Source organism: Fulmarus glacialis, unplaced genomic scaffold, assembly GCF_000690835.1.
Source record: "Fulmarus glacialis isolate BGI_N327 unplaced genomic scaffold, ASM69083v1 scaffold18910, whole genome shotgun sequence".
Taxonomy (NCBI): Eukaryota; Metazoa; Chordata; class Aves; order Procellariiformes; family Procellariidae; genus Fulmarus; species Fulmarus glacialis.
The window spans coordinates 1-62,112 of record NW_009189851.1 but is presented as its reverse complement, the minus strand read 5'-3'; the positions used below and the strand labels follow the sequence as shown (position 1 = coordinate 62,112).

The 62,112-nt window shown below is 39.4% G+C and overlaps 1 protein-coding gene across 2 annotated transcripts; it reads left to right on the top strand.

Annotated features, from left to right (window-relative positions):
- Positions 1 to 17,619: 17,619 nt before the first annotated feature.
- MAP3K7CL (MAP3K7 C-terminal like) lies at positions 17,620 to 48,988 on the top strand. Of its 2 annotated transcripts, XM_009583710.1 has the most exons (6): positions 17,620 to 17,988; positions 20,123 to 20,267; positions 20,790 to 20,898; positions 29,641 to 29,699; positions 39,332 to 39,447; positions 47,814 to 48,988. In XM_009583710.1, exons 3-6 carry the CDS (start codon positions 20,829 to 20,831, stop codon positions 47,992 to 47,994), a joined length of 426 nt encoding a protein of 141 aa, XP_009582005.1. In that variant the 5' UTR covers positions 17,620 to 17,988; positions 20,123 to 20,267; positions 20,790 to 20,828; the 3' UTR covers positions 47,995 to 48,988. The 2 variants fall into 2 exon arrangements, with proteins under 2 accessions (XP_009582005.1, XP_009581997.1); XM_009583702.1 differs by lacking the exons at positions 17,620 to 17,988; positions 20,123 to 20,267 and adding an exon at positions 20,518 to 20,535.
- Positions 48,989 to 62,112: the final 13,124 nt, after the last annotated feature.

Below are 62,112 nucleotides of genomic sequence, written 5' to 3'. Positions count from 1 at the left end.
CGGCTTTCGGCTCCCGCGGAGCCCTTGCTCCTCATTCGGAAGGGTTTCCTGAAAGCCGGGTCCCGTGACACGCCGTGTCGCCTGACATCCTTCTCTCGTCGCAGTGCCGGCGGAGCCCGCCGGGAGCCCGCCCAGCCGCCATCCCCCTGGCCGCCGGGTAGAGGCCTCCGAGTGCCTAAAAGAGAATGGAGACTGGTAGAACGGGTAGCTTTCGGAGACTGCTCACTTGAGGGGTGACTGGCTGGGCCCGGTGCCGTTTTTTTTTGTGGCTGTGCGTTTTTTGCTTTAGGTAAATGAAACCAACCAAAGTCGATGGTTCGCCTCACTTTTACCGTATTTATGTAACATTTATGTCATTTATTTAAAAGGAAAAGAGCCCAGTTCATGTTTTTCTGAAATAGGTAAGGTAGCGTTGCTTGATTCGTTGTACTATGTGCAACTCACTACCTCTTTTGTCCGGGGTGCCGAGGGGTGGTGGTCTTTCCTAGGAATCACCATCCATGTAGTAAAGTGATGCGCAGTATCATGGCGGTGGCTGATGTTGGCTCCTTCAGAGCCTTTCACTGTCGAGTTCAGCATACCGTCTCCCAGGCATTTCTCGGAGTACATTTAGTGATACATGTCCCAGAGACAGTTAAGAGCCTTCACTGCCACCAACAGCAAAAACTCGTCATAAAACTTTGCGGACTCCAGTCAAGTATTTCACTTAGTACATACCTGACTTGTTCAAATGGAAGCAAAATGTACTGATAGGAAGACTAAGAACAGTCAAGTCCTCATTATCCAGGTAATCACAAGTAATACGTGTGCTACAGGAGACACTGAAGAGTGCTTTGGAGGCTCACCTTGACATCTCTATAAGTAACAGAGGTCCAGCCAGGAGACAATGGAGCTGCTTCTGTATGGAGCTGCTTTAGATTTCATAAGTTTTATTAACTTTGCTTCTGTGCCACACAAAATCAAACATACTGTTTCAAGATGAGAGCTTCAAGGCCTCAGGAGTAATACTGCTGCATTTAGCCTATGCAGTATCTGAGCCTGTAACCCAACAGAGACTGAGTTGCTCCACCTCTGCAGCACAGATAGGCCGCCTGCAAGGTTAACTAAATCACTTGGTATGTGTTGCTTAAACAATCTCAAGAGGACACTTGGGTTAGTTTTGCCATCCTGTAATTCTTAAAATTCAATCAGTTTTAACCTGTAACACATCATGGCAGTGTAAAAAGGAGTGGTGATAGAAAGCAAAAACTACATAAAGCACATGAATGAACTTCAAAAAATCTGTAAGCAGTTTTGCTAGAAGTACTTGGAGTAGGATGCCACTTGAAGCAGAAGAGGGAACCTCTTCAGCCCTGACTATCGTGACCAAGGAGTGTGGGCACTTCCAAAAGGAAGTGCTAGGGTTTGGTATACGGGGCATAAGCCCATTTATCCCTCTTTTTTCTCTTCCAATGTATCTGCATCACAGTGCAGATAGGAAAGAAGGAAATGTCCGTCCTGTTCTACAGCCAAGATACCAGAAACTGTATTTTATAAAGCAACTTACGTCATCTATTGTTAGCCACGGAGATCAGAGGAGGTACTTAGTCCTAAGTCAATGCATGAGACTTTTCGTAGTCATGAGCATGAAGTCACGGGCATTATATCAATAGTTGAATGCATCCTAGTCAGAAACATTCATTTTAGGGCAGAGAGGAAAGATGGTTCAAGTGGTTAGACTGCTGATCAGTAACTGCAGGATGCCTTTCAGCTCTTTGTGACTAATACCCTGCATGACCTCAGGCAAGTCTCCAGTGATTCATCAACACTTAAAAGTTTTGTCATTTTTTTACAGCATATTTTACATTCTCAATGCCATCATCTGGATGTAGCTGCCTCATTGTTGCAGGACTTAACATGAGTACATTTTTTTCCAGATAGGAAATAGAATGGTTAAATGATGAAATGGCTTCCTGGAAATTTTGCAATCTTCAGCCAGGAAGTCCATGGCTCTTTTCCTGAAGGATCCTATCACTTGCCTACATGGATTACTAACCTGGGCCTAAATTATGATGTCCCAAACAGTATTGATTTGTATTAAAAAATGTTTCTGAGCTCATTGGTATGCATTGGTATTATTCTCCTTCCATGATTTTCACCAAGACAAATAACAGAGGAATCAAGGCAATAGTATGTAGGATGCTAAAGAAATGGGATTTTACTATTAAAAACACTTCTGAAGTTTACATTCATTATGACCTTTCCCTAACAAGAAAGGCTGAATATTTACATTTTCAGAACTTCTGAACTCTGTTTTCTGATTTTTCAGGGATGGCCTCTCCAAAGCACTCGCTTCGTCAGCGTTAACCTTGTGAGCATTCATCCTGCTAAGAAGGTGACATTCCCTTTCTGAGTCTTCAATAATTAAAATGCTGTTATTTAATTAGTCTCTCAAGTGGTTATATAGAGGAAATGTAGCTTGCATAATGTTGGAACTACAGCAAAAAGCAAAGTCAGCTCATGCAGGCCAACAGTAACCATCGCAGCATTGCATGGCGCTTCTTGTTAGGTTAACTCTGCTTGAGTAAAATAAGCAACTTGGGGATGAAAAACTCAACTCTTCTTATTCAGCACTTCAGCTGTCCAGTTCATTCCAATTTAGGCTTATTCCTAAGTGTTGCTTTTGCTTGGAGAAGTAAATTTACGCATGTTTGCTTCTACTCATAATATTGCAGAGTCATAAAGTCAGTGTTGCTCAACGATTCCACATTCCAGGTCCCGGTATTTTAAACAAGGACAGTGGCCACAAAGGCAGTCCCATCTCTAGCTGCTTGTTTCACCTCTGCATTCTCCTTCCCCTTCTCTCAAATCCTCTCTTGCCAAACATTTGTGCACCCATGCGATGAACCAGATTAGGGAACTGATCTGCATTAAGACTAACCCAAAAGAAGCCTGGCCAGCTTTCAGCTTTCCTGCTCGCTACATGGCTGGCACAAGGAGAGATGAAGGGAGACAGGGCAGCAGTCTCTCTGTGGCAGTGCTGCCTTATGCTATCTTCAAATAATTCTGGAACTGCCCTGATGGTACAGTGCCTTTTTGAAGCTTATGCTAGCTACATTTTTTAAAGCCAGAATACCACTAAAGCTAAAATGTATATGTATATTTGTGGTTATGAATATATACATATATATTAGTCTGTATTAAACTATCACTAAAACGTCTCTTTCTGTTATAATCAGGAGTTATTTGGGACTCACTGTCTAATCACGACTTTGACTTGGCCTTGATCTTTTTTTAGCTACTCATCTACACCATTTATACTCTGCACAGACATTGCCATGCTAAAGACCATCCAAAGGTCAGAGGGTTGGCTATTGGCAGTTGGCTGCCCTTTCACCAGCCAAAATCTATTACTGTACACATGGAAATCCCCAGCTTATCTGTAGGAACATGTTTGTCAAATTCTAGGATGGTAAAATTTTAACAAGATCTTGGGAAGTTCATAAAAAGGACAGAATGATAATTTCTATTTGCTTATTCAGCAGTGGGAACCTGAGCAATTGGAAAACAGGGGATAGAAAAGTATCTGCTGAAGTTGTGAGTATAGCATATGACTGTGTTTGTCCAACAGTCTGGCCAATGAAAAAACGTGAGTGGCATGTTGAGGGAAGCCTGAGCACCATACCTAGTTTGTAGAGAATCATGCTTATACCTGAAACAGAGAATTGTGAACCACATAGGTCTGAACATTCAGGGTGAACATAATTCTCTTAGTAGCAGCAGCAGGAGTTACATCAGCTTTTCCCAGATTGTGCTTATCTCACTTGTGACATAATGAGAAGGAGCACTCTAATCAACTAGAGTACTTCTAATCAACTAAGTACTTCTTAGGTCATTGGTCCACAGCTCCTGGGTTAACCGCTACCATCATCCTGGGCTTATCTCACTTGCTGGTGCAGAGGATTGCAAGCTAGACAGGAAAGCAAGATTTCTTTACCATTTGTGTATTCTTACCTCAGTATATGTGCTTTCTGCTATAGCTAATACCGTTAGCTTGAGTCACTGGAAAGCACTTCTGGGGATTTTAGAGGAGTGTTGACTTTGCATGGGATCAGTAGATTAAATTGTTTGAAAATGTTGACATACTAAAATAGTGATGACAGTCCCCAGCTGAGTTAAGGATCCCATATGTTTGATTCTACCTGCACAAGTGGCAAGAATTCAGAGGTTTCTCTAAACAAACAATATTGGAAAGGATGATAGTCTCAGAAAGGAATCGATGCTGTTTGTATTGATTTTGAATTGCTGGTACAATCAAGGTATAAAATCATGCTGTGAGACTGGTACAGTACACACCAAAATACAATTCAAGAGGAGCTACTTCATGAGAAAAAGCAAAATTATTGAGGTCTTTCTGGTTTTGATGTCATGAGAAAGAAAGCATAATTGGGCAAAAATGACATCTTCTAGATGGTGAGTTCTGTTTTGCATGAGGAGGTCAAATCCAGGATCGGATAAGGGCTAGAGAAACATCTCTCTCCAGTTTTCAGGGTGGTCATATGAGAACTTTTTTCCAGTGGAGTGCACAGGTGCCTGGAAATACCTGAAAACATAAGCCAACTGCTATTGAAAGTTCAGCTGTTCTTGTTGGGGTGGGAAGAATTTATCAGTACCTATGTGATGTGGAAACTTGGAGAACATCAAACTGAGGAGTGAGGGAAATAGTAATTTTAGGCTATAATTAGAAAAGATAGGAAATATTGGCAGAGGGTGGCAGGCTCAAGATTGAATAGCTAAAGACCACTGCAGAAATAGCACACCCAAATGAAGTCATGAAGAGTAAAATAAATAACTGTCCACAGACTCCTGGAAACAAGCTACTACCACACCTGATTTACATTTCTTTCAGCTCTGCAGACACTAAACAGAAAAAAATGTAGCTAAAAGGTAGGTTTCTGAGATCAAGACCACAACTTATGTTGGTTGGCTTCTGGGCCACTGATATCTGTGGTTGTCTTTCTTCACTGTATCATGCCTTGACTTGGATGCCCAATCTGGAATTTTCTGAGGATGGTCTAAACCAGTACTAGATCTTTAGGACAAAGACAGAGGTTTTTCCAATTTTTAATACTTTGTTTCTCTACTCAAATGTTTTAAAGACCTTGTCCAAGTAACTGCAAATTTTGTTTCTCATATTGTTCCCATTCTTATTTGGGGATTAACTTTACGGTTCTTAATCGTGTGTCACCTGCATATACCTGTTGAGAAATCCATTAAATCTCTAGAACTCAGGTCAGTGGGAGTCTCCTGGCCCACCTGCCTCTGAATCGGGCCCAGGGTCTATCTATGCCAGCATCGAGCATGACCCACCAGCATGACCTGGGGAACTTCTGTGTGTCCCACTATTTCCTGGCTACTCTTGTCAGCTCCATATCTCTGCCAGCAGCTAGGAAATTGGCCTGAATCTGAGCTTGGTTGTGAATCAAAAGAATTCCAAAGACACCTTTGCAGCCCTCATTTCTGCACTGCATAACATTCCTAGCTGTAACTATGAATCATAGCTTGCACTATAATGCATTGTCTTTCCTAGATGATTCTTGGAGTGTTTAAAGAAATATTAATGAATAAATGCTGTGCATTTCTGCAAAGCAGGAGATACTATACCATGTTGCACAAATAAGGGAATCATGCCATAATGTAGTAAGGACCAAAGGCCACAAAATGCATTCATGCCAAAAGTTGGGACTATCACATAGGACTTGTTCCCAATATTGATGCTAAACCCCAAAAGTGTCTGAACAGTAAACACATCACCTACTGCCTAAAAAACCTGTGAACCTGAAGACTACACCATTGCTATTTAAGTTCCACAGTAGAGAAAAATAAAGTAACAGATATATATGAATAAAATAATTATGGACAGTTACCAAAGTATCATTTAAGCAGTGCCACACAGTTTACATATAAAGAATAAGCAGAGAACATTTTCTAATAAACACCTTCAAAACAGGTAATTGTGAATGAAAATTGTGAATTGTGAACAAAAGAAAAGTTAATGTTCTGGAGATCTGTTTAGTAAGAAAATGTACCCTAATGTACATCTAATCAGAAGGAACTAATGTTTGTACTATGCTATAATGATATGTAAAGCTACTGAAATACTGCATTACTCTGTTCACTCAGATTTGCCTGTATTTGCTAAGTATTTGATCTCCAGATGCTTTGCATACTACACAGTGAATGGGTGAAATGAGAACAAGAGAACTAGGCTGAGGGAAGCAAAATGATGTTACCAGACATCAAAGTTACAAGGTGAAGGTGGCAACACCACATCCCTGACTCAGGAGTATCAGTAGTTTTCCTTGTTGGCTATCAGCCAGATTTAAATTCCGAACCCTGTATTGGGGTTAAGATTCTTGAAATGGTAATCAAGCAGTAAAGAAATCTCTGCCTTTTTTGTTTTTGAAGGATAATTGTCCCAACTGTTTTTCATCATCAGTATTGCTTATCTTACCAACCAGGCTAGGTGTTCATTGCTTAGCAAAGAATAGATTTCATCTGTGATGCATTTGAGCTTCTTCATTTCTATTTTTTTTAACATAGTACATTGAAGTGAATGTCTAAATGTTTGTTATGTGTCTTTATCGTCCACGTTCTGAGTTCTATTGACTAAAATATGGACATCAGTAAGCCATGTGTGAGACTATGACAGATTCTCTGCTAATCATTCTCTTGCACAAAAATTGTCCAAAACATATACTACCACATCACATCAGTTATTTTGATTCACTAACAGGTGGCCTTGTTGTCAGCCTGCTGGTGAAGAGACAGCAGAAGACATTAAACTGGTGCTTGAAGTTGGACAACATGTGGCAGCAAGCCACACCAGCACTCTTACTTTGAACATCAGCATGTCGCAGGTTTAGGAGGGAGTCATCTATGTTCCCAACACCTGCAGAAACTCTGAGAGAGCACTTGTCTTGTTTGATCACTTACAAAGGCTTTGGATAGTTGGCCCAGAAGCTACCACCTTCACAGAAAGGAGTGGTGAAAGGCAGAGTGTATAGGACTCCAAACCATACTGCTATGTTTTTGCTTCATTTGAACTTAATTTGCTTTATTAATAAAAGAAGACATTTGACAATTAGACTTGTTTTGTGCATGAACTCAGAAAAATACAGTGGAATAGGGTTCCGAAAGATATCCTTGGGAAAGACGGGAAACCCAAAACAGTCATTCAGCTGTGTGCAATTCCATTTACGATGCTTTTGAAAACACAAGTGTAACTCCCTTTGCTCTCATCAGCAGTTTGATGCCTGCTTTCCAAGCCTTCAGAGTCCCTGAAATTTGAACTCACACCTAGTGGGGTACTTCATCGTGCCTCCGTGCCTCCAATTCTCTACGATATGATCTAACCAGTAATTTGTCTTCGATCTTGAATTTCTGTTACCGCTGGCATGTACAGGAGAACTGCAAAATAAAATGCTCTGTTCTGATGAGACTTATAAAGGATTACGATTTTGAGAGCTAATAATTGATTTGACATACTAGAATCACAGTCCAAGCTGAAACAGTGAAATACAGAGAGTATGCTTTTAAGGGTGCCATGTACAGCATTTTTACTGTAAAAAAAAACAAATAAAAAGAAATTCTTATGATTTTACCCACTGATGATGTCGGTTAAGTTACTAGTAAGATTGTAGCTTATTCAGTTAATCTATGGTCAGATTTAGTAGTTATAATAAATTATCCCAGGACCATCAACAGGGTGAAAGTAAGGGAACTCTTAGGACAAGTGGGATTACAGGTTTTTTATTGTTGTGTGATATGTGGTTCCAAAAGGTTCCAAATGCCCCAATAGCCCTCCTGCAGACTTCTCAGCAGCTCTAAAGAAAACGTTGTTTTCAGTTGTGCCTGTGTTAAAGGATTCCAGATATGTGCTTTCAATGTTTCCCCTGAAATCTTAGAGAAAAGAATGAATCCTCTACATAACATCTTACAGTCTCATAGGAACCTACTGCTTTAACTTTTTGTGTCTGTTTCTTGGAGGCTTAAATGAGGTTATGGTGAAATCTGTGAGTGATAGTGTGAAGATGAATAGCAAAAACCATGTAGTATTTGGATACTCAGAACTTTAAAAAAAGGGGTTTCATCAGCAAGTGAAATTAGACAATGTTTCTCAATTTTCACTATTTTGTAATCATTATGGCAAAATATGGCTTGTAAAAAAGGCTTTAAGACAACAAATATTTGAAATAGTTTTTCTTACTTTTTTGCATTTTTAAAATTCAAAAGCAGTCTGTCATGTCTATATGCCATGTTTTTGGTAACTTTTGAAAGCAATGCTTTAAAATTGAAATCTCATTAACCGCTAAGCTGTGGTAATACAAACTATCCAGCTCTCTATTACTGGATTTAACATTTCAAGAATTGTGGGCTTTATTAATAGCTAGTTTTGTTCATTTTAAACCACTGTCATTTTATTTATGGCTGTAAAACTGTAGGAACTAAGTGAATGGAACGGGAGTAATTTTCATTTTAGGTATGTCAATAGTAATTTTCTAATTTCGCACTGTGTTTGAAGACTTGTAATACTCAAGTGGCAGACAAGTTACAAGAACTGTAACTTGGAATGTACATTTTTCCCAAAAAAATGTATGTGCTACCCCACATATCTTACAGCTTTTCTTATGATGCCGTTGACGGGTACTTGAGACTGCAGTCTTGTTTTTCATGGAATCATAGAATCGTTTAGATTGGAAAAGACCTTTAAGCCCATCAAGTCCAACCATTAACCTACCACTGCCAAGTCCACCACTAAACCATGTACCTAAGCACCACATCTACATGTCTTTTAAATACCTTAGCCACTTCCCTGGACAGCCTGTTCCAGTGCTTCACAACCCTTTCGGTGAAGAAATTTTTCCTAATATCCAATCTAAACCTCCCCCGGTGCAACTTGAGGCTGTTTCCTCTTGTCCTATTGCTTGTTACTTGGGAGAAGAGACTGACACCCACCTCGCTACAACCTACTTTTTTACAACCTCCAGTTTTTTACCCAGCAAAGAGTACGCCCATCCAAGCCACGAGCAGCCAGTTTCTCCAGGAGAATGCTGTGGGAAATGGTGTCAAAGGCTTGACTAACGTCTATGTAGACAACATCCACAGCCTTTCCCTCATCCACTAAGTGGGTCACCTTGTCATAGAAGGAGATCAGGTTGGTCAAGCAGGACCTGCCTTTCACAAACCCATGCTTACTGGGTTGAGAGTACGCCCATCCAAGCCACGAGCAGCCAGTTTCTCCAGGAGAATGCTGTGGGAAATGGTGTCAAAGGCTTGACTAACGTCTATGTAGACAACATCCACAGCCTTTCCCTCATCCACTAAGTGGGTCACCTTGTCATAGAAGGAGATCAGGTTGGTCAAGCAGGACCTGCCTTTCACAAACCCATGCTTACTGGGTTGCCTGGTTGTCCTGTACGTGCTGCATGATGGCACTCAAGACGATCTGCTCCCTTCCCTGGCCTGGCACCGAGGCACCTGGACTGACAGGCCTGTAGTTCCCCAGATCCTCCTTCCGGCCCTTCTTGAAGGTGGGTGTCACATTTGCTAACCTCCAGTCAACTGGGACATCCCCAGTTAGCCAGGACTGCTGATAATTGATTGAAAGTGGCTTGGTGAGCGCTTCCACCAGCTCCCTCAGTACCCTTGGGTGGATCCCATCCAGCCCCATAGACTTGTCTGTGTCTAAGTGGCATAGCAGGTCGCTAACCATTTCCCCGTGGATTATGGGGGCTTCATTCTGCTCCCTGTCCCTGTCTTCTGGCTCAGGGGGGCAGAGAACAACTGGTCTTGCTATTAAAGACTGAGGCAAAGAACAGGAGAATGCTGTGGGAAATGGTGTCAAAGGCTTTACTAACGTCTAGGTAGACAACATCCACAGCCTTTCCCTCATCCACTAAGTGGGTCACCTTGTCATAGAAGGAGATCAGGTTGGTCAAGCAGGACCTGCCTTTCACAAACCCATGCTTACTGGGTTGCCTGGTTGTCCTGTACGTGCTGCATGATGGCACTCAAGACGATCTGCTCCATAACCTTCCCTGGCACCGAGGCACCTGGACTGACAGGCCTGTAGTTCCCCAGATCCTCCTTCCGGCCCTTCTTGAAGGTGGGTGTCACATTTGCTAACCTCCAGTCAACTGGGACATCCCCAGTTAGCCAGGACTGCTGATAATTGATTGAAAGTGGCTTGGTGAGCGCTTCCACCAGCTCCCTCAGTACCCTTGGGTGGATCCCATCCAGCCCGCGCCCTTCCCCCGGCTCCCTCAGTACCCTTGGGTGGATCCCATCCAGCCCCATAGACTTGTCTGTGTCTAAGTGGCATAGCAGGTCGCTAACCATTTCCCCGTGGATTATGGGGGCTTCATTCTGCTCCCTGTCCCTGTCTTCTGGCTCAGGGGGGCAGAGAACAACTGGTCTTGCTATTAAAGACTGAGGCAAAGAAGGCATTAAGTACCTCAGCCTTTTCCTCATCCTTTGTCACTATGTTTCCCCCTGCATCCAGTAAAGGGTGGAGATTCTCCTTGGCCCTCCTTTTGTTGCTAATGTCTTTATAGAAACATTTTTAATTGTCTTTTACGGCAGTAGCCAGATTAAGTTCTAGTTGGGCTTTGGCCCTTCTAATTTCCTCTGTGCATAACCTCACGACATCCTTGTAATGTTTCATCTGAAATGGACAGTTACCAGACATTAAGATCTAACTGCTCATCTAAAGGAAAGGCATTCAAGGTATGATGAAGCTTCACACATAAATAGAGATGTTGTATTTTGCAAGGTGAGAATCTTAAACATTTTTATCAGAAGCCTGTAATTCAGATAATTTAAAGATCAGTATTCCCTGCTGCCTCCCTGTGAAGGTGGCGTTCCTGTCACTCTCACATGAGAATCAGGATTTAGAGAGCTCAAGCAGGACCTACGGCAGCCTGCATATAGTTCATGGCGTTAAAACAATTAGCTGGTATTGCCACAGAGCTTTAAAAAAAAAAAAAGGAATAAAGAAATTAAAAAAGATTCAGTACAGGTTTAGTTTGGAGATTTCATTTTGTTCTTGGATTATTGTGGATGACCATATGAAGAAAATCATAAAATCGAAACTGGGATGTCATTAGGGGCTTGCATGAACATGGCATGAGGAATCAAGGTTGCTTTTTGACAAAAATTGCTGTAGCAAGGGCAATTTCTTATTAAAGAAATTACCTGATTAACTCTTATTAAGGAGTTTCACATTAATATGCTGTACTGGTGAACCGTCAGCATCAAAATAGTAAATAGGTTTCAGATTGTGCAACATTATACTGTCCTGATCCAGTTCTCCTTGTATTGTCTTCAAAGGCTCCTTGACCTTTGAGATGGATGAATTTCTCGAATGTGTCCTCTAAGGGGCAGCATTGAAGAGCAGGTGTCTCTGTAAACGGCTGCTTCTGTTCATAATACGGAGTAGGTATAAGTAAGTGACTAACAAATTAGTGCTTGTTATCTGTTGTCTGGAATTACGGGTTTTCAGAGGTAACCAGTATGTTTGGGAGTCATTACTGCCAATCTGTCAAAAATCCTGTAGCACACATGTTTCAGTTTAAGTGATAAAACCATTGGAATTCTCCCTTGTGGAGTACCCAAATCATACAAAAAAGTTGGGTTGTTTGTAAATTTTTTTTTTAGTGAGAAACTGATGGGAGAGCCTATTTGCATTTCTTTCTTGTGAGAAATATCAATATTATGTCGTTTCTAAAAGGAATATGTCATCTTGACTAATGCTGATTAAATAATGTCAAGTCTTTCCTGTCAGTATTGCACTTAAACAGCGTTGTGTGGGTGACTTAATATGGGAATATTCTGGAGTATTAATATCACTGGCTTAGTCCTATACATTAGATCACAAGAATATCTGCTTCTTCCTTGTTAAAGTCCTGTGATAAGAGGAAGAGCTTGGCATTAATAATGACAAAATGGTAGTGCTTGGTCCTTCACTTGCAGTTAGCCTCAGTGGCATGGATAATAATTTAGGAAGAAGAAAGTTCAAGTGCTCTCTTCACTCTCTGAAAAAGAAGCAGTTTACTGTCTTTACCGTACTTTGTCTTGTCAGTGTCCCAATAGAAAGTTGGTAGAGTCTTGTTTTCTGAGCAGGAGCTGTCCCTGGGTAAGATGGCCTTTGAAATTGTCTTGTATAATTTATACGCCAGAGCAAAGTCTGTTTTTTTTTTTTTTCCTAGTGTGCCTTTATAAAAAGATAATATCTTTGGGTTTATAAAAATAAAACATCTTTCATTGGAACAAGCAATTTTGGCTGAATTTGGGTTCATGGGGGAAAGTGGCTTGAGCATCCATCATTAAAGACCGTATCAGAGATGCACAACTGTAAATAGGGAGGCAGGTTGTAAGTCTGACAGTTTTTGACTTTGTAACCATAATGATTTCTCATTTAGTGTAGTTCATTCTACAGAACAAGGTAAATTCATGCACACACATCCTGTCATTGTGTGATAGTCATGTGCCTAATGCATCTACTGCACTGCTGAACTGTCTGCTCTGCTCTTGCTAGTTATAATACCGTATGTTTTCTCTTCAGGGAGGGAGGGAGGATAAATATCTAGAGGAGGTGTGAGGACTTCCTGGACTATTATAAGCCACATTTAGTAATGAAAAATTTTTGCTAATAAGTATTCTAGCATTTATTGTTTCTAAACTTCTCCTCTACGTTTGCAGCTGGCGCTATTAACTAAGACAGTTTCGGTGCTGAGTCAGCAGTGAGGTTTCGAGTATGGGCAGAACACCAGCTGCTGCTGGGGATTTCACCACATTCTTCTGAATGCTGATTTCTTCCTTATAGCAGCAAAGCTTCATGAAAAAGTGTGTTGACTTAAAAATCTTGTGCGTGTATCCATAAGAGCACGATGACCTCAGCCATCACCAAGTGAGGCTGTAATGTCTTTTAGTATCCTTTTCAGGTAAGTTCTTAAGTAAGGTAAGCTAAGCATTCCCTTAAGGAATGGCAAGTCCAATTGAAATGGAGTGATTACTCCACTTTTACACGGATATGAGAGAATTATCTTTTTATCCAGTTGGATGTGGTTTAGTGGCACAATTGGTAAGCAAAATTGATGCATTTGTGTTTTAAGTGCTTGCAAGAAAGTGCTGGTGTTTCCAGTTAGCCAGTGCTAGCCAATGCTTGCTTTGAACATTCGGCTGCTGATCTCCCAGTGAATTGCTGCACACTGTCAATCCATATCCTCCTTCATCATTCCCTGTTGAGGGAATGCCACCATTCTTCCCGTGATTAGTTTCTAAAGGTTATTTCCATCTCTATACTGATGTGAGTGAAGCATGTAAGTTTGCACCTGCCGATTTCTGACAACAGTGAGGCTTTTCCAGTAATATTTCTAACTTCAGCTTTCATCTTATTTTCTATGCAAGAGATATGTAAGGGTCTTTGGCAGCATCAAATCTCAAAGGTTTCAGTTTTCTTCCTCTCAGCAGAATTAGCTTCCCACAATTTGTGTGTAGAGTTTGCTGTGGAAGTGATGAAGTTTTTCACCAGTGAGGCTTTCGAATGATTGAAGATGCAGTTATTTCCAGATGGTCTTAAGGCAGGTGTAAAAATTGTTGAGTCAACACCTGTAATTCCATGTTGACTGAGCCAATTTTTTAATTTCTCTGCAACAATCTCCTTCATTAGATCTGCATGATCCTATATAAGTGAATTCAGCTATTGCATATCAATTTGCCATTAATTATAAAGTTTTCTATGTGCTATTTTTAAAGTCAGTGTTCAAAGTATGTTTCATGCTGTTTTTAATGACTTAATTTCATCTAATAGGTTCAGCCATTTATGAGTGTAGAGCTTGGGGGAAAGTACGTTATTTTACCTGTGTTAAAATACTACCTAGGCAAGGAGACTGGAGGTAGTATCTAAGAATAGTAATGAAGTGCTCTGTTGGCTGCTCCACTTGTCAAGACCTGGGATGTTAGGCTGTGAGTGAGGTGCAAAAGACTAACTAATGTATATTTGATCTGTACCTTTCCATTATCCAAAAGACAAGAAAGAAGTATTCTTCTCTGGTTCTGGATTTCTGGCTAGGAATATTGTGATTTGATTACAGCATATTGGATGTTCTGATCTCGCCTAGGATAACTGCTGCTGTAGAAAAAAACACTTCTCTACCCAGTTCCATGCAAGCTTGAAGTGGTTATCCTTATGGACTGCAAGAAGAGATAAGGTCAACAAAGAAATTCTATTTTTGTGGCTGGTGTGAAGGCACTTGTTCAATTACCATGGCAGACAAATGGAATATACCATCTAGCTTTTAGTATCTGGCAAATTCTGAGCCATGCAATCCAAGTGGTATTGGAAATTCTACAGGTAATGTGGAGTTAAAGGATGTGACTCACCAATGTTTATGCTTTCAAAATCAACTCTCTATAGCATGGAGCAGCTTCACCCTGATCAGCCCCAATGTCAGTAAAGGGGACCAAATCCCTCCCACAGTGGGATTTTTAACAAATTTTGCTGCAGAAATAAGTTCATCAGATATTGTCAAAAATGGGATTCTGTTTGTACTCAGAGGAATCTATAAAATGAAGATTTTGCTCTGTATGTGGTTTTAGGCAAAGCATTTTTGGTTTTTTTTTAAATTTCTCCTTGGAACATCTTCCATATGCTAGAATATTTAAAGTGTATTTTTAAATAGTGACTGGCAATCTGTGAAACACCATTTTAGCATGAATGAGGTCATATGCTACTAAAATACTACTTATACTAGGAAACTGAGATGAATTGAAAGTAGCACAGCTAAAAAAGGGAAGGCAACAGGTGTTTTGTTAGATAGCAGATATCGGCTTTTTTTACATCTGTAGAATAACTGATACTTCATCCTAAGAATTGTTACAAATTTGCATGTTTCTGCTACTGAGTATCAGTAAGTCCCAGTGTTCCTAATTTAGAGTGTTTCTTTAAGGTGTTTTTGATGAATAAAACATGATATCCTTTTCTAGCATATCACCAGTTTCATAATGTGATACGAGATTGAAAGAATTTTGCTTGGGTACCAGGCATCTGATGACTAAGAATATGCTGGAAACGAAACAGGGAAGGCTGTGCTCCTGCACAAAAAACCTGGAGTTACCAGCATTCTGTAATTTTCACAGAGATGACTGTAAGGTGTATGTGCAGCCTGTTAGAAAAAAGTATTTTTTGTGTTGCAATAAATGGGAGAGTAATTTTCTTAGATGCGTAGATTTTAGTCACCTACTTAGTGAAGAAGAGAAGTGGGATTTAGCTCTACCCAAAATTTGCAATGCCTTTGACTATTAATTTGAGCAAGTCACAGAAGTGAAGCACCCTGGACTTCTATTTCACCGTAGTTTAAAATTGAGATCTTCCCTAGTTTATTGTTGTAAAGTAATTTAGAGAACCTTTTAAAATGTGCTGTTTAAATCCGTATTGTTGGGGGTTTTAGCACCATAACCCCAATAATAAATAGATGATCAAACAGTTACAGTCAAATCATTCATCCCGATGCTTCAAATTTAATGTTCTGTATACAGAATGCTATAATGTTCTCACATTTTAAAAATATGGTGGTAGTTTCAGGTGACTAATCATTGTGTAAAGCATGGAACAGATATTTAAATGCAAATCAGGGGTCTTCTGGTTTGTGCAGTTTTGGTATCAGCACATGATTCATAGCTTTCGGGAGCAGCACACCCCTTAGAAGAGGAGTGTGCATATTAAGCGAAGTACAGGTGGTTCCACCTTCTTTTGTGAAGTGTGTATAATAATACAGATTTAACTAGAAACACTGACATTTAAAAACCATGTATACAATGGATACAAAACATAAAATGATTATGAATTCAATTTGCAAATGCACATACTATTTAAACTGAGTACAACTGAAGTGTCAGTCTGGAATTGTGGAGTGTCAGAGCCATCTGGAAAAACCACCCCTGGGCTATTCAGCCATCATTTCTGTCCAAGACCCTTGCTGTCATGGCTATTGAAGATTTTGCATGTCTTAAGATTTTACGTAGAGAGCCTTTTTTAGGCTTTACTGTAATGGCATGTAATGAAGGCACTCATACCATCTAAATACCATCTGTCCATACAAAGCAGAAGAGGATCTTATAATTTGCGGGAAACCCTGGCTCCATGGAAACTGAAGCAGAATATTTTTAGTGACTTCACTGGAGCCAAGATTTTCTGTATCTTCAAACAAATAATTTCACAGTAATTGGACCTGGAGCTGGAGATCAATATCAACTGCTGATGGTATTGAGCTGCATTATTAGTAATAATGGTTGTGATTAGAGAAAAATCTCTCTCCCTCCCCTTCCAAAGGAAACATATAGGGAGGAACCCTCAATCTTTTCAGAAACACATCAAAGAGAAAATAGTCAGCATAGTCAGAGGTGCAGTCCCACTTTTCACTAACTCTTCGGGGCAGAGCCCATAGTCTGCGCTGAAATCACACTGCAGTTAAAAAGACAGCCTCACCAGATACCTAACTAATGGTGTAGCTGTCTGATAACCCTCCCAGGTCATTGCTGGGAGAAAGGCAGTGTGGGTAGAATATCTTTGCAGTTTAGTCATTTCAAAGTACGAAAAAGGTCTTTTGAGGCCACAAGGGCAATGGCTGGCTTCCTGAGATTTGCACTGATTAGATCAATCCTGGGCTAGGGCCAGAAGGTGAGGGGATGAGGAAGGATGAAAATTTTACCTCAGACCTTCACGCCTCTATTTTTCCTGCAACCTCTCTAACTCAGCTGAGCCAAGAGAATCTAGCAGTGTGCCTATACAGGAGATCTGGGTTGGATAAACCTTTTCCATTTGGAATTTAAAAATATAACATATACCTTCAAAATACATTTTGAAATATAAAAGGAGGAGAACCCCCTTTTCAAGCACAGAACAATAAATATGAAGATACTCTGTATAATCATTCCGTAATTGTTCTCCATTTTTCTCCATTTGTTTTAATGACTGTGATAGCAGTCAGTCAAAGAAGTCATGTAGGCAGTACGTGACACAGCTACAGAAGATAAAAGTTTAAGCTGAAAAAATTCATCCCTCTTGTGATCCTTCAAGATTTATCTATTAATTGCTTGCCTGTGGTTTCAGAACTGGCAAAAGCGATCCGAAATCGCACTAGGAAATCCTGTGAGTTCAGTCAAATCTCTGATTCAGTCAGCGTCAGCTATCACTGCCGTCACCAGCTCATCTATAAATACATCTGCTTTCACAGCGTACGCATTCTGAAATTTGCCCGTTGCCTCCTCCGAAGCGCAAAGCTATCGTCTGCTATTAGACAAGCCCGACTTCACCAAAGCCAACATGAGCCTAGCCTAACACGCCAAGCCCATCCCTTGTTGTTAGCTTTGATAGTCGCTGCTATCATTTGATAGTTCGCTTGTAGCCAGTCCAAGTTGGCAGTGTCAGCCCAAGCTGATTGGAGCCGCAGACATTTTTGCTGACTGGAGTCATGCTATCTTTGCCAGTTTGCTGGAATAGACACAGACACTGATTGGGTCATGCTGAAAACATTCCTGTCCTATGAAGCAAGTCTGTTTGTATTTTAGGTTTGCCAGGACTAATGAATTAAAAATCTTGGGCTCGCCACAGTTTGCTGCTTAATAATGCCTGTGACAGAAGGATTTTTTCCTCCCTGAAGCGTGACAGCATCATAATCCCTCGTCACTGGCAAGGAGAGGAAGGAAAAGCGGAATTGTGGAGAAAAGCGGAAAAGGGTGATCTTTTGGGACAGCAAAGCCTATGGGAAGTGCAGGTAGCAGCATGTTGCCCTGACAGCTGTCTCAGCTTCTCAGACCGTGTCAGTTTGTTGCTATGCAGCAGGTGCAGCCTTTTCTTTTATTGAAGCTTTACTCCATAAAGGCAACGACAAGCCAAGGCAGTGGCTGGCCCTGGATTATACAAGTGCAGACACTCCGCTAAGTGAGGTAAGGCAACAGGTGTGAAAACTGAACTAAATCGATAGAGCTGTAACAGCACTTAATCTGAGTTCTGCTGCAGATTTTTTATGGAGAAACAGCAGCCAGTTCTGTAGGCAATTGTTGCGAAGAAGGGAGCTGTTCATTAAATCTCGTTAAATTCCAGGTTGCCCACTCACCCTCATCTCTGTCTACAGAGATATTGTTCTTCATGCATGGAGAAAGCAGGTGGGGAATTGGGGGCAGCCAGTCTGCGTGCTTCCTGTATCACCTCATTTGCACACTGGCTGCTTCCATCCCTCTCTGTTCCCTTTGACTGCTTTTTGTGATGAAGAGTTTGAAGATTCCGCACAAAAAGGAGTGGAGGGATAAATGCAATATAAAAAAATGCAGATAACAGGGTAATTGCTGCGTATAAAGATGAGATTTCTTTTTGTGGATTGCAATAAAATGAAAACGCTCTTTTGTGTTATGATGGAATTCACCGTTGCTTATTGAAGGGGTATTGATTTTTGCCCTCACATAGTAGGTGGTTAGAAGAGGTAATTTAAAGACATCGCAGACCACAGAGTATGTGGCTGGGATAAGACAACAGATTTACTCCTAGCAATATTGTTATGGCAACTTTAAAACCTCTAGCAGAATGCATCATTTTAATTTCTTAGGCTATGATATGAGATGTTAAGTATACTGTTCTGTGGAATACCACTTGAGAGAGTAAGCAGATGTCAGGGGAATGTGTACCACCAACACAGAATGATGAACAGCCTTGTTTCAAGGATGTGCTTATCATTTAAAATCTCTTCTTTTTTTTTTTTTTTTCTTCTTTACCTTGTATTAGGAGGTATGGAAAGGAAATATGATAAAGAATTTTGGATCAGTAGTTCTGTTGTTCCTTTAAAAACAATGAGATATCTCAGATGTTTCTTATAAAGTGAGGGTCTGGGGGGAAAAAAGAGATCAATAATGCTCAGAAGGTAAAAGTTATTCAGTCTAATGCAATGCACTTAAAAATAGAATACTTCAGTTGACTCCAGGATCTTTTCCTCAGTCCAAAAACATACGCTGCAGCAGCTTAGTTGTCTTTTCTTTGTCTCTGCCCAATAGATATCAGTTTGATTTTTGTGTGTCTTGATTATTAGTAATGGGGAATAAAGAACGATACCTGATATCCTTTATGTATTAATAGAAAGAGACACTTTCAGCTCCAAATAAGATTTATTCAAAGTAATGATTTTAGAATATTTGTTGTTATTTTAAGAAAAGATTATGCACTTCAAATAACAATTTCTTGTGTGGCATTGCTACAGAGTAACCATATCACTCTGCTAGCTAAATATTAAGACAGAAAAAGCAAATAAAAAAGAAAAGCTGAAATTAATGGGCCAAATGCAAATTTGATACTCTTCCACTGATTGCAAGGCAGTGATGCCAGGGAAGAATTTGATTCACTTGTGCATCACTGAGGAAGATTATAATCCTGAGTTCTGTTCTATTGACTTTCTGAGACTGCCAAATAATTAAGTGTAAATTAGAATGAGTTGTTGGGATTTCTGTGCAATGCAATAGCTACTTTACTGAAAAACTGCAAGACTATTGGCTTAGGAAACTGTCTTTTGTTTTCACTAGCTAAATGCTGTGTTGTCTATTGACATGTGGTACAACTTTTAGTAAATTATTTGTATTTACCTGAAGAACTTGATTTCTAATTGACTGAGGAGTTTTTATGGTAATTTAAAAGCTACTCTGATAATTGTCCATATAGTTGGTATGGTTACAATGCACTCTGGATAGCATAGTCTTCAGTCCTAAAATAATTTCTTTATGGGCAGATCTTTTGCGTGCATGAAGTCCCAGTGTCTTTACGTTCTCCACATATGGAGTTAATCAGAAGATTAATATCTGTGAATTTTAGCAGCCTTGTGCTAGGTATACAAGGAGATTAAGTTTGCTTTCAGCTATTTAATAGAGTTTAACCAAAACTGCTCATTCAAAAGGTTAAATATACATGGTAGAGCTCTGAGTACAACTTTGGAGTGTTCAGAGATGCTTTAATTATACCATTACAAATCAGTAGTAGCTAATTCTTTTGTTGCTTTTAGTGCCCTGCTTGAAATGAACTAGCAGTTTTCTTAATGGACAGGGTTTCATCTCAGTAAAACCACTTTTTGGAGTTGGTGGTCTCAGAAGAAAGACCAAGGACTGAATAAGGTCCCAATCCAGGAGTCAAACCCATGCAGACAGACCCCTACACCTGCACAGAGTTCCACTGAAGAATCACCACCAAGGTTTGGAGACCCAGTAACTTTCTGACCATTAAGTGCGTGACTATCAGGAATATATCAGTTTGACTGGGGGAATATGGGTGGAAGGTAGGAGGATGGGTGCCTCCTCATTGACACCATGTGGAGTGGTGTGCACGTTTCCAATCACATGGCAAGCTTGGGGTCATGTTACTCTCAACTCCCCACCCCTTCTTCCTTCTTCACCTTCAGAACCAGGCAGCATTGCCACGAGTCAAGGCTTGCTGAAGGGGCAATGGCGGGGAGCAAGCAGGTGAGGAGAGGGGAAGCTTCCTTTGCCATCGTTCTTTCTAATCTGTAAATAGCAAAAGAAAGGCAGTCTCTGCACTGAATTTCACTTGAATCCTTTTTAAATGGAAAAGTGAAATGGCGCTCCCTTGACTTTGATTGTAAATGTTGCTTAGCTAGAATGAAAAAGGTAGCTGTGAATGCATGAAAAGCATTAAAACTCATTTGTTGAATGGTGTCACATGCTCTGTAATAAATATATTGTTTGTATTATTGCAGCTGGAACAAACAAGTAAAAGCATTGACTCAAGTGCCCACATGATCACCACCGCCAGGGTACCTGCTGATAAGCCAGTACGAATTGCCTTCAGCCTGAATGACTCCCCAGGTACAGTTTAATTTATGGAGTAAACCACAATGAAATAATTGCTTTTAAATTTTACATGTTCTTACCAGTGCTTATAGTATCAAATGAAGTCCAGTGTTATGGGTGGATTTTTTTCCTGAGTGATAGCATGTGATCAGTTTTCCTGTCTGATAACTTTTAATGTTTCCATTAACAATTTCATTAGACTAAAACCCCTAGACTGACAGTTTAGATCTTAGCTTTCTTTCAGTGGTTTGTGGAATATACTTAGGACTCTAATTAACTATCAAATTTACTTGCATATGCAGTGTGTCTGATTTTAAGGAATTTTAAAAAAGAAAAGTAAAAGGACATTTTGTACTGAGGATGAGGCTAGAGCAGTCAGCAGGAAGGTCGGAAAGTGCCGCACGTGCCCAGCTTGGTGAAAGGCTTCAGGAAACGGATGCCCCACATGGCATGTTCCCTGAGAAGGCAGCAGAAATTTCATTGACGTTTATCCTGTCAGCTAGTGCTTATTGAGCATTAATTTCCCCAAACATACCCTGTACATACATGGACCCTTTGGCCTTTGGAATAGATGAATATTATTAGTTTGCACCTTAAATATTATTAAGGTCTAGAGAGCTGTTGCCAAACAGTGAAAGTCAGAATGAAATAAAGTAAATCGGAAGCTGGGAAGCATCCCAAAAAATTTGGCTGTGCTGTTGCTAAAGGTGAGTGCCTGAAGTCAGGGTTGAGATGTGTTTGTGGCGTGAAATACAAGGATCTCTGATAACGGTATCTGAAAACCACTGCTGATGAGTGCTTTATGGGATGGTATGCATTGTAGGGTTATGTGTGAGGCCGCTTCCTGAGCTTGTGCGAATAGATACTCAGCTTGAACACAATTTTCTCATTTTAAAAATATTTTAGAATATGCACTATCTTTCCTAGCTAATTGTTGTGTAATATTAATTTGCAGCTACAAGCCTGAAATAGAATCTCATCCCCTATGCAAGGGAATTTAAAACCAAACATTTTCATATATTATTGCACATAACTTTCAGCTCATAAAGATGAGTGACATGTAAAGATTGGGATAAGGAATATAAAGAAGCACACGTGGCTATCTATGTGCCCTTTTTTCATAAATTAAAATAATCTGGTAATTACATTTTTATTACAAAAAGTAATAATGAATCATTCTCATCTCTCAAGATATAGTAACATGGTAAATTTCTTACAGGAATTATGGCAAAGATAGGTCTTGAAGACAGATGTAAAAGAAAAGGAGTGCTCTTACAAATTATGGAAAAAGAATGCTTACGTGAGACACTGAAAACAAGTCAGGGAAAGCTGAGACCATGGGAAAATCAAAGAGGGTAGAGTGGTTTGTGACGAGAGACGGCAGTAGGAAATGACAAGGTTGTGAATAGCTTGGAAGAAGAGGACATGAAAGGCAGGAAGCCTAGCTTCCTTAACATTGCATCATATTTTATTTTTTAGTTTTCTATCCTGCTAATAATTCCAGCCTTTCTCTTAACATTTAGAGAAACTCAGTTACAGAAAGATAATCTTTTTCTGCTACATTTTGTTAAACTTTTCCATAATTTTGAGTCCTTTATTGTATATATACAAGTGTTCCTGCAGTATGCAATTGAGACCTCTGCAAGTACTGATAAAACTAAATAGCAACCAGTAAAGTGAGTGCCATGTTCTCCTCTGCATCACATCCCCTTGGAGGCTACCAGGAGGTCTAGATCCGCGTACTGTTTTACCATGTCACAGGAATTCTGCTCTTGCTTTTAGTGGTAAGGCTGAACATGGTTATTATATTTGATATATGTAAAGAAGGCAAAGGAAATAAACTTTTATCAGGTTCAAAAATTTCCAGCAAACCATTGTTGAATCAAGAGAGTACAAATAAGTATTTAACACTATTGTTTTTAAGATGAGCTGCAAAAACGTTTAACATATAGACCTTTAGGTATTCCATACTTGGCTTTTTTTTTCTCCTTATTCTTTTATATTTCTTTAATATTTTTTTCTCCCTAACAAGGATATTTGTTTTCAGTTCAAACAGGAATTACCTGCTGTAAGTGTGATGATAGTAAAGCATCAAGTGAGGCTTGTGTGCTGCTAGGGTATATACAAAAAGTCCTTCACCAGGGCTAAGTGGTGAGGGAATCTGTATGACTTAAGCTTTTCCTTAAATTTTACCTCACTTGAAAGGCACTGTGACAGCTTTCACCAAGTAAGGCTGCATTCTCCTTCCGGGGGCTGTACAACTGCTTACTAGGAGGAACTGGCAGCATAACTAGATATAAAAAGGGGAAATGGAATGTTTCTTCTGGGTGGTGATTATCTCACAGGCTAGGATTGTAACCAAGCACTGGGTGTGAGGAGCAGCGAAAGGAGAAACTGCTCTCAACTCATGAGAAGAGACTACTTTGAGTTAACTGTCCTGCAAGAGCGGAGCTGGCTTATCCTGAGTGTACAAGAAATAATTTAATTGTGTTACATTGTCAGTCAACACCTGATGACTGAAATCCTGGCTAGCTTCGTGCAGTATTTTTAATGTGAAAGTAGGCTAACCAGTTCCTTAAAAGTCTCAGGAGCAGCCCATCAGCGGGTGCTATATAAGATGACAGTTTTATTGTGTATCTCTTATTCCTGTATATATAGATATCTATGTTTGGCTCTTTTACACAAGTTCACTAAGCTGCCATCAAATGTAGGTTTCCCAGGGTGTGTCTGCACACCGTATTGCACCAGTTTGACCTAAGGTACCATTTTAAATTGATGAATTTGAAACGTATTATTTCAGCCTATCTTGTATCACTTGAAATTAATGCAAGTTAAACTGAATACGGTGTTCCAAAATTTACATAAGTGTTCCCAAATAGAAAGTTCGTTGTAGTTTATCAACATCAATTTAATTAAACCAATGAAATTCAGTATGTCCTAATTCATATCATTAACTCTTATTTACTGAACATATTAAGATAGAATGATTATAACAGGAACTTTATTAAATTTAGACAAGTGGATTTGTTTTGTGTAATAGTTCTAAGCGAAGCTTTATAGGTATACATCTCTTCACCTTCCCTTCTAGAATAAACGCTTGAATCTAGCTTGAAAGTTCTGCTAGTAACGTGGTGATAAATGACTGGTTTTGAAATTCTTAGTAATTTCTTTCGTTTGAAGTTAGTCTACCTCTGACAGCACTCTCCAGAAAAATCACTGATAACAAAGGCAAAATATACATCTTCTAATGAAACTGACAGACAGTGAAACAGTGTAGTATTTTTGCAAGCATAGCAAATGACTTATTTTACTCCTCTTTATGTCTTTGTTATCCTAGTGACCATGAAGAAGTTTTTGCTTTTATAGTTGATCATGTAAGACTGTTTAGCAATGGTTGCTTCTTCAATAGCAACCTTCAAATCCCTAGTCCATCCTCATTTTGCTTGTAATGGCAACAGAGGCTTTCCAGCAGATAATGTATTGGTTGAAAACCAGTGGGGATTGCTAAAATATATGGCTAAAATTTACATAGCTAGTATTCTAACACTACACCCAACCTACAAGTAAGTGGCTTGATCTTTGGGAAGTTAGACAGGAACTTAGGTGAGATACTCTCAAAGAGATAGTGGCTTTGCGTTCATCAGAGGATGCTTTAGGCTTAGGTGAAGGTATATGGAGTAGGAGGGCTTTGCTCTTATCTCTTCTGTAATGGGCCGTTGCTATTTTTGGGAGGTCCACAACTCTTATTATTGAGCAAGCCTTCATAGCCTATTCCTGGGTCAGGCAGTGACCATTCCCCACTATTTTACGAGTGAGGTAACTGCGAGGTTGTGTAAGGTCATGTCAGGCAGGGCTGTGAATAGAAGCCCGGGAGCTTCACGCAGCAGTGCCAAGTCGCAGTCACTTAGCCACACAGCCTTCCAGGACAAATTCGATGACTCTATGCTTGTCTGTCAGTAACCAGGGCTGGAGCTGCTGGATCTCACTGCCCTCCTAGGGCCAAGACTGGACCCCGATACACAGTTTGCCAGTGTTATCCTGCTGCGAGTTGCAGTGCTTGCAGTTGAGTTTGAGCAATTTTCCTGTGTAAGGACTGATCCACATACAGGATAACAGCCTACTTACGTTACCAATTTAATTCCATAATTTAGGAGGAAGAGATCTGAATACACTTGCCCACGCATGTAGGAGAAAAAAATAGTACCTGAGTGTATAATTAAAGACTGGATCATAACTCAGTTACTCAAGGAAGCAGAGCTGTGATTGGCATTTCCTAAATTTTGAGTGCTTGATTTAGCAACCTTAATGTGCTTTCAACACATTTAAATTTTTATGTTCTATTTCTGTCTATCTTTGTGAAGATCCTAGAGAAACTGTAATTTGCGAGTTTATACTGCAAGTAAATCAGAGGTTGTTCTTAAAGTATTTATTTATTAACTATTAACCATAGCCCACAGTTCAGCTAAATGGAGCAACCACGTAGGAAGAGACTGAAGTGTTACACTTCATTATACCAGACATTGTGTCAGTCAGACAACGAAGTGTGAGAGATTTCGCCCGTTCATCTACATGATGGAGGTCTGGGCTATCTGAATCTCCAGAAAGCCATAACATGATTAAACAAGTGAAGCTTTCCCAAAAGCATGATTCATTCTCAAATGTGCAAAATTAGCATATATCAGGGGACTGAATGCATCAGGACATCACTGATCAGTAGTAAGCCTTTTGTACGAAGACAATCAGTTTTAATACCGTTCAGCCTTCTAAATCAGGTGGCTTCTGTGGATCTCTGTACCACACATTAGAAGCCCATCTCACGTTTGTATTAATAGGTGCTATCAGCAGAGAGACAAGAGCTCGGCTGGACAGTGAAGGTTGAGCAGCTTAGCCTTGCTGTCTTTACATAAAGCTGCCCATCACGCCATTTCAGCATGAAGGTGCGTTGGCTGGGCAGCAGGCTTAGGGAGCTTGTTGTTTTGTTATGTTGTTAGTTTTGCTGTAGGAATGGTCAGAGAGCTGGTTCTGACGTAGAAGGGTGCTTTGTCTCAGCTGGACTGAATGGAAAGCAAGAGGAGGAAGTGATTTCCCTGGAGACCCTCCCTCTGCTCTCTGTTATAATGACAGTTTTCAGCAACAAGAACAGCGAATGTATGAACCTGATGAAACAAACATGAAAGTCAAAGTATTCCATACACACAAACAAGTCTTTGGTTAAAAAGTTATTAACTATATGTGCAGAGAGTTCATCTTGTAATCAAAGTACAGGTCTTTACTTTTAGTGCACTTTTAAATATAGACCTTCAAAATTAGTTTGGGGATCTATGGGAAGTCGGGAAGTGCTACTCATTTAGAAGTCGTGCAACAGATACTTTAACTTAGATGGCTGTGATCTGACTCTTTCACATCACAGATTAGTGCTGTTGAGTTTGCTGGGATGGTCATAACATTCACGTGCATGTTTTTCCTCCTTTCTTGTTTTCTTTTGACCAGAATCTTGACTCATTTTCAGGTGCAGCAAGTTGCAGTCTCTGATTCTTTTATATTTTTATTTTTAAACAAAATATGCTTTCAACAACCAGCTTGAATTATAAATCCTTTTTCTTTATGAATGACAGGGAAGGGAGCAGTAAAATAGTGACCACAGATGCTGTTTGTATCTGGTGAAGAATCAGCCTAATTATTTCGAGGGTTTTGTGGTACAGAAAAGCCTTTTTAACTTTATTATAAAGGGTGTCTTTGATTATATCAGTGATTCCTTATAACAATCTAGGCACTCAGTAATTATTGATAATAAATTTGGAAAAGGAGAAAAAGAGATATTTCTGAATTCTATTGTCTAGTTAAGGAGATGTAGAATAGAAAAGAACAAATACAGACAGGTAAGGAGATAGTTATGAGAGTGTTTTGAACTTCAGAGTATTTTCTTTGACATTTCAGACATTTTCAATGTTTCTGATTTTCACAGCCTCAGATTTTTAAGGCTAGAAGCCAATGTGATTTTGTCTGATCTCCTGCATAACACCCAGTATTCAAGCCTGTAAGGGCAATAGTGATTCTTTTGGAAGAAAATGCAAGAATTTATATCTTTCCTCTTGACTTTCTGAAAACATCCTCAAAAAAGTTTTAGGAGGCGAATGACTGCTATCATTTGCTTTCCCCTTGTGTGAAATCTAAACGTGTTTAGTTTTTACCAAGTGATTTTTATTGTTATTGTTGTGGTTGTTACTTTGACAACAGTGAACTACAGACTGACCTGATGCAGTAGTTTATTTCACTGGAAGCTGTGCGGAAAGTTTTTTGTTGTTCTTTTTGTGGAAGACAAGCTTGCAGTTAGCTGTGAAGATTTCTGTTAATTTTTGTAAACTAAATACTTCAGCTGAAAATTTCAGAGGAGCCTAAGAGAATTAGGAACTCGGAAAAATTTCAAGCCACTGAAGGCCCCAACTTTTCTCGATGATGTTCTGCACATCAGATGATGATTTAAACAAGTCTTAAACTATCATAACTAAAAAAAACTCTAGCAGCTGTTCAATAGATGCTAGGGCAGGCCCGTTATAAAATGTACTATGGTATGCCATAATGGTTAGGATACCAATATGTTCTATTTTTAGTACCATTGACTCAGTCACTTGAGTTCAAAAAATAAGCAGGGAACATCTGTTTATTGAAAGGATTTCCTCTATAGTAATATCTCTCTCTATTCCATCCTTTTAAAAATATTTCTAAACTTTTTTTACTGGTTCTTTTCTGAAGATAGTCCGATATATTTTCTAATATTCTGACACTGATTAATTTTGGTTTTTATTAATATCCAGTGCAATGAAAAAGTAATTATTGCCTGATGTTTCTTTAAAATTCTTGGGGTTGCTTTTGTTTTGTTTTTCTTAAGTTAAAATTGTGCAAGGTCCCTCCTTAAAGCTACTGTACCAAAGATTGTACTGCTGGAATTGTCAAAACAAATAGCAGCTTAACTGCTGTCCACGACTCTGGTCCAATATCTCTGTCAGAATATTTAACAGCTATTCAGCCAAATATTTGTAGAGCAGCTGTACCCCTAGTCGGACTGAGTCCTATTCCATCCTTCCTTTTAGCCTTGCCATATGATTCATCTTTCTTCTTTTAGAATATTAGTCTATTTTTAAATATTGTACAAGAAAGCAACAGCAAAATAAAGGTAAACACTTGCATATCAGCATGATACAATTCTATACCATTAAAGCAGTTTAAGTATTTTCCAGAATGGACATGTTTGGGACATGGTGTGAAAAATGAAGCTGCGGGGGGGAGGTACGACTTTTTGTTAATACTGGCAAGACCCCTACCCCATGAAAATATAGAACTTCACTTTGTTTCCTGAGGAAGTTCAAAAGCTTTTGCTTTTGCCCTCTGTATCACTGTATTTTTTTTTCTTCTCTGGGCATCCTTTCCTAGAGGTGCCCAGCTCTAGCTATCTTAGTTAAAGTAAGGCTCTGGCCGTATGTTAGCCATTATATTTATTCTTCATCGGATAAGGTTGCTTATTTGACTTGTTCCCCCTAACCTACTTTGCTGTATGACCACTGAGGACAGGGTAAAGAGATAACAAATATTTGACAAATAATTTAAATCCTAGTCTGTACTCTTTAAGAATATTCAGAATCCTGCTTTGATATGTGGTCCTCTTAGTCTTGTTGGGGTTTTGTTGTAGTGTACAAGTCTGCCAGCATAGAGCAGTTTGCAAGATCTGACCTATATTAGCATTTTCTTCTAGGAGAGCCATCCTTGTTTAATTTTGACAGATTACAAATAACTGACGCTGTAAGTTAGCTAATAGTAACCTTCTCTTCAGCTCCCGTAACCTGTAGTAAGATACATAAATAGTCATCACAATCCAATGCAAAACTGATAGTGTGAAAGTCACCGAGAAAGAAATATTACAGTGGCTAGCTGTGACGCTACCAAGTATGATTCATATTTCTGATCTCAGTCCAGCTACTAGTGGGCAGGTGTCCACATCACAACACTGACGTAACTGGCACAGTCTGTCCCACCTGTGCTGGAAGCCTGTGCTAAAAATAAAGAAAGAAATAAAAACGCAGTTTGGCTTGTTGTCATGAATGAACTAACTCTAGCCCATAAGGATTGTTATCTACAGGTTAGAGTAAAGACATTTCTTTGCACTATGGAGAAATTTGTGGTGTTTCCCCATTCTAATCACATCTGTGTAGGTAACAGTCTTCTAGTTCCAGGGTTGCCAGGCTGGTTTGTATGTTCTTGTGGTTGCCTTTGGGTGGTGGGAGAAAAGGTTTCTATTATTGTTGGTTTAGCCCTGATAAGTCATTGTGCTGTGATGGGGAAGATATCTTTCCCTTCTTTCACGTAATGAACTCTTTGGTAGTAAGGATGCTGTCCTTGGAAGGTTCTTTACTTTGCAGTGAAATGGAGAGCTCAGGAAGAAAGATTGTTTGGATTTATTGTTTTTATGAAATTATCACATGTTCTACTGCTCTAACTGGCTTTGTTTTGTTTCTTAATCACTGCAGTACAAAATAGGCTTTCTGTCTTTCCAGCACCTAAACATTTTCTTATTGCCAACCCACTAGTATTTTCAAGGTGTCTATTAAGGTATCTCAAGGGTAGAAAAATAAGCAGATGCAGAGGTGTTTGCAGGATCCCGATATTATTATGAATATACGCAATGTAGAACTACATTAAACAGATCATTTGAAACGCCCTTTTTGGTAGACATTGACTTTTAACATCATGTTTACGTTTTAGATGATGCTTCCTCTGAAAACTTCCCTTTGGCATTTCCAGAACTAGATCAGCAGCTGCAGGTAAACTTTTTTTTTTCCCCACTACAGTTCTACTTCACATTCACTAGATTTGTTATGATAAAAAAACTCTGGTTGTTGCACTAAGGTGAATAACATTTAATAAGACTGTATATTTCCATAGAAGAAAACATTGTCTTTTCAAGATCTGCAGAAAAATTGATTTGACATTTTTAATCCAATTGCAGGGAAATTACTAGTTTAACAACTTCATGTGCTTTTAAAAATTTTTTTTTACAATTCCTCTGCAAAACACAGCACGTACTGCTGCACTGCAATGAAGGGAGTTCTTGTGGTTTTGATGGGAGAAGGAATGAGCCAGGTATTATATTCTCATGCCTACAGGCTGCGCTAAGACCGGTATGATCAGCTTTCTCTGAAGCATTCCAAGAGAGTGCAAAGGTATATTCTGTAGTGCCATCTTATGTCTAATCTTGCGTAACTAAAGCCAGTCATCAGGAGAGATGAGAGCCTTACTCTAATTCATGCTGCATAGCCAGCAACCCTAGCGGTTGCCCTAGCAGGTATCTGCAGACAGCACAGGATAAAAGTGGTGAATCCTTTTGTGACAGGTCCGATTTATCAGCGTAGCACAATGGAGCCCCGATATACTGGACAATCAGATGGCAGTTGATGGCAGCTCCATGGTTCACCAGGCACAGAGCCAGTTCTGTATCCAGGGATTATTTCCCTTTCCTCTGTGGCAGTTCTGGAGTGTTTGTTGGCTTTTGTAAACTACTTCAGATCATCTGTTTCCCAGGAGCATTTAGACTTCCTCTGATATTTCAATATGAAGGCAGTTGTTTCCTGAGTGTAAATTGAGAAAGGCATTAGCAGACCGTGTTGTCCAATGATGTCATCCTTCCTGTCCCCATCTACTAATGAGACAACACTGGAGGGCTGCTGACTTAAAGGACTGACTTTCCTCTCCTGCTGCTCTCATCAAAAGAATGACTGAGGAAGGAATGGAGGATGACAGAGACTCTTCTTGCTCTATTGCTCTAATCCTCAGAATAGGGGCAGGTTCCTTAGGCATAACTAGGAAAGATTAAAGGAATGAATAGCAACTTAAGATTTGGGCTGAAAGGAACAGGGTAGTATGTTGGCCTCTTTATTCCACTGATCTTCCAGTGCAGCAAAGACGACTGATACTTTTTGCCCTTGGAAGAATTCAGTTTGAGAAAAGCAATATTGTTTTGTGGCTGAAGCACTGAATTGAAAGTAAAGAACGTGCATTCTGTTTCCAACTCTGTCAGTGACACGTGTGATCCTGGAGGAGTTGCTTTGTCCCTCTGCTCATCTCTGAAATGAGGTTAATAATTTTTACCTTATTTGTTAAAGAGCATTGAGATCAGCAGGTAAAGACTGCTCTAAAAGAGCAAAGTATGATTGTCATTACTGCTGTTGGTACATAAAAACAAAATTACTAGTGTTAGATATAGGTACTTTACAGGCCAAGTGATGATTTTTTTATTAGGACTTTTATGACCCATTTCTGGAACATATAATGTACTCTAAATGTGTAATTTCATGATAGACTGAAATTGCTCCTCTGGAAGCATTCAAGTCTGCTGGATAAATAATAGCCCTTCAGTAAAAAAGTTTTTTAAGTACACACTAGAGCAATTCCACTAAGTACGCCCTCTTGGTCTGTTAAGTACCTGACATTTTTTTCAAGGGAACCTTCCTTTACTCTCATGATCTCAATATGATAACAAATTCAAAGAAACAGTCAAAGGCTTTGATTCAGATAATGTTCTTTTTATTATCTTTCAGAAACTTTTTTTGGTAATATTGAGGTAGTTGAAAGGATAACTTATGAGGACTATCTGGCTGACTCAGCCACTCAGAAGTATAAAGTTAGTGGCAGTGCTTCATCCTTTAGCTTTTCAAGCTTCTGTGAATATTTATATTTAGATGCTTGATGTTCAACCAGAGGCAGTTAAGTCAACACAGGATTCTGAGCTGATGCAGAGGTAACAGGGCATTTAGCTTTAGCAATGAAAACTTGAATTTCCTTGCTTTTGTCAATCTGGATCACAGCTTAAAAATATAACTATTTAATGTAATTACATTATGTTTATACTGCTTTAAAATTTCAAACAAGAAATAACTGTAACAAAGTTATAATTTACCTATTTACATTTTCTTATTAATTACTTTTTTAAATTGCTATAATCCAAACTGCTAAGGGTGTGTCAGTCCTGTATAACATGTGGTTGCAATTTATGTTAATGTAACCATACCAGCTTTGAAACAGATAGCTGCTGTATTACAGAAGCAAACTACAACATGGGCTTCACAAGGACCTGCAGAAGTACTGAATGGTGGTGTCCCTTGTTATTCCATCCATGCTTTTCTCTGTCCCAAACTTAGATAGTATAAAGCAACACACGTGAAGTGTCATGTAAACGAACGCTTTAATCAACTGCGGCATAGCAGCCTGAAAAGCTTAAATTTGTAAGAATGCTGGTACATATTTTTATAATAAAAATATCACATCTAGAGCCGCAAGTTTTTCATCACCATGCCATAAATACAGTCAAAAGCATTTGCATTTTATTTAAAGAAGCAAACTATAAATGCAGGGTAGGTGGCTATATAAGAATAGGTCCTTTAAAAAAACAAAAAAGTAGTAACTTTCCAGGTTTCAAACATACAAAGGAAAATTTTGAAACCTGTTTTAAAAACAAACCAAACAAACAAACAAGTCAAATTAGCTGATCTTTGGGTTGGATTTTGAAAGCATCTTGAAAGCTATGTAAGTTCACCAAGTGACTTGGAAAATCAGAGCCTTAGAATTTTATGCATGCAGGCAGCAGACCACAGCCTGAGTACCAAGCAATTTGCACCTCTGTTTTAGGCTTCAAGCCCTTGTCCTTCTATGTTAGGCCCTGGCAGACAACTTGGCTGTTTGAGCAGAATTACCTAGTGTTCCCACTTTTCCTACCACGATCCTGCCATACCTACTCCCTGGGTACTGGTATCCGATGGCAGGGCAAAGTTCAGTGCAGCCTCCCCCTGACAGGGTAATAAGCCCTGCTGTCCAAGCACCGGCGCCAACTTTACAGAGGTAGAGGTAGGATTGGCTGGAGAAAGGGTATTTCTAGGAGACTAACTGCAAATACCTAATTCTCTATAAGGACTCTTACTAGAGGACAATCCTAGTTGAAAGTTACAGCTTCTTTCTGAAGAATAAAAATGGTCAGTCTAGTGTTCTGATCTACTAGCTAGGTTCAGACCAAAAATGTTGTCTTTTCCAATTACCTTTTTGAATGTTACATTTTTCTACTACTCATAGAGGAGGAAATTCCAAGAAGCAATTTGTATGAAAATAATATCAATTCTCTAACTCAAAAGTTTTGCTTTTGTTTTGTTCTGGTTTTACTGCCAAAAAAAAAAAAAAAATTAATATATGGTCAACCAGACACAAAAGCCCTACATATGAGAACAGAGCAGTTTAAGCTATATGCAGGAAAAGCCTGGTCTCTTTTGCAGCTTTATTATTAAAAAAACTACAGAGAAATTCCTGATATGCTACCAGTGAAACAAAGCTCGTATTAATAAACTTCTTGCTTTCAATTCCTTTTGTTTGCAGTATTGGAAATCACTCTCTTCCCACTGACGAGCAACACTTTGAATGAGGCTAAAGCACTTGCTTATTTGGGCTTCAGTGTCATTTCCCCCCGGCCCTTGCGTGAGCGGTGTGGTGGGCAGTGCAGCGAGGGTAGGCTTGCTACGTTTGTCAGTTTGTTATTGGGAAACGTTGACCTTTGTCTCGCGTAAAAGTTGGACTGAGCCTTGGAAGGTACTTCCTTGATTAGCTGCATAGTGGGTGGTGGCCCCTCAGACAGACGCTCTACTACGAGTTATCTGCTATATTTAGACACCTTCATCAGCCTCTAAGGCCTTGTTGTTTAGGTCACTGAATATAGAGGAAGGTATCTCGTGTTAAGTACCCGCATTACTATGCCCTGTGTGCTGTCTGTCCTCTTCCAGCATTTCCTGTGACTTGCTCAGTTCTCCTCCCTCTTCTCTGTCAAAGTTATTGCAGCTGGGAGTTTGATCTTGAAGAGGGAAGAGCACAAGTCACATAGGGCTGCACAGCGTGTTCTGTAATTCGTTATCATCCCTTCTCATGAAATCGTGAGCTTGAGAGAGGCATTTATGTCATATTTTGTATTACAAATCTGTTGAGATCAATGGAGTTAGATGACCATAAAATTGCTGCAACAGAGAAAAGGCTCTAACCATTTATAATATCAGTTTGTTAAGTCAAGGGGTAGTCTTTCATGCTCCGGTGGGAAATGTCTATACAAAAGAAGTAATGAAAATATTATGAAAGGGACAGTTTGTTGTGTGTGATACAAACATTTAGCAGAAACCTTGTTTACTCTGGAACTTTAATAGTGGAACTATTCTGACTGACTTCTGACTGCCAAGATTCTTGTTAGACACACACAAATTATTTTAGAAAGTTTAAAAGTATACTGTATTTTTAAATGGTATGCTGTATTTTTTTAATATGTATTAAATTCCAAGAGAATTCCTAGAGTACCGTGGTACTCTATAATTAGATTTGATTGCCTATGAACTTGATAAGTCTCCTGTAATGCTGCTGTGATAACTATGATCTTATTTTAGATTATGTAAGAGGTGGATGTTTACAAAGCTAGAGCATCATACTAAGGTTAGAAAAGAATGGAAAATCTCTCAGGAAAGGAGAGCAAAACTCTCAATTGCTCCCATCCAGTCGACTTGAATTGTTTGGAGGAAAGAGAACTGCTTACTTTCATAGTAAAACTAGACTGGACTAGATATATTCTAGACCAGATATCTGAAACTGGTTGAAGAGTTCCAGTTGCACAACAAAAGTAGCTGCAATGTGCAGCTATCACTTTTGCCTGGAATAATGTGGTTTCTTCCATCATGGAAGAGTACACAAGGCCATATAATGAACATGGGCCACATGCAAAATATTGGCACTGAACTTTCTGGTTTTCCAGAATAGTTTAGCTGAAAATTACCAAATTTACAAAACTTGAGACAGCACTGTTTAATTAGACCAGTGCTAAAGATTGCCTTCCAGGCGAGTCCACATGCTCAGCTGGCAAAACTGCATGATACAATTTTTCTTTAAACTTCAACTTTTTCAGGAGAAAGTTTTGCTTTTTTTTCACAGTAGAACCAAAAAGTAAATGCAAACAAATGAAGGTGAATTAAAAAATAAACTGTTTTAAACTTTTTAAACAGTTGGGTGACACTATCAACTATACAACTTTTGTGGATATGGAATGCTGATATTCATATGGCAAGGCAAAACACACTTTGTCATGTGAGTGAAGCAAAAAAAATACGGAAAACTGCCCTTTTGTGTTCCCCAGGAAAGATTTTAATTAGAACAGCTCCTTCAACCTGTCTTAAAAAACAGGCAGAACTGCTCAGGCTCTTTCTGTTTCTTCATGAACTGCCTTTGCATATCATCTTCCAACATCTTTCATATCTGGATTCCAAACAAAAATCTAAATAAACAGTGCATATGTCTTGTAAAGATGTACATACATGTGTGCAGTTAGGGAATAGCCTATAGCAGGATCTCTTAGTGTCTACTTGCTGGATTCTGTAGAAAGTTTGTCAACGTCATAGTGAGTTATTCAAGAAAATACAAGGAAAAAATCAGACCTTCTTGAAAATCGGGCATAGTAGGATAGGCCACTAGTATCACTGAAAGCTGTAGCTTTTGTACTAGCTTTGTGAACAAAATCAGAGATGCTATGTGTGCATATTTTGCCAGCACAGGAAAATGAGGATGGATGACACTGAAGCCTGAAATAAGCAGGATTAAAAGTAGCAACTGTTGCCATTAAATATAACTTTCTTTGGCAGGGGTGTTTTTTGCTTATGTAGCAGGTATGCTTTTATATATATTAATTTATGGACAGGCAAGATACTTCATGAAGTAACAAGCTCGGGCTGTCTTAGGGAGAAATTAAAGTATGGCTGTTGGCTTCTGAGTGAAAAAAATATATACTACAAATTGAACTTTATTAAGGCCTGTTGTAATTACTCACCTGGGTAAACTAGCAACTCTTACCAAAAAAAAAGTGTACAGAATTCATGGATGAAAAGTGCTTTGTACTGGGAATTCCAGTTCTTTTTCTCCGCCACGGGAATGCCATCAGGGTAGCATCTGCAACACTTCCCACGGCCTGGCCACAGGCATTCAAAAAAGTCATTCCAGGTGGAATGGGGAGCAGAGAAAGACTGCTTGGATAAGCTAGGGAAAATGGAAATTTCACCTAGGATGAATTAGAGGAATGCAGCTTTACCAAGACATCGGTCTTGGAAAGTATGTAAGAGCCCTCTATAAGAACATCTAAGGGGTAAAAAAGGTAGGACAAAGAACGACCATTTGAATGAAAGAGAGTGCTGGCACAATAAAAGACTATACACACCTGCCTTCAACAAAACCAAACTGGAAATTACAAAGATGTTTCTAATCCTCAGTGAGGCTCCTGGCCAGTCTTACAGCTGAGGCAGGGGACTTCAGTTTTCCTAAGACAGAACTGGCCAAGCCTGTGAATTGCAGGATTTGCTTCTGATATCAGGGGACTGGCCTCGCTGATTTTGCAGGTTCCTCCCATTCCCATTTAGATGAGTATGGGCTAGTCCAGGAACTGTTACGATTCTGTTATTGTTTTCTTTTCTGTGGGAATATGTTAATACTGTAAATGCCTGCTGGCTAGTTGGAGTTAGCCCTTTGAAACAAGCAAGTTTTGCCTCTGTTTCTGCATTTGTTTTTCAGGAGTTTGCTCCGCCATCTTCTGAAAATGTTTCTCTTGGTGGGAACAGATGTATCATTAATTCTTTGCACTCTTGTTTATGTCAAAAAAGTAGGCTGTTAGAAATGGGTAAAATAATTTCTCTGTGCTGTTGTGTTGGCTTGCATTTTCTGGTGGGCAGCAAAGAACTGACCAGACTTGTGTCTCTCCATTTTTCTTGTGATTGCAGTAGAGGTGTTTGTTAAATAATGAATGCATAAGCCTGTTGCATGTCCTACTGACCAGAAATTACTCATGGACACTGTAGGTACTATCTCCAAAACCTTTCTCAGAAACTTCAAAATTACGAAAGAGCAAAACAAATTGTCCAGTCATCTAGTCATATAAAAACATAATCAAATTTACATTTTATAGTAAAAATACACTCAAAATTGAAAAAAGTTCTTGACAGAGTGCTTAATAGCATCAGACAAGATTGAGAAGAATTGTATGAACAGGATATTAGTAAACTGTATCTTTTGTTGTCAGTTTATTTTGAGTGATAAAATATCAATGTAAGAAGAAATGACAGTGAAGAGGAAACAATAATAGGAAGGGGTTTGAAAGTCAGCAACTGGTTCTAAGTGGGAATTAGATACTAAGTCTCAGCATGACTAGATAATTTTTAGCTCTCTATATATATCTTTTGAGTGGGAAGCTGGAATATAGAAACTGAATGCTGCTTTAATTTTTAAACTGGTTTAAACCAGCTGGATTTGTGGAAACTAAGTTGGAAGCAAAAGCAAGGTTTTTTTCTTTTGAAGTATCACTGTTTGGGGACTTTCCCCCTGGGTACTGTTCAAAATTGTTTTATTGTGACACATTTGTTGTTTGCTGATCTCTGGTAGATACCAGAGATGCTACTTTGGCTCACCCTTGCATTCTTGGATTAGAGCACCGAGACTTCTATATTCTGTCTTGTTAAATTTGTGGTTATTATTTGGGTGGCTATATGAATGGTGCTATTGCTCATCCACATTGAAATGCAATTAAAAGCCCCTTCCTAGGGACCAGATTCATCAAGTAATGGACTGCCCTTTCCCTGGGGTCCCAAGTTCTCCGAGCTCAGAGAGAATAAAACAATGTGCTGTGAAACAGTTCTGCCACAGCACTTTTACATTTAGAACATGGAAAATGAGTGTCTGTTTTAAAATTTCAGTGGGGAACCACATATAACCTACAAGTACTTGCAAGGTCCATACATTAGTTACATCTGTGCATTGAGGTACATATGAAGCCAACTTACCCTGCCTTCTGGATAAAAATATTTTTAATCTTTGTCACTGAATATGCTTAGTAAAATTTAAATTTCCAGTTTAGCTAAAACAAAGGTTTACAAGGTCATAAATAGGAAAAGTCCGAAGACTTGTGCTTTTCTTTTCCTAACAATGTCATTGAAGGAATATTATACTACAGAGAAGAGTCAAAGTAAGACAACAAGAAATAAAAAATAATCTACTTATATTGTGAAAGGTAATTGGATGTTCTTTAACTGGACAGTAAAGGAACTATTTTAAGTGCTTCCTTTTGCTTCAAACAGGTGGCTCAAGCATGCTATTTGGAGTTCATTTACAGTCAATTGATTCATGGCTAATAACTTAAAAATACTACACTTCCTGAAAGTATTATAGCCAAAATGTGACAGTCAAGCCTGAAGCCTAAATTAAGTTGCATTCTTTTTAAGGAACAAAAAGCACTGACATTTAACCAAACTGTATTTTCAAGATCTTGGTTGAAATTCATATGAGGAGTTCCAGGACAGAGTGGTTTTATTTGCCATGTTTATTACCTCCAGTGTGCATTGAAAAAAAATTAAAATCTTACTGCAATAATGTCGGTATTTAGGTTAGGAGGTACAGTGCTTTTGCCTCCACTGTGTCTTTTTTATCTGATTTTTTTTCTTTTTTAATTGCTATCATCCTTCAACTCTCAATCTCACCTGCACCTCTCATGGAAATTTAAAACACTTTGCAAATATAGCTGATATAAGTCTTATAACATTTCTGCTAACTAAGTACATCCCCTTCTTCTACAGGAAATAGAGATGCAGAGGAACTGAGTATGATCTTGAGCAAACTACTTACAGCTTGAGGCATTTCTGGGATAGAACCCATCGTGAAATCTTGGCTGCACTGGAGTCAGCAGTAAAACTCCTGTTGAGTCCAGGAGAATCAGCCCCAGTGTCCCAATTCACGGTCCTGTTCTATTTAGTAATAAGCTGGAAGAAGCATTGTGTCTGTGAAAAAAGGGGTGTTTAGTCAATAGCTTTCCATGTCTTTTCTTCTCATCTTGCAGAATTGGAGAATAAGAGCTTGTTTGCACTAAAATTATGCTTCTGCTCAGTGCTGCAGTTTCTGCAGTGAAAACATGCTAATGTATTTTAGCGGTCTGACCAATGCATCGACTTTAGCATTTTTATATCACTGTAGCTAAAGAAGAGGGAGGTAAGGGAGAAATCTTTCTTTGAACAATCTTTGGAGATACTTTGCAAAGTTGACAAGGAAAGTTCTGAAAATCCTTACACGGTTTAAAAGTTTATGCATATTCTTATGCAGGGAAGTGGTTTTTTCCCTTCCGTGAAAGACCATCACTAGGAATTGGGGGTTGGACTAGATGACCTTTAAAGGTCCCTTCCAACCCAAACTATTCTATGATTCTATGAATATTTGGCTGTATCCTGCAGTTAGGGTGAAAAAAAAATCTTCAAGTATTCTCACAGGAATTAAGATAAATATTGTATCTTTCAAAATATGTTTTTTTTCCTAATATTTCATTCAAAAGCAGTATATATATTTTCTTCTTCTTTTCTCAAAGCCGCTGCCTCCTTGTCATGACTCTAAGGAATCTATGCAGGTGTATAAACAGCACTGCAAAATAGCAGAAGAGTACCATGAGGTCAAGAAAGAAATTGCTCTGCTGGAAGAAAGAAAGTGAGTAACTTTCCCAAAGTATTTACTGTAGTATATTGTCTTTGTAAAATCCTGTTTTAAACATGAGGGTTTCACATGATATTTTCTGACCCTATACCTCTGCCTGTCGGTCACAGTACAGCACAACAGTTAGGCCATTAGTCCATAGGATCAACTGGGACCACTAAGGACACAGATTTGTCCTAGCTCTGAGCCCTCAGTTATACAGATGTCCCTTAAAACTTTCATTGACAGCCTGCAGGTCACATAACAATCTAGTTCAGCTGGTGCGAGTCCCCTTTTTAGTTTTAGGGTTTTTTTTTTTCAATTTATCTTTACACGTTTTAATGAAGAACATAATGGATCCTCAGTTAGGTTTAAAATACTTGACAATATTAGTAAACATTTTTCTGTGAGGTGCATTGTCTCTATGTACATTGACATTTTAGGTGTTTGTATCCAAAGTGCATAAGCTGGAGACTCTTTTTCTTGTCTATGGCCTATACTCATACCCCTGCCATCTTTGCATGACTATTAAGTGGCAAAGTGCACTCTGTGACTCTCGGTCCCTTTCCACAAAAAACCTGAAAAAGAAATTCAGAGAGAGGAAAGAGGGTGAGTAGTGAAAGTTTTTAATAGACAATCAACCCCAAGGAATAACAGGTACTGCTAATTAAACTTTCCCTTTCAAATGCTTTTTTATTTTTACATTCACACTGAAGGTGACTTCAAGCCGTGTTGCCTTCCTCAGGGAGAGTTATCTCAGTGTTGATCTCTGAGACGACTTGTGAAAATGAAGACCACACCATCATTCTTCCAAACGCTGCTTTGTATATTACAAATATTTGTAATATAGCAACAGGGATCGAAAGAGCTCTGTTGCAGAGTGAGCTTTGAGTAGAAGGTGGACCACTGTATCTGTTTCATAGCAGTCTTCGTACAGTTGACCATGCAGTTCAGCCAAGTTTGCATCCATGGGAGTCTTCAGCTGCAGAAGCAAGCTGATGGGAGGGAAGCTAGTAAAATCCTGTAGTCTTACAAAGATCTCCTTGAATCCAGACTATATAGGGTAAGAAAGTGAACCCTGTCTCTATCAGGGTTGATGACTACAGGCACAATATAGTTAGTTGTTGCCTGAAGTGTCGGAACTGGTTGAGGTTTCCCACTACAAATCTCTTTCCACTGTAGGACCTGCATGGCACTCAGTTGCTGACAGATTGGCACAGAAGTTAAAAAAAAGAAGAAAAAATAACCAAACGAGATTAACACTACATTGTCCCAGTGTTTGCATTTGATTTATCGTTAATTAAACTTGGCCAATCAAAACTAATTGGTGTTTTTAAAAAGGTGTAGAGAAGATAATGAATTCACATAATTTTGCAATGATTTGTTGAATTTGATAGTCTAACATAAGCTGCTTACGTGTGTATTTAGCAACCAAGTGAATTCAGTGGAAACCATGTGTATTTGTCTTGTCTGAAAATCCAAACTGAATATAAACGATTCAATGGTTGTTTAAGTGCTTAATTTTAGATGTGTAAACTCAAAAGGAAGCCTTAGATCATTTGGTTTTTAGAGTCTACTAGTACAAACGCATTATTATTACTCACACATCCCTGAATCAGTTATGCACATTTATGAAGTAAGTTTGGAGCCCTTGAAAACTAGACTCACATATATATTTTTGCATTTACTAGAATGAAAAAAAATGCTGTTTGAATGGATTTTCGTTTATCTATGGCGTCTGTGGTACTAGCTGAATTAGAAATATTTTGCTCCTTGGAAATGGCAGATACATGCACAAAATTGTTTACCTCAGCTCAAAACTATTCTAATCAACCTCTGAGCCCAGAAGTCAGCCTCTCAGCAGTGGTTATTCTGGATGAATTAAGGGGCTTCAGGCTGGCATTTGCCTTCCTTCCACCAGTGGATGTCAACACTTGAACAATGTGAGGAAGCTTCCACCACTGCTACCTTTGCTGAACCTGTTCTGTGGATAGAAGATTTCATGCCCCAGTAAACATATGTTGAAACAAGAGTGGCTGAATAAGGCAGCAAATAGAATTATATTATTGTGATTCTTATGTGCCTTCTAATTACATATTTGTGGCCTAGATATTCACATGCTGTGTAGCTGTGAAATGTCTAAACATGACAAATATCAGTGCAGTACCTTTCACCACCTTCCAGATCTCTTAATCTGAAGAAGTGGTCCTACAAGCACTGGGATTGAAGATGCTTTATTTCCTACAGGTTGGTGCACTGTGGTAATAACAGAATTTTGAAGTTTAAAAAGCTGAAAGTACCAACTGAAGCTTTTTTCCTCCATATGGGAACTATTTATGACCCCTCCCTCCAGGGAGATTCTCCATTTTGTAGTATTTTGGAGGAGGTCCCAAGATACTGCCTTTCCTCTTTGGGGTGTCTTTACTTTCTGTAGCAGTCTGTTTTTATAAAACCTTCCAGAAACTAATTGGGACCTCTTCACCGCATGAAGTTTGGTTGAAATTGGAAGGTGGATTAAAAAGTTATTGGGACAAATATACCTTTACACAGATGTAAGCATACACAACCTGAACACATTAACCTTGATTTTTATATAAAACTAGATAGAAAGGGAGTATAACTGTGGAAGTGAAGGACTAAGCAAGAAGTAAAAGAGAGTTTTGGTCTAGTGATCATGATTTACATCCAAAAACATTCTCAACAGTTACAGTTTGAAAGTTAAAGGAAGTTTATGGGGTAGCATATGCTGAATGAAGAGAAGAGTGGACTACAATGGCTGGGGTGGCATGCGTGTTGAATATTCCATTCTCAGAAGGGAAGGATCTTTGACTTTTCTAAAACGTCTGATGAGATGCACAGCTTTTAGCCTCAAAAGCAGTTACAATCGAATTGAAAAGCTGGAGGTGTTTGCAGCTTTCTGAAATTTGCGCCTGTTGCAGGTGTCTTTATCTTCTACATTTGAATTTGAACGTATGGAAATGATTCACAATTGCCTAATACACCTGCTATCTATTGTCTATTTCTTTTAAAAATTATTTTGATAAAATGGACGAAGATAGAGTTTCATCCCTTTTAATAGGAACAAACAATTAGTGCAGTGTTCTTCAGCATACATTTTTACCAAAGGCAACCAGAAGTGCTTGTTGGATGGTGCCCCTGCCAGTGCTCTGAACTTCCTCTCCACAGATCAACTCACCTGTGGAATTAAAATGTCAAGTCCCACCTGGCAGTGTCTGTACCTGTGGTGCCTACTAGTAGTACACTGTGCACACAGAATACTGAAGACAACGATAGTCAGGAAAAGAGCAGAAAATGGATTGAGCAAATATTTTTTATTTGTTGGCTAGGAGGAAGAAATAATATTAAGTTAACCCGGCATAAATGTCCGTACAGGTATTGGAGCTTTTTAGTAGAACGAAAAATGGATTAATATTCATTCTACTTCAAACAATTTTTGTTCCATCCTCCAAAGTTCAATGTAACCTTTTACACATGAAATAATACATGCAGGTATATTTCTAAAGGAGGCATCTTTAAGAAATAGAAAGTTGAATAACATTGTTTTAAAATAGTCAAAAACATTTTCCCTTTTGCAACTTTTTAAAGGCTTTTAATTCTGCTTAGCTTGACTTGTCTCTCACTGTAGTGTGAGGATCAAGTATGGCCGAAGTATAGAAAGGCAGTGGTGTGAAATGACAAGGGCTGCTTTTCATCAGGGCAAGAACAGAGCTTATTTTCCCCTTTCTCTTGTATGCAATGTAGATGGCAACAGAATGTAGTAGGCTGGGAGTGGGAAAGAAGACAACAACTATTTCACAGGAAAATGGCAAATGTAAGAGAGAAAGGGAGGTTGCAGGTTCAAAGAGGGGAAAATCAAAGGACAAAGCAAATAAGAAGGGGAAGAGAAGTTACTTGGGAAAAGAACAAACAAGAAGGAAGAAATTGAAAGAATTTAAAAGAACATTGGGCAGATTTTTTTGCTAATACAAATCATCATACCTTGCTTTGCTGTCTTCACTCAAACTCTTCCCATCTATGCCAGCAATATGTAGTACAAGGGACAAAATCACTCTGGAATGGGAGACATGATCAAAAAGAAAGAAAAGGGTGTGGAAGCGAGAACACACCACATTTAGGTCATAGAATGTAATTTAATTTATGTTCCAGAAACACACATGTATTTCCATAACAGATGTTTTTGGGTATCTAAGTTTGGGTGAAAGGGATGGGATGGCTGGTTATTTTGAGCACTTGTTATATTGCTATTACTAGATAATGACCCTGGATTATGTAGTTAAATATTAGAGTTGCCATGGTTGCTAGCTATATCTTTATTCTTAGCACTGGCTGGTTTTCTCTTTTTCCTCCCCCAGACAATTCTAATATAACTCTCCAAAAAATATCATTTGACCACCACCTGGTTTAGGATCACTTCTTTTCTTTGTCATGAATATGATTTCTTTTCCTTCTTTTACACACATTACAGTAGACATGCAGTGGAGATGTCTGCTTAATTTTGTGGGATCCTTCCGTATGCTTTTGCATGCTCTCATGACCATAGGACTGTATCTAAGGTCTCAAGTCCAGATGGTTTCTGGAGTGTCTTTCCCAACACTGTTGAGATAAACAGTCTTCAGACTTTCAGGTACTGCAGAAAAAGATTGCTATAAACCATAAAGGCAACCTTTTATCTTAATAATTTTCCCATTCTAGTCCTGATTTTTCATCATCTCACATGTACTTGCCAAATGGTGGAAATTACAGCTTTCCTAATACAGAGAGAAACCTCAACTTGCCCTATTGCAATGATGAATATTTACAGACCTTTTATGTGCTGGCATCCGAGAAATACTTTCATTTACATTAAAACAGGCTGTCTCATTGTTTTAAAAATGAATTAGTAGACTTTGAACACACAAGGGCAGTCTCCTCAGACAGCAATTACAGGGTCTCATGATTCCTCCTGACGTGAAAGCCATGTCAAATATGGGAAGAGTAAATGACCTTATGGCCACCAGAACACACAGACACATGTTAGCTGGGAAGAAATGTGTAGTACCCCACATGCATGATCCTGAATACATTGTTCACAATGGGGGAAAGACAAGTCTGCCTCTTTGCACTGTGGAAGCTGTTTTCCTTGAGTCCAGTCCATCTCCAAACACACTTATCTCCAGATAGATTTATCTGCTTCGTCTGTCACTTTTCTTGGTATTTATTAATTGTGAATATTACTGTAAAGGAACTCTGTTCTCTGCATGGTCAGTCACTAAGGCCAGGACAAGAGAAATAATTTCCCTAAGACCATGCTGGGTTTTTCTCCTGCTCTGGTATGGCTTGTGGTGTATTGGTTTATGATGCAAATCACACTGGTCTTCTCTTCCCTCTCCAACACCTCCCTGAAAAAGAACACTTGAAGTGTACATTACAGATTGTCTCAAAGCTTCAAGTACCTCGGCACCATTTTAGAAAATACCTTATCAATGCTGTTAATATTTAAACTCAGGATAACCATTAACAGAAAACACAGATTACACAGTGCTAGATCTATTTATTAAGCATCCATAACAAAGGCTAGATGGTGCAAGAGCTTAGTATGGTGTTCTTTAACCTCTGGAAGCTAAGTTCAAATCCTGGATTAGATCAGAAGCAAATGTTAGTTACTGTCCTCATCCTTTTGTGAGCTTCGTAAACCACACCATTCATAACATTTAGCAATTCCCTGGTACTCTAATTTTAGATCTCTGTGGCAGGCTGGCAGTATTTGCCTGAAACATCACCCTACCCTGTAAACAGGTGTTGATCCTGATGGGAAGGGAATAAGTAGGTTCTGCTGACTCAGAAGTGGGCAATTTTACTACCTCAGTGCAAGGAAAGTGCTTTCTACGAAGGAGGTCCTAGAGTGTGGACTACAGCAATGAGTATATTTTGATCTCAATGCATTTATATTTTGTTTAAGAGCAAAGTTAAATCCCAGGGGAAAAAAAAGTTATCTGTGCTGCTTGAGTATTACTGGAGAGCAGCACGAAAGCCATGCCTGCACATAGCCTCATCTTATCAAATCAGGACTGACATTCATTAATAGAGCTGTCTGAGTTTGCACACTGTCTGTCTGTGCCACTCCTGGCTCAAGTCCAAATAGAGTAGTCGGTACCTTTCTTGTACACGTACTAAAAGTCCCCGTGGAAAAGATTTACCTGCTTTTAAGATGCTGATTACTTATTAGTGTGTTCATGGCATCTCCCTTTAAGAACCTTGTAAGTGTAAGAAAAGTAAGGAAGAATGATTCTGAATTAATTTGTTTGGAACACTTCTGAGTCAACAGTCTGTAATTCGAAAGAGCTTAATTTAATCCTTCAGTCCAGCATTGCATCAGTAGAATAATTGCAAAGAAATATTGCTGAAGCTCTCTTTTGGTCCTGAGAGACAAAAATCTTCAAGAGGAAGCCCTAAGAGACTGAAGTGATTAAAGCTGCTGGACTTGTAAAATCTCATTGTCCTTAAATGCATTTCTCACTCTCTAAAGCATACGTGCAATTATTCCTTTGTGGCCTATAGTCCCATTAATAGAAACTGGAATATCGAACTGTCTAGCAAGATCAGTTCATCTTGGCCAATTTTAAAATTGGTTGATCTAGTATGGCCCAAGGAAAGAGAAATGAATCTGTTAATGGCTTGCTGCTTTTACAATTTTTACAACTGTATTGTATCAAATGTTAATAGAACTCTGCTGAACAAAAATACGCACTTGATATTTGCTCTTGAAGACTGATTGAATATACCTTTCACTTGGTGAAAGGAAAGAGAAGAGGCTTTGCTGCAGCATAGCTGCTATGCATTACCTCAGTGGTATAAAGCAAAGCCAGCATCTTTAGCTACAGGAGGGTTTCTATCTACTGCAACTTTTGGGTGACTTAAAATTGCTGTAATGGCTGCTAACTCTTCCCTTCTTGGTTTTTTTCTTTTGTATGGGAAACACAATTGGGAGAAATCCTGGGTGTGCCAGGGATCTCTTATACCTTGTGACTCTTTGAACTGCAATAACTGTGACTGTAAACAGTCAGCTAAACCATGGGCAAACTGTGCTATCACTGACAGAGGAAGATCAAACCGATCCTAAAAGAAGGCCAGATAGAAGTGTTTTTCAAACCCCAGGTGCTCACAGTTTTGCTGCTGTAAGTGGTAGTTTTGCAGCTATAAGTAATGCAAGTGATCAGCAAATACTGAAAAGTTAACATTTCATGAATACTCTGACCTGTGGTGATAGAATTACTAATCTGTAGGAATTTCCTGTCTGAAAGCATTGGTCTAGCTTGACAAGAGGGCTCCTTTAAAGACTGCAGCAAAAGCGCTCCACTTTGAAGGCATTACATCTTCCCACTGATGATCTACAAGCATTGTTTTGACATGACTGAGAAATAAAGTCACAGGGCTATGAACAGTTAAAGATTAACTAATCTCTGAGATAGAATGATCAAAAGAACTAAGAACCTTTTAGAAGAGACTTCCTGTAGCAGGGGTGAATAAATGATTTGATTTAGAGGGGGGAAAAGGCAGAGGCCAGGCTAGCCTGCTGGGTAACTAAGTGGAAAGCGATTAGATACCCCATGAGTTACTCATGCCTTCAGCGTGTTTTAAGACCTCTTTTATCTTAACTTCTGCTGAGGTAATTTCACTTGATACTATACAGGGGACTCCAGCTGCTGGCCAGCTCTGGGAACACAGGGCACTGTGTGGCTCCATCCAGAAAGAAGCAATAGCTTGAATCCTCCTGTGTCTGCTCTTAAAAAGACCATGAGGGGTCAGGTTTGCAGCTCTATCACTCTTCCTCAGCAGCAGGGCTAAGGTCTAAGCATAAACACATTATAGAAACAATATAGAAAGTTCAGATTCATGTGCCTAGTATTTACTAGAATCATTTGTCTTTGTGGCAGAAAAAAAGGAAACCAGGTGTACTTCACAGAATTTACTGATAAAGCTAACCAACTGAACAAAAAAACCTTTGCTCACTTTCAAATATGTTTGGTATTGAGAGAAAAATAAATTGTTATTCTTCAGGCAGAATATTAGCAGGGGGTCTCCAGGAACTTGATTCTCCCCCGTGAACTGCATGTTCAGCTCTTACTGAAGTTAGAGATACTTGAAGGTCCTCAGCATTTTGCAGGCTTGGTCACTGAACAGCAAACCTCTCAGAGATTTTGGCAGCTTCATCTTTTAAAGGGAAAAAGAGGACGCTAACAAATTAATTTTCTAGGCCTCTGTTTCACAAGAGCTCAAGTAATACCATGTTAACAATCTATAGTCCAGCTTTAACCTAACACACGATGACAAATTTTTGCATACTGTCATTTTTAATCTTTGGTTTTTTTCATAACTGTCAGAAAGGAGCTGATTGCCAGGCTGGAACAAGTGGAAAAAGAAAGCATGGATGCTGCTCAGCTGGCTAAGGAGTACGCAGAACTGACGGAGGAGAACCGAACACTGAAGCTGGCCCAGACGCAGTGTGTAGAGCAACTGGAAAAGCTCAGAATACAGTACCAAAAAAGACAGGGATCCTCATAAATCTCAACTAGCTTATGTGAGGCAGTTAATGCAGGAATGGTCCTGTGCTGGAAAGAGATTTTAAAATAAAGGTCTGTTTAATATGTTATAATACTTTACTACAGATACAGAGTATGTAGAAGTCTATATTTGATTTAATGCTTGCCAGCCAGTAGCTTAATATAATGGATATTTCATCCATTATATAATGGATATTTTATTTCAAGTAACATAATTGAAGTTAATCTATCCCCATTATATGTTCTAGTAGATCAGGTTTCTTTTCTAAACATATTTCTTCCAATTTAAGAAGATATGGACACACTAGAAAATGATATAAATAGTCTCTGTGTTGGGAATTTGGACCATACTAAGGCATACAGCAGGGACAATGTTAATATATGGAATACATGTATGTTAATTTTAGTTTGGTGAAGATTTTTTTAATTATTTTCCTCATGCCTAAAGTGTTTGGAAGTTATCTTAAAACGGATCTCCTCATGGGTAAAAACTGTACTTCATTATCCCATGTCAACTTTACATTGTTGTATAAAATCTGAGAAATTGCACATTAAAAATTGAAGTAACGTAATTATTTTTTATCAAACGAGTGTACTGCCAGTAATAATTTGCAAGTTATGAAACTAAAAGGAAACAGATGAGGTCAAATTTTCCTTCCTCAAGCGTAAAGATAGCTTGAGAGTCTTTTTATTGTACTTTTTGGCACGCAAGAAATGAAAAATTAATATATGAATACTACCATCATAGTTTCAACTGAGAATATGTCAGTAAAAGTACTGTGAGGATATTTTGTTCTTATTTTCCGGTCTGTTTTGAAACATAAGTGGCTTTAAGTAGGGACAGGAGTTCCGTGACATACAAACAACCTGAAAGTAAAATGTTAGTTTTACTTCCTCTATTTATCCCTGTATTTTCCTAGATCAATTGAAAATTCTTTGTTATACTTCCATTTCTATTCATACAGTATTTTTTTCATTAAAAGCAGATATAGAAAAGCCATTTTATGTTCTGAATATTCTTAAATCACCCTGTATTTTTAACTCTGCTTGACAGATGCAGCTTGTTACGTCTTCATGAGGTTGGAATTCAACTTGATATGTCATTAGTACTGACATGTGTCTTAGTAATTGAAAACTATGAACTTAAGATTTCCGCCAGAACTTTAGCTTTGATGATTATCAGCAATCTATTATAAAAATGCCATTTTATGTTAATCAGAACAATTCCTGGGGAAGTCTTTTGGCACCAAAATGTTCTCCAGTAATTCCGGCAGCAAAGGGGACAAAAAAATACAAAGCTGCTCCTTAATTTCTCTGTGCTACCTACCTGCAGTATTCCCTGTAGCACAGGCGTGAAAGCAGGCTCTGTGTTACTGCAAGCACCTGACATTGCAGTAGGAGAGTGCGATGAGGTAGGAGGAGAGGACAGCCTTGTCTCCACTTCTCCTCCTGAGCCGCCGGGGCAGGGGCAGTGTACGTGCCCGGCACTGCTTACTCCCTTACCCTGGCCAGTGCAGAGACGTGAAGGGAAATCACCACTCTGAGGTATGTGCTTTCTGCTCCACAGGCAGTATAACGCTGTATTTGTTCCTCTTTCAGAGCCCATTGTTATCTGAGGGTCCAATTTGCACTGTATCTTGTGAAAGTTGGAGAGAAAAAAAACATAATGAATGAAAAACACTTGGGATGTCAAGCCTGGGAGTGCTGGAAAAGCCTTGTCCGAGTTTTGTGCTGATGGCAAACATACACTGTACAGATTTCACAGTTTTGCTTTGAGCACAGGACACTACAGAATCTGGGATATATTATTTTTCTCTGTATTTATGTGTTTTCAACAACAGGATTGTCATTTTCAAAATTAATTTGTTGATTTAGTCACAGATTTTTCTATCTAGCTTTGAAAACGTCAGCCAGTCTGGTGATTTCAGTGAATTAATTGGAAACTGCACAAAGTACATGGAATTATTTCATCAGCAGACTGGCTTTGGATGCTGATGGATTGGACAGCAGAACTTTACTTACAGATAACTTTGTTCACCTTGAAATTTTCTATTTAAGTGCAGCCATTATGTTTTAGATGTCAGAATAGTATCAGATCATACTCTCTGAGAAAAACCTGAAGGAGAGCCAAAGTCATGTAGAGAAGGGAAGCTGGGCATCATTTGTGACACGCAGCGATTTGAGAGTAGCCAGGGAATATGGCTTTTCTAACCTACAGAGACTGACCAGTAAACATTTCAGGAAACATTTTTACATATTTTGTGTAGAGACACCAAATTTGTGGTGTGGTCCAGCTACCAGCCTAGCTAAATATGGAACTCTTAAAACATCCCAAACTAATTGAAGTCAGAGATCTGTATTTAATCTGGACCATGGCTATTTGCAATCAAATTTTTCTTCTCCTTTTAGTTATGGTGAAAGTAAAAATTAACTGCTTTGTATCAATATATTTGCCTGCCAGCATGGATGCTCATGTGCCCGAGAATAGTGACTCAGAGAAATTGCATCACAATCCAAATGAGTAAAACTGAAATAGAAGTACCAAGGAAGAAAAATTAAAGTATCTCATGAAAACAATTTTTTGAAGAAAAAGTAGCAGCGAAATGGGATTCAAAGACAGGAGGGTAGATAAATGGAATTTTCAAAAAATATTCATAGGCAAGTGAAATTAAAATGTTGAAAAGTCAACATAACCCAGAAAATCATTCAAATGTTGCAAAGAGTAAAAATGGCTAGAATAGCCTTCTGAAAGGTAACTGCTGTATGTATGATTCATCTCTTGATTTTTTTATCAAGAGCATAATAATGATAAACATATTCAATAAATCTCCAATTTTGACGTGCTGAATTTTTCTCTAGATATTACTTTGAACTGTGTTACTCTGCTGACTCAATAGCTGAAATTAAGTTTTTTAAGAACTATTTGTTGTCATATTTATGCTGTATTTTCCAAATAGATAATATGATTTGTGTCCTTCTGTTATCTAAGGAGAGACCTTCAATTGTTTTGCTGGCTAGGTCCATTGTAAGTATAGCACTGTAAAACAGCGTTTTATGCAATTATTTCAAAGATGGTTTTGCATCGTATTTTACCCAAGAACTTAGAAGCCAGTTTCAGCTTTTGAGTTCAACTGCCAATGAAACGTTCAACTTTATAACTTCTGACTACAGCCCGTGACAACTGCAGTTGTATTCAGCAAAACAACAGCGCGGTCTGAGGCTCTTGCTCGCAATTCAGCAGTGGTCAGGAGGCAAGGAAAGGCACGTGAAAGGCTCGGATGACAACAGAAGTTGCTAAATGCATACAGCTATGTACGTACAGTTTGTTACACAGATAAAGTGTGTTTCTTCCTATTATCCAGGTTATTCAGGTTAGCAAAAGTAAGCATGCCACTACGATGATAAATTAATTTGCTTCAGAAGAAAATTTGCTTCACTTAAGAAAACAGTTAGTGAAGTACATGGGTTTAAAAAAGCAAGACCTGTGCTTTCCATTTCCTATTATTACTAACTAACTTCCTTCCATCATAACAAATGCTGAACAAGCTCAATTTAAGCATTCCAGTTAGCAAGGATATGACTCATGTAGTCTTGAAACAGAGTCTAGGGCGATTTTACACTTGAAAAGTCTGGAAGATAAGGACCTGCAGGTTTGGGTTTGGCAGCTTTTTTTTAATGTTTCCCTTTCCAGGATTATCTTTATTCCAGCTGGTTTTGTGAATTAATGATCTTTGGAAGTGTGTCACCTCCCCCCAGAGGCTTTATGGCCATCTAGGCCTTTGTGAGCATTACACGCTGTTCATAGCGGCCACAAATACGCAAGGATACGACACAGAGGTGTTCTCAGCCTTCCTTTGGGCTGTGTGGTTGGGGAGCTCTGGCACGTGTCCGTTTGCTGCTCGAACTCCAGTCACAGACCACCTTGCAGAAACGAGCTAGTTGCAGTCTTAGTCATGGAGCCAGCCGGTGTTTTTTCCTAAATAAAATTCTTTGCTCGTTCAACACACAAGACAGAAGTGTCTAGAGGAGCAGGGGAGACTGTTGCCTGGAGGAGCCGTGCCTCTCTTCTCGTGGAGGGTGCAAAATGGGCAGTGACCGAAGAAGAGGATGGTGGGGAAGGGAATTTGGTGCAGGCAGTGAGGCAGCAGGAGGAGCGTGAGGAGAGTTGGCAAAACCTGGGTGCTGGCATGACTTTGCTTTCCTATGCACATACTTCCACAGATGTACGTGCACATCCACAGCCCTGAGCGTCTGCTCCTTCCTGTTAGAGTGTCCTGGCATGTATATGCATGGATAATATGGTGATGAACATCCTTGGAAAACCCGTGATGAAACTATTAACTGTCTTCATGCAGGCCTGGAAGGTGTGCAGCAATGAAGGCTCAGGGCTATTACTCAACAAGTACCGAAAAGCTGGCCCCCGTTGTCCATCCTGCTGGGCTTCTCTGGGACAAGTCCAGACGTTGTGACTGCATGATTGTACCACAGAGCACATTAAGGAGGGAGGGAGGGAAACAAGGCAGCATTGGATGGGCAGCCTCGACCTTACCCTTTCCTCCGCTGAGTCCCTTGGTTTTGCAGTGTTAAACTCGGAGTTATTGAGAGGGTCCTTCAGATGCACACCAAAATTGTGCAGCTGACATTTTTAAATTCAAAGACATCGATTATTTTATAAGAATGAAAAAAATCTAGCTTGCTTGAGACTGTGCCAGTCACCCCTAGGTTCTTCAGTGCTCCTTGCATGAAGGAATGTCATGCGTTACTCATACCCGTATGAATGAAGGATGACAATCATTCACAAATTACTGTCAACCTCAACCCAGGCTTTCTAGACTGTACAGTCCGGTGGTTTAAACTGTAGAAAGCACAAGATTTAGCATATGAGTTACTCAGTTTTTCTACATGCCAATCATCAGTTCCCCCTTCTAAACCTCAGTTCCTTTAATCCCCCCACCCCCACCCCCGACCACAACCCATGCATCTGTACCCCCCACTGAGTAAACAGCATCACTCTAGAGCTCAGATCCAGTTGACTGGTGATGTCATGACGTGGTCTGATGATCGCCGTGTGCTTGAGATGGTTTCCAAACGTTACAATCGTATGACGTTTTGTGATTTGGTGCTGGTATACGGCAGCAAGGCACTGCCAACATGCAGGTGCTGACTGTGAGACATGCTTTCCTTCTTTGAACTGTTTTGGAAAATACGAGAGCAGGTGGTCTGTGGATTTAGTTATTTGTCTGAATTTTATCAGACAAATTTTTATTAAATTTTAATACAGAAATTAGGGAAATGAAATGAGGATGTGTGTGCTGATGTAACAAATGTGCGGCCAGATGCCAGACTGTGCCTTGGGTGCTCAGAATGAGTAAAGTGATATGAGAACTGTAAGTGACGGAAAGGAAGTAGTTACAGTGAGGAAGAGGAACTGGTGAGTGAGCTGTGTGCCTTAACTGCTTGCTTTCTTGCTTCTTATGGCTTACACCAGTGGGATGTATAGGCTGTTGTCCTTAGCTCAAAATTAAGAAGCTTTTGTTTGGATGTTTCCCAAGGCTTTTCCAAGCCTAGTCTACACAAACATTTTATACTAGAACATTTACTTCATCTAAGGTTATGTTTTTGTCTAATATGCCTAGTATCAACAGAGCTATACTGTGATAAAGATGCTCACAGCATTGCGGATGGTTCTTCTATAGAAAGAGGAATAACCAATATCAGTGTATGACCCTGCTCTGCTAATCATAGAATCACAGAATATCTTGAGTTGGAAGGGACCCGTAAGAATCACTGAGCGCAATACCATGCCAGCTGCTGTGTTTGCATTAAAGATAAATAAATTACAGCCTTGTAGTGAAAACTACACTGAAGCTAGAGCACTTTTGTACTGAAATAAACGCATGCCCACTAATGAGCTTTTGCTGCTTTCATTGCACAAGTAGAGTTTGGTTCTTTTACTAACTAGATACCCAGTTACCCACAAGAAGGGATAGTGTTGTGGTGTTCTCTGATCACAGAAAAAATTAAAGCAGCAAAAGCTTGTGTTTTTCTTACAAGTGTATGACACATCTCAGTACACAGCCCAGATTTGCCTTTGCCTACAGACTTTCTCCACAGCCATTTCATTGCAGTGCTCTCCCCAGCTTGTTCCTTTGACTCTTGCCTGTCACATTCCTCTGCTGTGCTTGGATAGCTGAAATAAGTCAACCACTCTGAATTTTTAAGAGTAGTCAGAAGCAAATGCATCATTTAAAAACATTACCAGCTAAAAACCTTGACTGTCTTTTGTGTTCATGTTCTGCAAGTACGTCAGTATATAGGTTTACTGATCAGGTGTCAGTACAAAAAAATACGAGGCAAGTGTTAATATTCATGGAAGACAGAGGCACATTCAAACATACTCATATAAATATCGTTCCAGATGTTAGACCTCACTCTTTGGTTGTGTGTCTAATCAGAAAAAAAAACCTCACTACTTGCATACTAAATAGTACCTCCTTATGAAGTTATCTGCACCAAGAAGAATGTGAACACTTTTTTGGAAAGAATTTTTAAAAAGTATTCTTTCAAGGAAAAAAAAACACATAACAGTTCCCAGCTAATATAAATTACATCCAGCTATGCACTAACTGCTAAAAATGTGCTTAAATCTATTTATAACCCTTTAAATAGCTCTCATTAGTTTACGTCTGTAAAAGATACCCTTATATTTGACTGTATGTGCTCCCTCTGGTGGGTAATGTGACATCTACCACTATTATTACGAAGCAAGTACGGATGCCTCAGTAAATGTTTTGGGTATACAGTTATGTTTATCCAAGTGGAGTTTTGTTTATTTAAGTCTTTATAGCTACTAATTCTTTCTATTACCGAGGTATAGGACAGTATACTAATTCCTCACCATCTGATCACATCTGAAACTATAACAAAAGAGTGATACCCAATATTTTTAAGATACTAGAGATACTAGTACAAAGGTCTAGTTTTCAACATTGGACAACAGCTAACATGAGTACCCAAGTCAAATGAGTTCTGTCATCCTAGAGAAGCTGAAAGAGTTCATAATACTTACAAATTATATAGTAATATCTTTATTTGTCCAAAGTACTTCTGTTGAGTTCAGTTGGATTTACATGCCTGGAAATCTGGCCTGTACAGCTTTACTTTTTCAAAATATGAGACAGTACTAATGGATTGCAGAGACTTTATATAAAAAATATTTATTTAATGGTATAAAAACTAAGAATCAAATATGCTTTAAATAACACAGTACAGAACAGCTGACTAATGTATCTCTTTTTTGCTGGCAAATTTTAATATCCCTTAAATCTCGTACAGCCTAGTATTCATGAGTTACTTTTTTATAAAAGAAAACACAAGTGTTATCTTCCTATTTTTCTCTTTGTATTTAGGTTAAGTAATCTGAACACGGGAAGTGTTCGGAAGAGTGCCCTAATGCATGGGCAATGGTCCAGCCACAGTTTCAACAACTCAAAGTGGTTGTGCTGGAATATTAGGATTCTTTTACCAGCAATGAAATTGGTGGCTCTTGCACACCCCACAGCTTATTTGATCAACCACGTTTTTGGAAAACTTGGGTTCCTAGAACATTTTGGAAGGAAAAAGAGCAGAAAAAGCATGCTAATAAGTTTGCTTTTCTACTTTAGCTGTTTCAGAATTCCCCTTTAAATAACAAGAAGAGGTTTATGTTTTGTCACTTGGCTGAAACCTTGCAAGAGACAAAACTCTATTACACTGTATTTAGAGGTGAGGCATGAAAACGAAAGAAAACAGAAGCAGGATTTTACCAAAGGCAGTGGACAACATTTTTACTAGCAGGTTGTGATAGCTCTGTATCTCCTAAGTATGACTGTACATGCAGTATTTTCAGATGTTTATAAGATTCCCCTAATCCTGTAATTTCTATTCAAGAGACTGTTAATTCACAGTTTGACTGCCAGAGTGCTCTCATGTAAATCTACCACTACATTATTGTCCAAAAGGGAATCGTCACTGAATTTTTATCATGAGAAAGTGGCATTTAAAAGTGCTTAACATTGCTTCTGAAATGAGGGTGTCCAGGTCTAAGTGAGCAAGGCTGCCTGATAGGTAATCAGCCACGCCAAGAAGGCACCACATGGTAAAATGGATTTAGGCCCTGGTTCAACACAGCACTTACCGTGGGGCTCTGTGGCCACATCAAACTAATCTCTTGAACACATACCTAACTTTAAGCGATGGGTAGTTCCCACTGGTTTGCCAATAGGACTATTCACAGTGGTAAAGTTTTATTCATGGGCTGAAGTGTTTTGCTGGATCAAGGCCAGAGAGACCAGCACCTCAGCTTGAAACTCAACTGTTGAAAGTTCATTGGCATTTAATTACGTGCTTGGAGTGTTTAAACACTGCACTGCGTCAGGGCCTTTCCATTGAGCTGTCCGTCAATGAGCTAAACAGGTCCTCACAGCACCTAATAGTGGGGAGGACCCTCACGCTGTGAGGTGCATATGAAACTCAGGCATCTTGCTCCAGCGCTTTGAGCTGGGTCTAGCTCCAGTTGCAGCTGCCAAACGAGCCAGACGCTGGCATAAAATGTCAAAGTAACGAAGAAAACATTCTCTTTTGTTGTTCCTGGTAAGCACATTTGTTCCCACTCGCACAACTGCAGCCACGCCAACCCTTATGAAGTGGCTCTGTAGGGTCATTATACAGAACTATATGAGTTTTAAAAAAAAAGGCAAGCAAACACAGAAGAAATGTCAAATATTTACAAAGCACTATAAAACACATCTGAAAATGGCTCTTAACTGGAAGAGTAACAGCATAATACTGTTAAAGAATTTTAGAAATACTCCTCTTGCTTTTCTTTTCTTTGGAAAAATTCATCAGAAATACTGGACTAGGATGAAAATGCCATGGGTGTCTCATTCCTCCTTTCCTCTCCCTTCACATACCCCTCCCTGTTCTTCCAGTGAGAGGAGATCTCAGCTGCTTCAAAGATGAGATAGAGAAATAAAATGTTTCTGAGAGTTGTGGTTGCGGCACCCTTTTCTCGGAGAAACTCCCCTCTGCTTTAGATATAGGAACTGGGCAGAGGAGGAGTGCTTGGGTTAAAGGTGTGTTCTCTGCCCTCAGCGTGAATGCCTGCTCAAATTTGGATGTGTAATAAGCATATGAAATTTTCAGTTTGCATGTGGTAAGTAGAGACTTAGAGCTAAAATATTTCCTAGCTGAACTTATTCCGTAACCTAAGAGCATCAATGCAGTTGTGACTGTTCAGCACACAGATTGCTCTCCCCTGCAAATGCATACTTCAGACAGGCATATATGACCACAGACAATTTTGCTTATGATTTCATCTCGCAATTTGCTTCTTCCTTCCTTTGGTCATTGTAAATTGTGAAGGAGGAAGATACCATGTTCAAATACAAAATGATTTAACACCTGGGCCCACGAAGGAAGAAGATTCTGCCTTTAAATTTGGCTAAAACCCATTGCTACTGTTCTGATTTGCTTTATCATCACTAACCACTACTAATCAAAACCAAAGCTTTTCCTTCTTTGACTTCCTCTCCTCTCCTCTCCTCTCCTCTCATTTCCCTCTCCGTTTCCCTCTCCGTTTCCCTCTCCTCTCCTCTCTGTTTTCCCCTCTGTTTTCCTGTTTTCCTCTCCTCTCCTCTTTCCTTTCCTCTTCCCTTCCCTTCCCTTCCCTTCCCTTCCCTTCCCTTCCCTTCCCTTCCCTTCCCTTCCCTTCCCTTTTCCCTTTTCCCTTTTCCTTTTCCCTTTCCCTTTCCCTTTCCTTTTTTCTTTCCTTTTTTCTTTCCTTCTTTTTTTTCTAATCAGGACTATTAAAAATATGCTTACAAAAGATAAGCAATTTAAAGTAGAGTACCTTTATAAGATAGATAGGCAGTGAGCTCAGACCTATCATGATATGTACAGCTGAACAAACAAAATGACTATTTCAGTATGATCTTAAGCATTTGGAGCTTTTTGTCCGATGACACACTTTCCTATTTCAAGAGTAGGAATTACTTAATATCTGTCTGAAGCAAGAAGAGGATTTATGAAATACATCATCTTCAGCTAGTCTCAGCCTTACTGGAGCATTATTGAGGACTTCTATTTAAAAATAAAGAAATAAAACCTTCCAGCCCCATTTAATTATTTATTAAATACATTCATAAATACCTTTTTAGTTACAAGAAGCAATGGCAGCTAAAGGACGAGGTTAAAAGAGGAGTAGTCATCCAGAATGGGTTTAGACTGCTTGCGATATAATTTAAGGCAAGTTTTCAAAACTACGTAGTGTTTGGGTAAGCAGCATGCAGTAGTCTCTCAAGGCTTCATTATCAGGGACTGAGTAATACAGCTTTCTGAATATCACATTTTTTAAATAAATCAAAATTGACACATCACAGCAAGCCAGACTTCACCTTTGAAAATTTAGACTGTATGAAGATCTCCTCTGACATCTGACAAGGACTTGGACAACACAGAAAGTGCCCCCGTTCAAAAAAGAAGCGAGTAATTCAGATCGCATGTTATCTGGGGCTGATGCTATTCTGGGAACAGAGTCAATAGCGGGGAGTAGGCGTTTATCCAGCTTGTTAGTGCCTCCTATAGAGGTCTTTTACTTTTCCACTGACTGTATAGGGACCTTGGGGTCCAGTCACCCACCAGCTGCGTCTCCCCGGGCCTCTCACTTACCGCATCTTGTATTTGTATAAAAGAGCCATTCATTCACTTAAAACTTGACCCCCAGCACTTAACTATTAGCCTTCTGGGAATGCTGTTAAGACTGAGACTCCTGGCACTCTGAGTCATGCTATGTGGACAGAAAAAGTACCTAAAACTCTGAGTCTGAGTAGCATCAGCACCAAATTGTTCTGTCTTCACTTGAAAAACCCCTCTCAAAAACCAAATACGTATCAATAAACTATTCTGCCAACCACACAGAGGTGGGTATGGCATGGGTACAAACTGAGCACCCATGAAAGGGACCTTGAAATCCTTATGGTATGTCTGTGCAGCTACAGTAACTGCTCTCTTGAATTCAGTCTGACGTAAAGCCCCACCGCGTGCCACACACAATGCAGCAGGTTTGTGTGACTTCCCTTCCTTATGGAGCCACCTCCAACTTTTGCAGGGGAAAGTGGAGCAAAAGGGGCTGCTCCACACCTTGCCTGGCTGATTCTTCCTGCTGCTCTTCATGTGACTGGCAAAAGGCAGAGAGGTCTTCAGAGGACAGAAAACGTGGCCATTTGTCACCAGGGCTCCAGAGGCACCGTCAGGTGGCAAAGAAGAAGCCAAAAAGACTTCAAACCTGCAGACCAAATGCTCCTGCAGCTCCATAGGGGTTCTAGGGCACTTGACAGTAAGAGGAGATAAAGCAAAAGAGGCAATGGAAACACTCCTGTTAAAAAAGAGTTTTAAAAAATATTACTGTGGTGCTGCAATGAAGATGTACGAGATACAAATGGACAGTTGTCTGTACTATACGGACAACTATATTCAAGAAGAACTTGAGCTTTTTCAGGGTTCAGCCTGAAGCTTCTTCGGGGTGGAACAAGATCATTTGGTACTTATATAGGCTGTGAAAGAAAAACAAAGAAACAAAAAAGCCTAAAGAAACGCTGTCTCTGTACTACTTCTGGTCTGAAGCCTGATAAATTGAAATGCTGGAGACAGATAGCTGACAGGTGGTAGGACGTTGCTTTTTTAACATTCTGAAAGAAGAAATTATTTGGTGTTTTGAGCTAGGAAATATGGGAAATACACCCTACAAACGAGTTTGCTCATCTGCATTCTTTGACCTTCGGAGGCTTTTGATGATGTCTCAGTTTAAGAATAGACTTTTAATTCTATCTTAGTAGAGTCATAAAGGTCTGGAAAGAAGATAGATATGCACTATAAACCTTGTGACAACATACATGGGTCTTTTGGGGCTTCCTTGGAAAACTGCTTTGGACTGTTTCCTTCGTGTGCAGAGGACAGGGGGAGAAAAGCATGCGGTGATTTCTTACCACCCTCCTCCCCAGTGTCGGTCTGTAGGACCTAAAAACCCAGGACACATCTGCTGACTCCCCTCCGCTGCTGCAGGAACCCCTGGGAGCTCCAAGCAGGAGCACAGCCAGGAGGGAGGCGTCGCGCCCGGGCTCCCCCGCATCCTTTGCCGTGCCCCCACCTGCAGCCCACTTTGTCCATTCACTCTGAACAGCTGACAAGCTGATCTGGATTGCTCTTTTTTTCAGTTGCTATTCCAGGTGATTCCTTCCTGGATCTCGTTGCTAATTTTGTTTAAAGCTGCGCTACGCATTCTGTGAAGTCAGCTTCAATTTCATCCTTCCTTCTGCCCAATTATTTCTGGAAAATCTGTGTGCAATTTATCCATGTATCAGTGGTATGCACCAGCAATCCATTTTGATAAGGCAGAAATGTTTAATTTTAATGCTGTTTATAAACAGTTTCAAGACTGAAATTTTCTGTTACCTGTTCTTTCTGCTAGAACTTTTGTTCCTCATTTCCTTTTGTGAATTGAACCATTTAATTGTTTTTCATTAGAACTGCTCCAACCTGCTGACAGATGGCTGTTTTACAAGAATTTCTCCCTCTCTGTAGAAAAACCAACCTAATACCCACACCAAAATTTTATTAAAAAAGTGGAATTTATGGGTAGCAACATAGTAACTGTCTTAATTTATTAACAGACAATTAACTTTCTTCATGGGCAGCTTTTCCCTGATTGTAAGAGTCTCTAGCAATAAACTACTTGTTTTATAATTATTCTGCTTTCCAGTCTCTTACTGACTAGTTGATTTATTTTTCCTCAATACTCTTTTGAGCCCCTTCTTTACCATTTTTTTTTTTTTTAAACCAACAGCAACAACTTTTCTCCCCAGTATAAGCTTATTTCTCTTTCACCGCCTGTAGGGTAGGGAGAGGACTCTATCTCTAGTATGTCTGCTTTGGCACTGATAGTCTGGAGGCAGCTTTCCTACCTAGAACCCATTTTACTAGAAGTTTGTTTCCTGCCTTTATCCGATAATGCAAAAACATTTTGTACTTTAACAGTTTCTATAAGCAGGATGACTTTAAATTCAACAGGCAACAACACAACTTTTCTCAGCACTTCTAATTTGTTTTCTGGAAGAGTTTTTGGTTAACTAATTCTACTTCATACCATCAGTGGTTAAATTTTATGCTTTCATTGTAAGGATTTGCCAGGGCATTATCTACCTAAATACCATATTTTTTCTTTGGATGAAGTTTCATTTTTATTATATGTATCCCAGTAATACTTGCTCAACTACGGTGGCCACCTAGCCAACGAATCAAGTACATCTTGGATCTGGAAGTTAGCTAGCATAGTTGGCAATATGTTGTATTTTGCTGTTTGAAACCTTGACAGCATCTGAACAAGCTCCATTTAATCCAAGCTAATTTTCACATTTTTAATGGCCTGCTGCCTATTTTTATAACCCATCAATTGCGAGCTTAAAATAATGCACATGGATTAAAATAAGATCCTTGTTGTGTGTTCAAGAGAGTAGCCGTTTAATCAACAGAAACAGGCTAATATCTTGGGAGCTAATGAACAGAAGGAGATGAGAAGAGCTAATGCAAACTGGCGACGGCAGTTAGCTTTGTCATCTTTTTAGTAATTTCTACAAAAATCATTCCAAAAGCGCTCAGAGGAAAGAATTGGAAAGCCTTGTCAGCTTCGGAGACAGTGTCCGCATCACCAGCACATAGGTTAAATCGGTTAAAGCGCTCCTCCTCCCGTGTTGCAAGTGGGTCCTTGTGCAGCAAATCCTGCAAAATCTGTGAGCGGGGGGAGAGCAGAGAAGAAACAGGGCCCGAACGTTTGGGTACTGGGGCTCCCCACTCAAATTTTGTGCGCATATTTTTTGACACAATCTGCAGCCCTGAGGTGAGGGGCTGAGTACTTTCTGTCTCCAGCCGGCTGCCCCAGCCAGAGGACTACGTGCTGCATTTTGCGGGAGGCCTGGCCTTGCCCGCGCCCGCCGGGCGTGCTGCCCTCGCAGGCTGCCGACCCTGGAAATGCCGCTCAGCGCTCCCGCTCCCCCAAATCCAAGCGGAGCACTGCAGCGGGGAGGAG

Coding starts and splice junctions, on each gene's coding strand:
- MAP3K7CL (XM_009583702.1), top strand. Junction 20,899..29,640: donor CAGCCTGAATGACTCCCCAG/GTACAGTTTAAT, acceptor TTTACGTTTTAG/ATGATGCTTCCTCTGAAAAC. Junction 39,448..47,813: donor GCTCTGCTGGAAGAAAGAAA/GTGAGTAACTTT, acceptor CATAACTGTCAG/AAAGGAGCTGATTGCCAGGC.